This window comes from Dendrobates tinctorius, unplaced genomic scaffold (assembly GCF_039654945.1).
Source record: "Dendrobates tinctorius isolate UK_male_01 unplaced genomic scaffold, ASM3965494v1 ptg000027l, whole genome shotgun sequence".
Taxonomy (NCBI): Eukaryota; Metazoa; Chordata; class Amphibia; order Anura; family Dendrobatidae; genus Dendrobates; species Dendrobates tinctorius.
Genome location: NW_027361695.1, coordinates 16,861,925 through 16,934,013, shown reverse-complemented (window position 1 = coordinate 16,934,013; position 72,089 = coordinate 16,861,925).

Sequence of the window (72,089 nt, the reverse complement as noted above, 5' to 3'; positions counted from 1 at the left end):
CCCCCCGAGGAAGCAACACACTGCACGCAAAACGCGCATTGGGGTTCCTTCTCTCTCTCTGGTGACGCTTCTCCTACTACTATGGTAAGGGTGCAATATCTATATTTACCATTTAACTATGCACAAGCACTTTGGTTATCATGACTTAACAACTGGGTTATCACGGTTATTCCTATTGTGAGATAGCCTTTCAGACACCCCAGACTAGCGTCACACGCATGCCCAGCATCCTTGTGTCACGGTCACGTGTGTCTGGACGCAGCGAGTACCGCAAGGCGAACCAATATGACACACGTGACCCTGGATACACCGCCTCCAATTGGGTGAATTTAAATAATAGGACGTGCAGCTGGATACACCGCCTCCAACTGGCGAATTTAGATATTACACGTATATATAAAGTAGTCTGGAAACCCCGCCTCCAGTAAGGTGAATTTAAATAATAAAGGGGGAACCTGGGTAACATTAACAATGGTGGGCCCTGCAATACGGAATGGGGAAGTGGAGACCTCCTGTACTCCCCTGAGCCAGTGTCCCTGCACTCCTAACGCTCCCTATGCCGGTTCCGCACCGGGCGACGCAAGGAACCTAAAAACCCTAGCTCGCCCTGAACCTAAACCCTCACTAGGGAATTGGTCGGTGCGGAAACTAATCCCACAACTGCACTAAACACACATGAGGGAAAATGACAATACAGGGGAAACACCACTTAGCTTTGCTCTGTTGCGTACGCTCCTAGCAACAGAGCCCACCACCTGTGTGCATCTTCTCCTCCACCCGGATCCATCACCATAACTGGATCCTTCAAGATAGTGCAGCCTTGGAGCAGAGTCCACCACCAGTTGCAGCTTCCCAGTAAACAGAGTCCCAAAGATGAGTCCAGCTTCTGCCAAAAAGTCCAGCATGCTTGAGTCCAGTCTTCAGCAACCAAGTCCAGCATGCTGAGTGCAACTCTCACCATCGTCGCCACTCCACCAAGCCATGCAAGCACCTCCTGCTGACACCATAAACTGCGACTCCACCAAGCCATGCCAGCCCTTCTTGCAGACCACATAGCTGCCACTCGTCCCCTCTGGCTGGGCTGCGCAGGACTCATGTTCAGCTCCTTCCTCACCCAGGCTTGCTTCCCAAATGATGAACACAATATTACCAACAGTGATTGAACCCACCTGGCTCCCTTTTATAGAGCCTAACACCTGATTTGTAATTAAGTGCACATTAAACCAAGGAAATTAAAGTGCTCTACCGCTCACCACCACGGGGCAACTTAGAATGAACGGCACCACGTGTAATAATTCTAATGGCCACCAGGGGCAATCAACCCACTTTGGCACCAAGCCAAAGGAAAAAAAGTTCACTTTGTGCATTTAAACTGTCAGATCAACCTTGGGTCATGACACCTTGCCTGTATAGGGCAGGATATAGCGTTTATATTGTACTATGCTTGATTACTGATTATGTGTCACCAGGGCACATAGTATATGGTCATTGTCATCCTTGTTTATGCTTTGTTGTTTGTGTCATTTTACTATACCTTTTTTCAATTGCAATTTATTGATGTTCTTGTCATAAAGCTCCTGGTTTATCATTGCTTTATACAGCCTTCACATTCTGTCTAACTGATCAGCTGCAGCCTTCACATTCCATCTGACTGATCAGCTGCAGCCTTCGCATTCCATTTGACTAATCGGTTGCAGCCTTCACATTCTGTCTATCTGATTGGCTGCAGCTTTCACATTCAGTCTTCCTGATTGGCTGCAGCCTTCACATTCAGTCTTCCTGATTGGCTGCAGCCTTCACATTCCATCCAAATAGGAAAAAACATCTCTCTTCCTGTTCTGATGAAATATTAAGGCTGCAGCCGATCAGCATCAGTCGTGTCATTCATCCTGCCTGATACTGACAGATGAGGAATACAATACTAATTGTGGGATAGTGACCCCGGTCCAATAGGTGAATATTGGATTTTTGTTTTCTTACACCTCCCTGAACTCAATAAGTTTAACTATTATAGTAGCAGAGAACCCCTTTAAAGATTATTTAACGGTGCATTGACTTTTACTGGCCTCCAATATTTCCCATTACTTTCCTTGATTCCTTTTGTGGTTTGAGACTTTTCATCTACCTAACAGCTTGTAAGTATTTTGTTTCAGGCAGAAAAATCAATTAAACTGCTGCCTGAATGAGTTACACTTATCTTCTTTCCCTATGTTAATGCTTAAGATCCCCCCCCCGTATTGAGTATATAAATGGTTAAATTGCCCATTGTTATTTTTTTTTTCAATGTTTTCTATTTTGTTACCAAACTTTGCAATAGATGGCATTTCGGAAGAAGAGATCTCTGCCTGTTGTAATGTATGCTGGAGATTTAAAGAATGGCTGTTTTTCTTGACAACATTATAAACAATGCCAAAATTAGGTAAAAAGAGAACAACTGTCAATTTACTTTAAAGCTTACCTGTCGTTTCACACAAAACCTGCAGAAAACCCTCTTTACCGTCAACTAAAAACTGGTTTTGGTTCTCATACCAGTCTAATATGTTCAGGAACTACCCCAATTCTGTAACTTGCCATTCACTCTTTTGTGTGAGCAGTTCCTCCTTCATCAGCATTCTGTCAGTGGGTCGCCCCTCACACCCAGGGCAGCGGGGTATTCGGTACCGGGCCGGTGTCAGGAGGATGTGTCACAGCAGCGGCGACCCGTTCCGTGGCCCTGGGCGCCCAATATCAATGGCGGTGATGTTAATGGTGTTAAGGTTTAATTGGATAGTTCGTGACGCCACCCTTGGTGTTTGGCAAATAAGATGTTGAGCCAACGCTGCATGCAGATCCGCTGGGACTGATGGTGTGGTGCAGCAAAGATGGTGTAGCTGTAGTCCCAGGTCAGTGAAGGTGCAATGAGTGAGGAGAGGCGCAGAATGGTATAGATGAAGGTACCCAGATGTAGCGGTGCTGAAGGTGTTAGCGACGAATGAATGGAGGACACCAGGGCTTGTAGTTTCAAAGCTTTACTCACAGTTCGTAGTACCCACTGGTGCCCACCTCCGTGCCGTGTCCTCCGGGGTAGAGACTCAATCAACCTCCCGGGCAAGTCAGGGTTCTCCTCTCCAACACTCCGCCAACATGTGCCTTTCCTGAACGACTCCTCTATTGCGCCTTTTAATGTGAAGAGCTCCAGTACCGTAGATCTCTGGAATTCCTCCTGTCAGATGTTCCTAGAACCTTACTTGTATGACAGACAGCTGTAGCCTCTATCGTGGACTCCCCTCAGAGTCCTGGCTCGCAAGTCGGTTGCTGTTGTGTCCCAAGTCTTGGATGGGAGTAGTGCATTTACAGCCAACTACTCCACCGGTTTCTGCTGCAGAACCATAAGTGTCCATACAACCTCAGGGATCGGGCCCCGGCCTTGCGCTGAGAACCTATAGGCAGGGTACTCTCTCAACCCACAACTTCTCTCTGTTCACCGACTCCTTCGTTCTGCGCTGTTCCTTCTCTCTCTTATGGAAGCTTAGGTTGCAGGTCTTCGTCTTTCTCCTTCTCTTCTCTTTCCCATGCCAGCTGGCTCAGATCACTGAGGCAGCTGCAGCACTCTCTTTCTAAACTGAACTCAAAACTGAACTTCAGAACTGAACTTCTCTCGTCTGACATCCCGTCAGACTGACCTACACATCTTCACTTTCCCCCTCTTTTATACTAACTCCACCCACCTCCCAGCATATCTCATGTTACGAAGCAGGGTTCCACGAAGGGTGCTCTGCTACCCCCAGCCTGAAGCTGCTAGACGGACCTACTGAACTATCCTGTGTGTGGGATGCAGGTGTTGGAGTGTGGAAAGGAGTTCCCAACTTACCTAGTTGGTGGGGCACTACACCTTAGGAGAAGGTGCAGTACCTTTGTGGCGACTGAGCCTCAGGGGCGCCACATACCCCCTCGTTAAACACAGCATGTCCGCGGGCTGCAAGATAACAAAGTAGACAGCAAAGAAACATAGAAAAATGTTGTAATGCATAACAAACTTTTCTTATACTAATCTTCCTAGTATAGGAGGTACTCATTTTGAACGTTACAAACAATTCTCTCTTAAATCCTATCTAAAATTTTTAATTCTAAGTGCAATTCTCAATTCAAAGTGCTATTCTCTGTAACACATTTTCTCTCATTTTTCTCTCTCTAGTACACATTTATTTTTCTACTTTCACTGTCTCTTCTAGACGCAAGACGCTGACAGCAAGTACCTGGTCCGTCACCTGTCTACTTTCAATTCTTTATTCACATTTCTCATCTCTAAATCAGTCATTCCTAACTCTTCTATAAAAGCCATTTCTCAGTTACTAATTCTCTTATAAAACACATTATCAAATACTTCACAGTAAAACATTCAACAGTTATTCTTGTTAGGTGCTGGACACCGCTCTCAGCCGGGATCTCTTGCAGTGTCCTTTGAGGTAGACATTATCTTCGAAAAGTGTCCATGCAGAAAAATGATCTTCGCAAAGAGTCTCTAAATGTAAAACCAAGAAAGGGCACCTAAAGAGGTGCAAACTATTTACAATAAAAGTTTTGGATCATACCGCATTCATGATCTCCTCAGTTCCATATGTAGAAAAACGCTGCCAATCAAAAGCAGGGCAGCAAAAGTGCTACCAGAAAAACAAAACATGATAGCAAAAACAAGGCACAACTGGTGCAAACAAACCCTCCTGGGTAACGTGATTTGAAAAGTGTAATTCTTACTGCTGATCCCCTCCTGGGGTTCTGGAATTGGAACCGTTACCAGCTGTCGTGTCTTCTCCGGAGATAGAATTGACAACTGCCTGTTCGGGTACCAAGTTAGCTGATGAGTCGGTTGCTGGTGGTTCCGTGGGGGTGGCAGCCGGTATCTCCGCGGTCAGTGATTCGGCTAGTGCGGCAGCAGGTACCGATAGATGTTGTTCCGCAATTACAGAGGGTATCACAGTGAATGAGACTACTGTCGGCAGTTGCGGGTACAAGGCAATTCGGGGGCCACCCCCGGACGTCAGACCGTTTCTGTCCACAGGTGCGGCTCCCAACATAAAGATCATAGCAGGAGCAGTCATCATACCCGCTCCCTCCCGGGGCTGTTCCAGCTCCTGCGGCGGCACTGGATGGCGAATGATGACAGTCGCAACCCCCGGGGTTGGCGGTTGTACGGCCGGTAGCTGCATCTGTCCCGGTTCAGGGCCCGGACAGGCCGGCAGGAGCCTGCGCGGCCGCGCTGGCTCTGGGCTAGGACTCCGCTCCCGCCCCCCAACCTCTGGGGCTCTCGTGTACCTTCTTCTGACAGGATGCATCCAATGACAGCATCGGCCTGGATGCAGCGGCGGTCGCTGTAAGGGATACTGAAGTGGCGGTACGCTCTGCGAGCGCTGCCTGGGGGAGGGCGGCTTTCCCCCGTCATCTTCTTCTGGCCTCCGCGTTCCTTCCAACATGGCGTTCTTCTTCCTGCCTCGGCCCCTTTCCCGCCACTGGCTTCTTCTACCCCTCCTTCCGGGGGCGACGTCTTCTTCCAGCGCCTCCATGCCAAGCTAGGATGCGTACCCCTCGGGGGGTGGGCCATGTATCTGTCACATAGTAATTAAGGCAGGGAAGGCCCAATACTCTTCGCGGTCTTTTCTTAGGACCTCCCATCTCTTCACACCCTTCTTCTCTGCGCCAGCGGCCATTTCTAATGTCCATTTTACAGTCTATTAAATTTGGCCTTCTGCACATTTTCAAAAGCACAAAGTCTCACAAATTCCAGGTGTACAGAACCCGATGGCATCGGGTCTCGTCATTCTGTTCGTGATGCCAAAATTGGGTCACCCCTGACACCCAGGGCAGCGGGGTACTCGGTACCGGGCCGGTGTCAGGGGGATGTGTCACAGCAGCGGCAACCCGGTTCATGGCCCTGGGCGCCCAATATCAATGGCGGTGATGTTAATGGTGTTAAGGTTTAATTGGATAGTTCGTGACGCCACCCGTGGTGTTTGGCAAATAAGATGTTGAGCCAACGCTGCATGCAGATCCGCTGGGACTGATGGTGTGGTGCAGCAAAGATGGTGTAGCTCCCCACAGGTGGAGCTGTAGTCCCAGGGCAGTGAAGGTGCAATGGGTGAGGAGAGGCGCAGAATGGTATAGATGCTGGTACCCAGATGTAGCGGTGCTGAAGGTGTTAGCGATGAATGAATGGAGGACACCAGGGCTTGTAGTTTCAAAGCTTTACTCACAGTTCATAGTACCCACTGGTGCCCGCCTCCGTGCCGTGTCCTCCGGGGTAGAGACTCAATCAACCTCCCGGGCAAGTCAGGGTTCTCCTCTCCAACACTCCGCCAACATGTGCCTGTCCTGAGCGACTCCTCTATTGCGCCTTTTAATGTGAAGAGCTCCAGTACCGTAGTTCTCTGGAATTCCTCCTGTCAGATGGTCCTAGAACCTTACTTGTATGACAGACAGCTGTAGCCTCTATCGGGGACTCCTCTCAGAGTCCTGGCTCGCAAATTGGTTGCTGTTGTGTCACAAGTCTTGGATGGGAGTAGTGCATTTACAGCCAACTACTCCACCGGTCTCTGCTGCAGAACCATAAGTGTCCATACAACCTCGGGGACCGGGCCCCGGCCTTGTGCTGAGAACCTATAGGCAGGGTACTCTCTCAACCCACAACTCCTCTCTGTTCTCTGACTCCTTCGTTCCGCGCTGTTCCTTCTCTCTCTTATGGAAGCTTAGGTTGCAGGTCTTCGTCTTTCTCCTTCTCTTCTCTTTCCCGTGCCAGCTGGCTCAGATCACTGAGGCAGCTGCAGCACTCTCTTTCTAAACTGAACTCAAAACTGAACTTCAGAACTGAACTTCTCTCGCCTGACCTCCCGTCAGACTGACCTACACTTCTTCACTTTCCCCCTCTTTTATACTAACTCCACCCACCTCCCAGCACATCTCGTGTTATGAAGCAGGGTTCCACGAAGGGTGCTCTGCTACCCCCTGCCTGAAGCTGCTAGGCGGACCTACTGAACTATCCTGTGTGTGGGATGCAGGTGTTGGAGTGTGGAAAGGAGTTCCCAACTTACCTAGTTGGTGGGGCACTACACCTTAGGAGAAGGTGCAGTACCTCTGTGGCGACTGAGCCTCAGGGGCACCACACCAGCATGATATGTGCTGGAACTTACTTTAACTCACATTCAAGCATGCATTGCTCCTGCCATTGTGCAGTGGCTTGCCTGCCCTTAAAAGAAAACTCAGTGATCTTGCACTCCTGTCTGTATGCAGATTGACAGACAGGAGATCAGGAGCAGAGAGACAAATAACTGTAACTTTTCCCTCAAAATGAGTTATCTGAAAATACAGTAACTATTTAAACAAAAAATGACTTTCTGTTGAATACATACTCGGCTTGCTTGCGTGCTCAAGCAAGATTTGTGTTCTCCTGTGTCCTGAACTGTGCATTTCTTAGGAGTTTTTTGAGTGATCGGTGGGGGGGGTCTCAAACTCAGCTATCAATAAAAAAGACATAAAAAAAAATTATATTTTTTTTTTTACAAACGATTAGTTACTCTGTAATGACTTAGTAATTCTTTTGTGTTTAGTTTTCTAATATATCTTTGTAGGATTTGGGGGTATTCATGAGCAAAGGAACGTCCCCACTCTAATTTTTATGGTGTAATATTCCTTAAAGGGGTTGTCCAGTCAAAACAGATAAGTCTGCAGTCACTCTTGTGAATCCTCCCCAGCACACGCACTGTGTGCTGTGGGGATTTGCCGATTTCCGATCCGGAACCGGAGTGTCAAGGTTCCACCTGTTATGAAAGGGAAGTCAAGGAGGAAAATAAAAAACAACACAAGCTAAGTCTCAGTAAACCAAAGAGGTTGGTAACTATGCAGACTGAAGACACCTGATCCTAACACGCAACTAGCAGCAGTCGTGGAGCGTTCCTACGGTGGTCCTAGACGCCTCGACACAACCGGAGAAACTAAATAAGCCTAAAGCAGGAAAAGGGGAAAACTAACTGCCCCAGAGCAGACCCCAAAGGAGAGACATCCCCCACATGTATTGATGGTGAAAAAAGATGAAAACACAAACAAAGGCAGGAAATTATGCTGAGCAAACGATGGGGCCAGACTAACTAGAAAGGAAAGAAAAGGAAAGACACTGTCTGCAGTCTGCCAAAAAACCCTACAAAATGTCCAGCACAACTGATAGCAAAATTAGCCCTGAAGTCACTAGACTTCTCCCACTATATCAGCACTCTGAAATATTCTGAGACAGAGCAAAAAGAGGCCAATCTAAAAGGGACAAAAAAAGGCAATTTGGCAAATAAGAGTGGAAATTCAGCACAGCCCAGCCGGGCTGGCTGACCACACAAAAAACTGAAAAGACCAACAAGAGCAAGTGCGAACATTAGCAAAAAAACAAACTTATCTGAGAAGACTGGAACAGAGCTGAGTCCTAGACCAGAGAAGCAGACTGAATCACCAGCAACAGGAGAGGGCGTCGGCTGTCTTATAACCAGTCTGATACTCCAGAAATCCAATCACTATCTTCCTCACCAGGTGGCAGATCACTACCACTCAAACCAACCTCACCACCTCCCATCACCACCAGAGGGAGAACTGAAGGGGAACTCTCAACTGGTGGAGCAGAAAATGAGCTCATAACATCCACCCATCAGTGTGTCCGGGATGCAGTTACTGACAGCTCGGCTATCCATTCCAGTACAGGGGCGTGCTGAAGTAGAACTTTGACAGCTTGGCCATCCAATCTGGTAAAGGGGCATGCTGAGCTGGCGGTGTGTTGATTGACAGCTTGACTATCCAATCTGAGACTGGGAGGTGTCAGCTGTCTCCAAGTGTTCATTATCCCAGGTGATTGCCATGCTACTTTACTGAGCTGTTTCTCCAGACCTCTGCCCTACGTAGATTCAGCTAGAGAGGTTTGTGCTTCCTGTATTTTGAGTTCGGTATGCTTGATCATTTGTTGCCTGACCTGGGACTTCGTTCTGATCATCTAACTGTTTAACCCCTTCTGCTGTGATCCTTTATCCTCCTGGTATTCTGACCTCAGAACGTTACCCTACCGCGCTTTTGTCTCTTTCCTCTGTTTATGAGGTACCCTCTTGGCTTCTGACCTTGGACTTCTTAGAGATGAGTGAATTTGTTCGGATTCGGTTCCGGATATGATCGGACTTGAATATTGTTTTTTGCAATATTCATCGAAAACAGCCGAACTTTATTAGAGTCAATGGGAGTAAAAATTACCAAATATGCTTGGAACCAATTGTAAGACATACATTTGGCACGAATATTGTTCGAATATGTCAAAATCCGATTCGGGGCCAAAATCCAAACAAATTCGCTCATCTCTATTCTTGACCATTCGGCCGTGAGGTGACTAGCTTCACACGGAGGGTATGTATGAGCTATACATACTCTAGGCCAGTGGGCGCAGCCCCCCTCTCCATACACCTCTGCACACTCTCGGCAACACTTACTAGATGGCTGCGCCACTAGACGGGGCGCGGCCTTGGCTCAATACAAGTGTATGGATAGTGAGGCCGCGCCCACTGGCCTGGGGTATATATAACTCCTACATACCCTTGTGCTGTTCCATGCATGTTTCTAGTTAAAGAAATGTATTTATGTTTTTTCGCTTGTCTCTGCTGCCATCTACTGGCCAGACCATTTAGTTCCTCGGTCTTTCCTTGTTCAGCCTATGGGGAGGGGCTTCTCTTCAGCCTCTTCTCTTCCTGTTTGCTCAGTCATCGGCAGACATCTTACCTGAGAGAACTGTTCTCCCTCATGAGCTGAGGAAGCAAAGTCTTTTGACCCGCAAGTAGCGACTCCAGAGACAAGCTCCATGCAAGAGACTCAATGTAATGTTTGAATCATTATCTACGGAATAAACCAACATTGTTCTTCATCACAACGCGTGTATGCTTATCTGAGAAGCTGCTAAGGGTCATGTCTGCCTCGCTTATTGGATACACAAAGGTAGGAACTTTTCTCACTTACATGTCTGCATACCTTTAATCGCCATTAAGTGGGGACAGAACAGTCAAAAGACTAGCTTGCCGGCCCATACAAGTCAGAAGACTACTTTTAAAGCTCATAAGCAGCTAGAAAACCTCCTTATAGCCCAGCACCCCAGCTACAGATCTCCATCTGCCCCGTCTCCCTATGTGTAATCTGCCCAGCAACAAGCCTCGCACACCAGTCTGCCTGCAGCAGTGCACGTCTGGACAAGCCTAGAAGTAGCTCCACCACCTGCCACATCTTGCAATAACTCTGCTCGTACTGTTAATGAGGACTGTCTATGCACCTGCTGTTTCCTTCTGGCCACATCGCTCCTAAAGGCCTGCAGTACTCCATACCTCATTACCGCGCATCAGCGATTCGCGAACCCCCAAGTTTCGCCAAAGCCACTCTGGGAATCTCATCCGGGACCTCCCGCAGAGCCGCACAGCGATTTTCGGACCCCGATTCAAAAGTTGAATTTTTTAAAGAGACAGTACACCTTTATTCAAAATGGCCGAAAAAGACCTCGGACAGGTCCCTACTGATGAAACAGTGCAAATACAACCTGATACCGTCCACGATGAAGCCCAGGAGGCAGACCCCACATCTCAAGCAGACCAAGTCACCCGACCAAAACGTTCTGCCAAACCAACTATTAAGGTGCTTGAAAACTATCACAATATGAAAGATGAGCTATGTGATCACCTGGAAGAACAGTGGGAATGCGTCACCTCTTATATGTCAAGACTCGAATCCTCATCAGGCAACACCGCAAGCTTGCAATCCGTCATGGAGCGGCTGAACACCGCCCGTGAAAGGTACAAGAGACTATCAGCAAAGTACATCGCTCTTCTAAAAGATTTTAATTCTGATGAAGCTCTTCCAGACCTCAGTGAGGCGCTAGAGACGGATAAGGAGAGAGACGCCAAGGTCCAACATGCCATAAACAAGGCTGAACACCGTATCTCTCACCTGCAAGAAACCAGGTCACACCGATCGACCTCATCTAAACGTTCCTCTCGGTCATCCAGGGCATCGTCCTCAAGAAGTTCAACCATGAGCGACAGGATACTAGAGGCCCGCATAAAGGCAGAGGAATCCAGAGTGAGACGTTCTTTCACTGAGAGAGAAGCTAAGGCAGAGGCAAAAAGGGCAGAAGCAGACATGGAAGCAAAAAGGGCAGAAGTGGAAGCCAAGAGAGCAGAAGTGGAAGCCAAGAGAGCAGAAGTGGAAGCCAAGAGAGCAGAAGCAGAAGCGGAGGCTCAGCTGAAGATTCTTCGGTCACAGATGGAAGAGGAGGTCGCATTAGCTAAAGTGAGACTACTTGAGCAGGCGTTGATCCAAGGTCCTGATGCAGCTAACTTGCCACCACTGGAATCAGACGATCCAGTCAATCGCACGAAAGACTATGTACTAAACCAGCTACCTGTAGCAACCCCGGTCTACAGTACCGTCCAAGTCGACGACACCAAAACCTCCAACGTACTCCCAGAGATACCTTCTCAAACACAGTCACCACAAGATGGCAACCAAGTGTTTCCTGACCCACCTTTACAGCTCAAGCGGTATTCGTCAGATTCTTCAAGGGCTAAACCACAGCTCAACCCTGCAGCAACATCATTCTATCCGGGAACAGCTCATCCATTCACACCAGGCGGCCCATACGCCCCAGGGGCATCACGAGTCGTCGTGGCAACGAGTGGTGAGAAGTCGGATATGTTCGAGTTCGCCAGGTTCATGGTGAGCAGAGAGCTAATCAACACCAGTCTTACGAAGTTTGATGATCGTGCAGAGAGCTACAGGGCCTGGAAAGCAACCTTTAAGGCAGCCATCGCCAATCTCAACCTAACTGAAGAACAGGAACTTGACCTCCTGATAAAGTGGTTAGGTCCAAGCTCTTCAACCCGCGTCAGGAGCCTCAGAGCGGTCCACGTGGGACAAGCAGAAGCAGGTCTCGCTGCCGCATGGCAAAGGTTGGAACGCACCTTTGGCAGCGCAGAGGCAATAGAGAAAGCCCTATTCAAGAGACTGCAGGATTTCCAAAAGATCAACCTTAAAGACGTCCACAAGCTGCAAGACCTAAGTGACCTGCTAATGGAGCTGGAGCTCGCCAAAAGAGACCCTCGTCTGTCTGGGCTGTGCTATCTGGATTCAGCCCATGGAGTAAACCCGATCGTGGTGAAGCTGCCATACAGCCTGCAGGAAAAGTGGGCAATGTCAGTATCAAGATACAAAGGAGTGAACGACGTTACCTTCCCTCCATTCATCCACTTCTGCAGGTTCATCGATGAACAGGCCCAGATGAGGAATGACCCCAGCCTCGACTTCCTAGAGTCCAACGCTTCGACAGCCGCACCAACTCCTGCGCCAAGGTATGAAAACACCACATACAAACGCAGAGACACTAAGAGAGCTGTGAGCGTTAGGAAGACCGAGCTACCGTCACCTGCAACGCCCACAGACGAACAGAACATCGTCTCATCACGAGATAAATCCTTTAATCGTGAATGTCCCATCCACAAGAAGCCACACTCGTTGACCAAGTGCAAAGGGTTTAGATCCAAAACCCTACAGGAGCGCAAGGAGATCCTCACAGAGCTCGGGGTTTGCTTCAAATGCTGCGCATCACTTGAGCACATGGCCAAGGACTGCAAATCCACAGTCAAGTGTGGGGAGTGCCACAGCGAAAAGCATGTTTCAGCCATGCACTCAACCCGAATAGCTAGAGACACACCGGCTGCAGTCACCACTGCTCCCGCTCCAAGTCATGGCGGGGAGCCACAGAATCAGACCGACACCGCCACAACTGTCTCCTGCTCATGCTCAGAAGTATGTGGAGAGGGCCGCATGGAGAAATGTTGCGCCCGAATATGCCTCATCAAGGTTTACCCCGAAGGACATCCAGAAAAGGCAATGAAGGTGTATGCCATCATAGACGACCAAAGCAACCGGTCCCTGGCAGGAGCCAAATTCTTTGAAGCCTTCGGAATTAGTGGACCATCAGAGCCCTACACCTTGAACACCTGCTCAGGCCGCATAGAGACTAGCGGCAGAAGAGCCCAGGGATTCATCGCTTCTCCTATCAACGGGAAGACTGAAATACCTCTGCCAACGCTAGTTGAATGTGACCAAATACCCAGCCATAGGAGTGAAATTCCTACCCCAGAAGCTGTACTTCATCAGCCGCACCTGAAGCACCTCGCAAGCGTCATCCCACCTATGGACAACAACGCGGAGATTCTACTCCTGCTCGGCAGAGACAACCTGAGGGTACACAAGGTGCGACAACAGTGCAACGGACCTGACTACGCACCATACGCCCAGAGACTGGACCTCGGATGGGTAGTCATAGGAAACGTGTGCGTTGATCGATCAGAAATCGACTCCTTCAGGACCTACGTCCATGGAGACGGACGCACAACCTGCCTAAGGCCATGTCCTCATCACTATGAAGTGAAAGAGAAGCCCCCAGACTCAATACAGCTGCCTGACATCGCTTCTTCTCTGCGTACCGACAACTTGGGAAGATCAGTCTTTCACATCACCAAGGACGACGATAAAGTAGCCTTGTCAGTGGAGGACAGAGAATTCATCGACATAATGGACCGTGAGTTCTCTAAGGACAAAACCGACCACTGGGTCTCTCCATTACCCTTCCGATCCACCAGGGTAAGACTGCCAAACAACCGAGACCAAGCTCAGAACAGATTCAACTCTCTTCAACGTTCAATGAACCACAAACCTGAAATGAGGGAGCATATTGTCACCTTTATGGACAGAATATTTCGCAACAACCACGCGGAACCCGCTCCTCCCGTGAAGAAGAACGAAGAGTGCTGGTATCTGCCTTCATTTGGTGTCTACCACCCACGGAAACCGAACCAAATCAGGGTTGTCTTTGACTCCAGCGCCAAACATGGAGGCGTATCACTCAACGATGTCCTCCTCACAGGTCCCAACCTGACGAACAACTTAGTAGGAGTGTTGCTGAGGTTCAGGAAAGAACTCGTCACCATCACTGCCGATATCGAACAGATGTTCCACTGTTTCCTAGTCAGGGAGGACCACCGGAACTTCCTCAGATTCCTGTGGTTCAAGGACAACGACACCAACAAAGAGATGGTGGAATACCGAATGAGAGTCCATGTCTTCGGGAACAGCCCTTCACCCGCAGTAGCAACCTACGGTCTCCGAAGGACCGCATCAGAGGGAGAGTCTGAGTATGGCACAGACGCAAGAGACTTCGTTGAAAGAGACTTCTATGTAGACGACGGGCTCAAATCACTGCCCACTGAAGAAGCAGCCATTGATTTGCTCAAGAGGACCCAAGGTATGCTGGCCCAGGCAAGGCTCAGGGTTCATAAAATCGCTTCAAACAGCCCGACCGTAATGAGAGCCTTTGATTCGGGTGATCACGCCCCTGGATTCAAGGACATCGACTTGGGGCTAGACAGCCCACCCGTGCAGAGGAGCCTAGGCATCAGATGGGATCTCGCAGCCGACTCCTTTGGGTTTCAAGTGCATTGCTCGGACAAACCGTTCACAAAACGTGGTGTCCTCTCCATAGTGAACAGCTTATTTGACCCGCTGGGGTTCGTGGCGCCCATCACCATACAAGGCAAATCCTTGTTGAGACAACTATCTGAAACTGTCAAGGATTGGGATACCCCGCTCCCCTCCGACAAAGAGAAAAAATGGGAAACTTGGAAACAGTCGTTGTGCGGATTGAACAATATTCACATCCCGAGATGCTACACCAAAATCTCCCTTGCCTCTAGCGGAAGGAAAGAACTCCACGTCTTTTCAGACGCCTCCACAGAAGCCATAGCGGCGGTTGCATACCTGAAGGTGATGGACGCCAGCGGGCAAAGCTACGTCGGATTGGTGTTCGGCAAGGCGAAGCTAGCCCCGAAGCCCGACCACACCATCCCCAGACTCGAACTCTGTGGAGCCGTCTTGGCAGTGGAAATTGCTGACTTCATACTACAAGAACTGTGTATCGAAATAGATGAGGTCCAATTCTACACCGACAGCAAGGTCGTTTTGGGTTACATCTACAATACATCGAGACGATTCTACGTGTATGTCAGTAACCGCATCGAAAGGATCAGGAGATCCTCCAAACCGGAACAATGGCGTTACGTACCATCGGAGCTGAATCCAGCAGATCTTGCAACCAGACCCATGTCTATATCTTCTTTCGTTAACTCTTCTTGGCTTACAGGTCCAGAGTTCCTGCTGAGACAGTCAGAAGAAGGTGTCCAGGAAGACTTCAGCATCCTAGATCCAGACAACGATCCAGATGTCCGAACTGAGGTCCATACCCTGACCACCAGTGCTGAGAAAACATCCAACCTCGGCTGCCAACGTTTTGAACGTTTCTCCAGCTGGTTAAGACTCGTCAGGACTGTTGCCAGGTTAGTGCACATCGCCAGATGTTATCGTGCAGACTTTAAAGACAAGGACTGTCATCGCTGGCATGTATGCCACAGACCTCTTTCTGCTGAGGACATCTCCCGTAGTGAGTCCCTCATTATACGCCACCTCCAACAGAGCGAATTCGCCACCGAATGGAAGTGCTTAAATAACAAACAGCAGATTCCATTAAGAAGCCCCCTCGCCAATTTAAACCCAGTAATGGACAGCTTCGGCTTACTGAGGGTTGGCGGTCGTTTAAGCCAGGCTCGTTTCGGTGTCGCAGAGCAAAATCCTCTCATCATTCCCAACAAACACCACGTTACAGTCTTACTGATCCGTCATCATCATGAAAGGGCTGAACACCAAGGCAGGCAAATTACAGAGGGCACTCTACGGTCTGCAGGCCTCTGGATTGTCGGGATGAAGAGACGTGTAGCACAAATACTTCACGATTGTGTGCACTGTCGCAAAGTGAGAGGAAAGCAACTGTGCCAACAAATGGCCGACCTACCTACAGATAGACTTTCCATGGAACCACCTTTCACCTATGTGGGCCTAGACGTTTTCGGACCATGGATGGTATCCACACGCAGAACTCGTAGCAGCCGTGCGGACAGTAAGCGGTGGGCTGTGCTATTCACCTGCTTGAGCATCCGAGCCGTTCACATCGAGGTGTTAGAGTCCATGGATACCTCCTGCCTGATTAACGCCTTGAGAAGATTCCTCGCCATCAGAGGACCAGTAAAGCAGCTGAGGTCCGACCGCGGCAGCAACTTCGTCGGTGCATGTAGAGAGCTGAACATCGACACCAAGCCAATCCAAGACCAGCTGGCAGACAAGGGTTGCACCTGGATCTTCAATTCTCCTCACAGTTCTCACATGGGAGGCTCCTGGGAGAGGATGATCGGAATCTCACGCAACATCCTGAACTCCATGCTAAAGGACGTCAACTCCTCGAGACTCACGCACGAGACTCTAGTGACTCTTTTAGCCGAAGTCTCAGCCATCATCAACTCGAGACCCCTTGTGCCGGTGTCAATGGATCCAGAGGTACCAACCATGTTGACTCCCAACATCCTTCTTACTCAGAAGATCGACAACGCGGTAATTCCCAGCGGAGACTTCACTCATGCCAACACCTACCAAAGACACTGGAAACGAGTCCAATATTTGGCCGACTACTTCTGGAACCGATGGAGGAAGGAATACCTTACCATTCTTCAAGGGAGAAGGAAGTGGCGACATCCCAAGCCGAATATCAAGGAAGGAGATCTGGTCCTCATGAAAGACCAGACCACTGAAAGGACTGACTGGCCTCTGGGACTTGTTACCAGGACACTGCCTAGCCAGGACGGCAATGTGCGGAAGGTGGAGCTGAGGGTCTTTAGGAAGGGTGAGACGAAGATCTTTGCGAAGCCAATCCATGAACTCGTCCTCTTACTGCCTATCGAGAGCGCCACTACGGGATGAGCGTTCTGCACCCGAAGTTTGGCCGTTTTTCTGATTTTTTGAACTTTAATTGTTGCATTTAACATGCCCTTTCTTTTAGGTTTATTATTATTATGGGCAATAGTGGAATCCCCATAGTGAATTCCAGACGGGGAGTGTGCTGTTCCATGCATGTTTCTAGTTAAAGAAATGTATTTATGTTTTTTCGCTTGTCTCTGCTGCCATCTACTGGCCAGACCATTTAGTTCCTCGGTCTTTCCTTGTTCAGCCTATGGGGAGGGGCTTCTCTTCAGCCTCTTCTCTTCCTGTTTGCTCAGTCATCGGCAGACATCTTACCTGAGAGAACTGTTCTCCCTCATGAGCTGAGGAAGCAAAGTCTTTTGACCCGCAAGTAGCGACTCCAGAGACAAGCTCCATGCAAGAGACTCAATGTAATGTTTGAATCGTTATCTACGGAATAAACCAACATTGTTCTTCATCACAACGCGTGTATGCTTATCTGAGAAGCTGCTAAGGGTCATGTCTGCCTCGCTTATTGGATACACAAAGGTAGGAACTTTTCTCACTTACATGTCTGCATACCTTTAATCGCCATTAAGTGGGGACAGAACAACCCTCCGATCCTGGGTCTGAAACCGGTGAGTCCCCGCAGCACACAGTGCGTGCGCTGGGTGGATTCATAAGTCTGCAGTCACACAGAGTAACTTCAGACTTATTTGTTTTGACCAGAGAGCCCCTGTACATGTCTGATAGCTATAGGACCCACCTCAGAGACCAACATGTTAGAGATGAGCGAATCGCCCAAAATTTAAATTTCTTGAATTCAGCTGGGAGATTCGATTTGCATTGAATGTATTTGATGCTATAATTGGATTGCGGTTCACTGAGCTCCGAGGTCTCCGGACCCTAACGAATAATAAACAAATGGGTTGAAAAGGGTTTAAAAGTAATATTATATCATACTCACCTTGTCAACCACCTGTCCCGACCAGCTCAGCTCCTCAGAATGCCAATGCTGATGCGCTGTCCAGAATGCCTAACCTACCAGATGCCGGAGAAGACCCTGAGGCTCTTGAAGAGATAGAGCTACCTCCCTTCCACCGTCCACTTGCAGCCCAGCGTGCTCAAGGAGTGAGGATCCGACGGTCTGGCTTGAAGGAGGTCACCCTGACTCCATTGCCCCATCATGACTGGGCAGAAACACAAGATAGTGACCCTGCAGTCCGCCTGGTGAAGGAGCTGCTGACACGAGCTGACTCACGTCCAGAGTCGGATGCTCCTGAAGAAACTCATCAGTTGTGGAAGGAGAGAGGCCGGCTGTTCATTTATGAAGGGAAGCTGTGTCGGAGGAGTATCAATGCCCGCACTCATGAGCTGGTTTGGCAGGTTATAGTCCCAAAGAGAGAGGCATCAATGGTCCTGGAAGCATACCACAATGGAGCTGGACACTTCGGATGGAAGAAGTTGGAAGTATTGCTCCGTGAGAGGTTCTACTGAGCTGGTATGAGGAAAGCCATTGAGAGGTGATGCCGGGAGTGTGGACAATGTAACCTGCGCAGAAAGGATTGAGACAGCCAGAGAGCTCCCCTACAGCCAATCATCACCAAACAGCCCCTTGAGTTGGTAGCCCTGGACCTTGTGAAGCTGGTTCCAAGCCAGTCAGGCTACATCTATGCACTTACCATTGTGGACCACTACTCAAGATTCCTGGTAGTTGTGCCTGTCAAAGATCAAACTGCCAGGACAGCAACCAGAGCATTCCAACAGCACTTCTGTAGACCACATGGGTACCCGGAGAAAGTGCTTACAGATCAAGGTCCAGCTTTCGAGGCAGAAGTGTTCCAAGAATTCTGTAACCTGTATGGTTGTAAGAAGAGCCAGACAATGCCGTATCACCCACAGACTAATGGCATGTGTGAGAAGATGAACCAGGTAGTGATTGACCTCCTGAAGACTTTGCCCTTGGAGGAGAGGAATCTGTGGCCAGAGAAGTTGCCTGATCTGGTGGACCTCTACAACCATATCCCAGTGAACTCCACCAACTGTACCCCAGCCTATTTAATGAGAGCCAGACCTGGTAAGCTGCCTATTGACTTAGACATGGGAGTCCTGACACCTGAAGTTGCGTCACCAGATGCTGATTGGGACACGGAGAGGCAGCAACAGTACCGGAGAGTTCAAGAATGCGTGGAAAGGAGTCTGGCTCAGGCAAGGCAAAAGCAGAAGAAGCTTTACAATCAAAATGCACCTGCCGTTCCTTTGTCGCCGAGGGAGCAAGTCTTGAAAAGGAAGAGAAGATTGCACAAGTTGGATGATCAATGGGAGGCTATACCTTATACCATTCTGCCCTCGAACTTTGATAATACTAAGGTATGCCTTGTGAGTAAAGATGGAGGAGAGACCTCAGCAGCGGTATCAAGAGATCATTTGAAGTTGTGTCCTGACCAGTTGAAAGAAAGAAGAGAAGAGAAGAACCAGATAACATCCAGCCCATAGTGGAAGAAGAGAAGGTCAGCACAGTGCTTGGGGAGTTCCCTGCGAATTGGACTAAAGTGAACGATGCTATAGTGGTGCCAGTGTTGCTGTTTCCCCAATTGGTAGCACAGGAAGAAGTGACTCAAGAAAATCAGGAAAATCAGGTAGCAGATGCCACACCAGCAGTGGAGCCAGAGAACCCTCGCCCTGCCAGTGGTGAACCTGTTGTACCCCTGGTGAGTCTAAAAGTCGGTAGGAGAAAGCTGCCCAGTTTGCCCACACTAGAGTTACGTAGGTCTACCCGCACCACACAAGGTATACCACCCCTTAGATATCGCATATAGAAAAAATGTAAATGTTGAAATTGTGTATGTAAATATGTAACAGTTTTTCAAGCTTTGTGCCTACAGGTAGCCTGTAAGAGTTTTTGTTTTATGGACACTGAACTACAGGACTTGTGTGTGGTCAAAAACTTTATTTGTAAATAATTTACCATTTGCCCAGGAATGGACCATGGACATTGATGCTGGACTTATCATCGTATCATCATAGGACCATTTTTGGAAACACTTGATTTTTGTAACTTTTTCATTTTTAATCTTGTACAATTGTTATTATTGTGACTGTTTACATGTTATTCATGTTTCATGTTTTTGTTCAGCCCAGGAGTGCTGACTTGCACTAGGGGGAATGTGGCGCCCCCACAGTGGCTTTGCCTTCCTCCAGGGGAGGGTAATGCCAGGCTTGGAGGCAATGATGGGTCTCTCTCGCAGTCAATCCATACATGCAACACAGTTCCACTCCAGGCCAGCAGGGGGAACTCTGAACCAGGATTAAGGGGAGGGGTGCCCTCTGGGGGACAAGAGGAAGGAGTGGTCAGTTAGTCTGTGGAGGGTGAAGTGTGCAGACGTGTAGAAAGAAGCTGGAGGTTGAGCTAGGAAGGAAAGCTCCCTCTGCTTGAGAGCGCACGAACTGGAGTCTGGTCTCCACGGCTGTACAGATACTAACGGATACTAACGGTCCTACAGTAGATACCAGAGGAGTAGGAGGCTGTAAATGTCCTACTCCCATCTAAGACTTGAGGCACAACAGCAGCTTGGATAGAGAGCCAGGACTCAGAGAAGAGAGTCCCCGAGAGAGGCTACAGCTGTCTGCCATGCAAGTAAGGTTCTTGGGAACATCTGACAGGAGGAACTTCAGAGTAACTTAGTACTGGAGTGCTTCATTCAAACCAGCGTTAGGAAGGAGATTGCACAGCCCGTCTGCTGAGAGAGAATCCCTGAGATGCTTCCAGGCTAGCCTGCACCAATACCATCTGTAATCAGGACTCTGGACTGCAGTTATCAAGTAAAGGTACAGAAATTGCACCCCGCTGTGTCTTGTCTGCTTCCTACCTTTCCGGCACTGCTACATCCCCGTGCCAACCACATCTACACTGCCCTGGTACTATAGCTTCACCTGTGGGGAGCTATTACATCTTTGCTGCACCATACCATCAGTCCCAGCGGATCTGTCTGCAGCGTCTGCTTAACATCTCCCTTGCTGAACACCACAGGTGGTGTCACGAACTATTCCATTACACCATTACATTCCCCCATTACTTGGGTGCCCAGGGCCACGGATCGGGTCACTGCTGCTGTGACACATCCCACTGACACCGGCCCGGTACCGAGTACCCCACAGTCCTGGGAGGGCGACCCATATAATGTGCCCCTTAGATGCTGCTCCAGTGTCTGATCTGCCCCATTTACATTGCTCCAGTACATGATGGGCCTCATGGATTCATGGATGATGCTCCAGTGTCTGATGGGCTCCAATAATGCTCCATATATAATGGGCCCCATTTGTCATGCTCCAGTGTATAATGTGCCCCTTAGAAGCTGCTCCAGTGTCTGATCTGCCCCATTTACATTGCTCCAGTACATCATGGGCCTCATGGATGATGCTCCAGTGTCTGATGTGCTCCAATAATGCTCCATATATAATGGGCCCCATTTGTCATGCTCCAGTGTATAATGTGCCCCTTAAAAGCTGCTCCAGTGTCTGATCTGCCCCATTTACATTGCTCCAGTACATCATGGGCCTCATGGATGATGCTCCAGTGTATGATGGGCTCTAATAATGCTCCATATATAATGGGCCACATTTGTAATGCTCCAGTGTATAATGTGTCCCTTAGATGCTGCTCCAGTGTCTGATTTGCCCCATTTACATTGCTCCAGTACATGATGGACCTCATTGATTCACGGATGATGCTCCAGTGTCTGATGTGCTCCAATAATGCTCCATATATAATGGGCCCCATTTGAAATGCTCCAGTGTATAATGTGCCCCTTAGATGCTGCTCCAGTGTCTGATGTGCCCCATTTACATTGCTACAGTACATCATGGGCCTCATGGATGATGCTCCAGTGTATCATGGGCTCTAATAATAATAATAATATAATAATAATAATAATCTTTATTTATATAGCGCCAACATATTCCGCAGCGCTTTACAGTTTAACAGTTTCAAAACACAAGTCATAAGTAACAACGCTAACAATACAATAATTAAAGCAAAATAAGACGAAATAAGACGACCCTGCTCGTGAGAGCTTACAATCTACAATGAGGTGAGGGAGATACAGAGTACAGGTGTGTATTTACAATGGTGTATTTACAATGAAGGTCCAGCCATCTTGCGGGAGTGAAGGATGGATGGAGATAGTGAATGGGCTACACACGCACACTTACACAGAGAATGACTTTGATTAGTGAATGTGATAGGCCGCTCTGAACAGGTGTGTTTTGAGGGAGCGCCTAAAACTATGCAAATTGTGGATAGTCCTGATTTCTTGGGGTAGAGCATTCCAGAGGATAGGAGCAGCACGGGAGAAGTCTTGGAGTCGGGAGTGGGAGGTACGGATTAGTGCAGAGGTTAGTCGAAAGTCGTTTGCAGAGCGCAGCGATCGGCTAGGCCGATAGACAGAAATGAGAGAAGAGATGTAAGGGGGTGCCGCACTGTGGAGAGCTTTGTGGGTGAGAACAAGTACTTTGAATTGGATCCTATAATGAATGGGCAGCCAATGTAAGGACTGGCGAAGAGCGGACGCGTCCGAGTGCCGATTACCCAGATGGACGATCCTGGCCGCTGCATTAAGTATGGACTGGAGAGGGGATAGTCGAGTGATGGGGAGGCCAATTAATAGAGCATTGCAGTAATCCAGGCGAGAGTGGATCAATGCAACAGTGAGGGTTTTTGTTGTTTCCATAGTGAGAAAAGGGCGGATTCTAGAGATGTTCTTTAGGTGTAAGCGGCAAGAGCGGGCAAGGGATAGTATATGGGATGTGAAGGAGAGATTGGTGTCAAACATAACACCCAGACAGCGCACCTGCTGCCGGGGTGTTATTGTGGTACCACCCACGGAGAGGGAAATGTCAGATTTAGGGAGGTTAGTAGACGGTGGGAGCAGAAGAAGTTCAGTTTTGGAGAGGTTGAGTTTCTGATAGAGAGCGGACATGATATTGGAGACTGCGGACAGACAGTCACTGGCGTTCTGTAGTACAGCGGGGGTAAGGTCGGGGGAAGACGTGTATAGTTGTGTGTCATCAGCATAAAGATGGTACTGAAAGCCAAATCTGCTGATGGTCTGTCCAATTGGGGCTGTGTAGAGAGAGAAAAGAAGGGGGCCAAGGACTGAGCCCTGAGGTACCCCGACAGCAAGAGGAAGAGGAGATGACGTGGAGCCAGAGAACAAAACACTGAAGGAGCGGTCAGAGAGATAGGAAGAGAACCAGGAGAGTGCAGTGTCCTTAATGCCTAGTGACTGGAGCCTAGAGAGTAGGAGATGGTGGTCAACAGTATCGAAAGCTGCAGATAGGTCAAGAAGAATGAGCAGAGAGTGGTCACCGTTACGTTTTGCTGTCAGAAGGTCATTGGTCACTTTGATGAGTGCAGTTTCAGTCGAATGTAGGGGGCGGAAGCCGGACTGTGAAGGGTCTAGAAGGGAGTGAATGGAGAGGTAACGGGTAAGGCGGGAGTAAACTAGGCGTTCCAAAAGTTTAGAGATGAAGGGGAGATTGGAGACTGGTCTGTAGTTGTTTGTGCAGGATGGGCTGAGAGCAGGTTTCTTTAGTAATGGAGTAACGATGGCGTGTTTGAAGGAGGATGGGAAAATGCCAGAGGAGAGGGAGAGATTAAAGATTGTAATTAGGTGGGTTGTGATGACTGGAGAGAGAGACTGGAGGAGATGTGAGGGAATGGGGTCGGTAGTGCATGTAGTCGGACGAGAAGAAGAGAGGAGTCTGGAGACTTCTTCTTCTGTGATGGGATCAAATGTGGAGAGTGAGCCAGGGGAGATGTAGGAAGGGATGGGAGTCACAGCACTTGGTGGTTGGGAGCAGATTTCTTGACGGATATTATCTATTTTTTCTGTAAAGTGGGAGGCCAGGTCATCAGCACAAATGTCTGTGATAGGGGCTTGTGCTTTTGGCCTGAGGAGGGAGTGAAAAGTGTCAAAAAGTTTCTTGGGGTTGTTGGCTAGTGAGGAGATCAGGGTGGTGAAGTAGGTCTGTTTGGCAAGGTGAAGGGCAGCGTTATAGGTTCTTAACATAAATTTGAAGTGGATGAAGTCTTCTGGTGTGCGGGTTTTTCTCCATAGGCGTTCAGCACTCCTGGAGCATCGCTGGAGAAGTTGAGTTTGCGATGTGAGCCAGGGCTGTTTTACTCTGTAATAATGCTCCATATATAATGGGCCCCATTTGCAATGCTCCAGTGTATAATGTGCCCCTTAGATTTATGCTCCAGTGTCTGATCTGCCCCATTTACATTGCTCCAGTACATCATGGGCCTCATGGATAATGCTCCAGTGTATGATGGACTCTAATAATGCTCCATATATAATGGGCCCCCTTTGTAATGCTCCAGTGTATAATGTGCCCCTTAGATGCTGCTCCAGTGTCTGATCTGCCCCATTTACAATGCTCCAGTACATGATGGGCCTCATGGATGATGCTCTAGTGTATGATGGGCTCTAATAATGCTCCATATATAATTGGCCACATTTGTTATGCTCCAGTGTATAATGTGCCCATTAGATGCTGCTCCAGTGTGTGATCTGCCCCATTAACATTGCTCTAGTACATGATGGGCCCTATTTTTAATTAACCCAGGCATGGTATGTGAAAAGAGCTCCATGGAGTAATCTGAGGTGTGTGCTTCCACATCCTTCACTTTTGGTGTGGGTGAAGAACACAAGGAAAGGGGTTGCTCCCTACCAGAAGCCTGCAGTTACGACTCAGTGCTTGCATTTTTTACAACTTCAGATTAGGGGGCGATAAAGCTGGAGGCTGTTTCAGCAATGTAAGCCACAAACAGTTACTGATACTCCGGCTTTAAAAGCTACTCCCAGAAAAGGGAGCCTTACAGGCCTTCCAGAGCTACACCATGACGCTGGCTCAACACCTCCTGCCTTAGCTACTATTGTGTTTTTGGCACTACCAGCAGATGCACTACCACCACCATCAGTACCAGGTGGCCCTCCATGCCCACATCCGCGTCCTCTTCCACCATGCTTCCTCATGTTTTTGAAAATGGACCCAAAATACCAGCAGATATATGGTATTGTATCATAAGCATACAGCTCTATACAGTCTATGGATAACAGTAAATCTCCGTATATATTTCATGAGGCATACACAGATGCTCACTGGCTCAGTATGGATTACCCAAGAAAATAACAAGTTGAAAAAGGGTACAGTATCACCAGATAAAAGGTATATATAGTATAGGGTAAACATTCTGATTCTCCGTATGCATTTCAGGAGGCAGACACAAACGCTCTCAGGCCCAGTATGGATTACACAAGAATCTGAAAAGCTGTAAATGGGTTATGTAACACAAGCGTCCAGCTGTATACAGTGTTGGGGTAATCTTAAAGTTCCAAATATATTGCCGGAGTAACAGACAGACGTTTACCGGCTCATTATGGATTACACCAGAATCTAAATAGCTAAAAAGGTTACTGTATCAGAAGCGTTATGCTGTATACAGTGTTGGCCAAATTGAAAATATCGGTATATATTTCCGTAGTCACCCTCAGACGCTCACTCAGTTTGGTTTTGACCATAATAAAAAATGTAAAAAAGTTCCTGGATAACAAGATAGCAAGTATATATTATTAAGGGGACAATTGAAATCTCCGTATAAATAGTCCCGTTGTGTCACGTCACCGCCAGACTCAGGGCCTGCTGTCCCGGCCTCGGCCAGTCGGAGGCGCCGGACTATCACATCGCCGTCAGACTCAGGGCCTGCTGTCCCGGCCTCGGCCAGTAGGAGGCGCCGGACTATCACATCGCCGTCAGACTTAGGGCCTGCTGTCTCGGCCTCGACCACTAGGAGGCGCCGGACTGTCCTATCACCGTCTGACCCATGGCCTGCAGTCCTGGCCTTGGTCTCTGGGAGGCGCTGTGCTTCAACCCCGAGTGGTGGCGGCGATAGTCATGAGGTTCCTGCGCAGGCGTCCGCTGGACGCAGGCTTCGCTCCTCGGTCAGTCATGAAGGGGCTGGTGCATCACCATCCAGCCTGGTCCTGGGGGCGGTCCGGATGACATCATCAGCCCACGGGCCTCTGAGGGATGACCTGATCCCTCAAATACCTTGGGACTGCTCTTGCTGGCCGCCGGATATATTCTTGGTTCCCCTGCGTGTTACTGTGTGTATTACTGTTGACTGACTCTGACTTTTGCCTGGACTTCTGACCCTTCTTCTGCCTAACGATTCTGTACCTCTGCGACTCTCCTGGTTTATGACACTGACTTCGGCCTGGATTCTGACTCTGCTTCTGCCTAACGATTCTGTACCTCTGCGACTCTCCTGGTTTATGACACTGACTTCGGCCTGGATTCTGACTCTGCTTCTGCCTAACGATTCTGTACCTCTGCGACTCCCCTGGTTTATGACTCTGGCTTCGACCTGGTATCTGCCTTTGCTGCTGTCTACCGTTTTTATACCTTTTCTGCCTGACTGGTTTAGTCTCGGATATCATTGCCTTTGTGTCCTGTGTTGGAACACCTGTCTGGCGACCGTCCTGCTCTGGTCATTGCTCCTATTCAGACAGCACCTCCTGGGCTCTGCTATAAATCCAGATCCCTGTATAGGGGTAAAGGGTATCAGTGTTTCTCGGGGTGTTGTCTGGCTGCAGCCCAGACCGCAGGCAGACGTCACACGTAGTCACTCTCAGACGCTTACACAGTATGGATTGGACCGTAATGCTAAATGTCGAACAAAGGTACTGTATAACAAGATACAAGCTGTATCGAGTATAGTGTAAAAATTTGTTTCTCCGATTCACCGTATATATATAAGGCGTAACCCACACACGCTCACTCACTATGGATAATGTAGGGAAGGTGGACTGACAGACAAACCACCCTGTAGTGAGAAGCAGAGGTGTAGTGCAGTGTAGGTGTGAAACCGCTAAGATAAAGAGAAAGGGTGCAGTGTTTTAGCTTGCCCATTGGAGGGTTGTGGAGAGTGTAAGAGTGGGACTGAATAACTGCCATTGGTCAGAGAAACTGTTAGGTGATGGTGGGCGGAGTTACCAGAACTGGAAGTATAAAAGGCTGAGGGAAGGTTCTGGAAGAGTCAGTCAGCGAAGGGAGCACAGTAAAGAGGAAGTTCTGCTGAGGAAATAGAGACAGTGGAAAGGCTCCAGAGAGGACTAACAGTTGAGGCGGTCACGGGGGTGGTGGGCTAGAGGACAGTGGCCGCAGACGAAGACGGCCTGGGGCTATCATATGGATGGTGTGCTCAGACTGGTGCAGCGCTGTGGTGGTTGGGCCTAGGCCAGCCACAGTGGAAGAGCCACAGAGGACGCCACGATTATAGTTACAAAGGAAGTGAAAGTACCGGGGCCTGTGTACAGAGAAATGTGAAACAGCTGTGGTGAATTGCTGTTGTCGACAGAAGGATGGGCATTAGAAACGGACCTGTTCAATACAAACTCTGTCTCAGTCTCGTGTTTGTCTGTGGCAAGAAGAGTGTCCCCCCCCACAGTTGGTTATCCTACAGATGATACCTTAATACAAATTTTTGAAACAAGGTACTGCATCAGCACATACCAGGTGTGTCCAGTCTAGGGTTAAATTTCCGTCTATACTTCTGGAGTCAGTCACAGACACTCACAGGCTCACTATGTATTACACCAGAATTAAAAAAAAGTAGGGAAAGGTATTCACAGCGTACATCAGTATACAGTGTTGTGGTACTTTTAAATCTTCATATACATTTCAATCTCAGTAAGCCAGTCAAGAATTTCCGCTACTGGAAACTACATGGATACAAGTATAGACGCAAAGTCGAGTGTTAGCAGAAATTTTGGAATTACTCATCGCGGGGAAACCTCCCGGTATATGTTGCAGAGGCGATGCAGACCCTCAATTACTGTGTCTGTGCAGAAAGCGAAAAAGGTTCTTTGTGAAGAAAGGATTGCTTTACCGCAGTAGCGTGAATCACATCACCATTATTTGTCTCCATCAAATTGTGATCACAGGAGAGATGTACCCATGGTCCTCACTGCCTATCATGATGTGTCTGGTCATTTTGGAGTGCAAAAGACAAAAGTCACAGGCCGTAGGTGATTCTATTGGATTGGCATGAGAGGAGTCATTGAAAAATGGTGGCAGGAATGTCACACGTTTGTGACTATCACAACTGTGAAAGGTGATCATAAACCACCACTGCATCCGCTTGTAAGTTGACTTCCATTTCAAATGGTAGCCATTGATCATCTGAAGGTAGAGGCCAGCAGGACAGGCCATAGCTGCATCTTAACCATCATTGATCAATACACCAAATGTCGAGTGGCCGTCCCTGTGAAGGATTTAACTGCCCTGACTACACAGCGGTGGAGCAGAGAGAGGTAAGTATTGCAACTTGCAAGTGCTGTGGCCATGACCAAGCAGGGGGGGCAGAATCGTGGTTGACGGTACTGGCACTGGGCCCCTCATAGTACGCTGGTGTGTCTGACGGCAAGTGGGCCCTCCCACTGTCTGAGACACTGTATTGTACTATGAGGAGCTCTGTGCCATTGCCGGCGGCCATCTGTGGGCCCATCCACCTGTTCAGAGTAATGGCACTTGCCGGGGTGCGCCAGGTCTTGACCCCAGCCGTGGGGGAGGGGTGGGCAGTCCAGTTAGGGAGGTTTAAAAATTGGCATATGTAGATGTGTTGACTGGACATTCAGCTGCTGCAAAGGGCGTAATTGGACAAGTCCAAGGAAGAGGAGGAAGAGGAAGACGAAGAGGAAGAGGAAGAATGCTTATTGGTGGCGGTGGTCTTAAAGTGGGGGTAGCGATGGAGTGTTGCTGGCTACCTTCAGTCGGAGCAGGTGCACATGTGCTACCTGAGGCTTTGTAGTCCGTCCACGCTTGCAACTGCATGTTGATTAAATGTCTAAGCATGCAACTAGTATTCAAATTTCTGAGTTGTTTACCTCGGCTAAAGGTCCTTCCGCACTTCTTACAGGTAACCTTTGCCTCATCAGTAGGATTTTGGACAAAGAAGTGCCACACTGCACTCTTCCTACTATGGTAAACATTTTCTGGCCTTGCACGCTGTGCTAAGTTGACCGTCTGGTCAATCTGTCCTGCAACTCTTTTAGTTTTTGTTCCACGTTTTAGGACAGTTACGGGCCTGCTAGATAACCGCTGCTGCGATGTCAATGCCTGCTGCGGATCCTTCTCCTTATCTGAACTATTGCCAGCGCCACCCTCCTGCCCCAATGGATGTCAATCCGGGTCCAGAAAAGGGTCATCCGTCACCTCCTCTTCAAAGTCATCTGCACCTTCCTCTTTACCTTCCTCTGTGTCACCGTGTAAGGTGGTATGGTATGCAGGAAGGGGCACCTGGGTTTCATCAGAGTCAGATTCTGGCTCAATATACTGCGAAGGCAATGTAGTGCTGTGGGTCAATGTACCAGCAGAATCATCTAGCAGTGGCTGTGCATCATTGCAGTCCATGTAATATTCATCTTGGACTGGGGAATTCAGGATTTGACTGGATAACCCAGGCATGGCATGTGAAAAGAGCTCCATAGAGTAATCTGCAGTGTGGGCTGCCGCATCCTTAACTTTTGGTGGGGGTGAAGGACATGAGGAAAGGGGTTTTTTATGACCAGAACCCTGCACTGGCGACTCCATGCCTGCAGGTTTCGACCGTTCAGAAGAAGAGGCAATAGAGCTGGTGGCTGTTCCGGCAATGTACGCCAAAACCTGTTGCTAATGCTCCGGCTTTAAAAGCGGTTTTCCTACTCCAAGAAAAGGCAACCTTACAGGCCATCTTGGGCCAGAGGATGACGCAGGCTCAACACCTCCTGCCTTAGCTGCTATTGTGCTTTTGCCAGAACCAGCCGATGCACCACCACCATCAGTACCAGCCGCGCTCCCCTGCCCACGTCTGCGGCCTGTTCCACCATACTTCCTCATGTTTGGGAAAATGTAACCAAAATACCAGCAGAGAGATGGTACTGTATAAGGAGCGTCCAGCTGTGTAAGGTGTATTAAACAAATTAAATCAACGTATATATTATGTTAGTCACAGACGCTCTCACAGTATGTATTAGACCGTAATCCAACAAGCAGATATACGGAACTGTTTGAAAAACGGACACATGTAGGTCTGGAAAAACGGACAAACTCCTTGTTTTTTTTTCCAGAGTCACACACAGGTAGCTTCTATTTGTCCGTGCTAGAAGGCGGTACACGGTAGTGTGTGAGGAGCGTACACCGCTGTACGGTGTGTGTATGTAAAATTGTCAAGCTCCGTGTATTTGTATACGGACTGACACATGCTGTCTCTGTCTAGTTTTGACTGTAATCAAACAGCAGATATACGAAACTGTTTGAAAAACGGACACGACTCTAAGGTGTAGGTCTGGAAAAATGGACAAACTCCTCGGCTTTTTCTTCCATAGTCACACCCAGATAGCTTCTATTTGTCCGAGATACCAGCCGGTACACGGTAGTGCGTGAGGAGCGTACACCGCTAGACAGCTGTCAGCACCGCCGCAACTGGTCCCGGTGCCCCTGCCGCCTCCGTACTCACCACTGGCACCGCCGCTTCTGCTTCCGGCCTGAGTTCCTCCTGCCTCTCGGCTCCAGCGCACGCCTCCGGTCTTCCTCCTTTCCGGCGGGCGGCTTCCCGGCGCGCTCCTCCTCTACCCTCAGCCGCGCGCTCTGTGCCTCTGCGCACGCGCCAGGGTGCCAGATCACGCGTCCCTGCAGTATGGACGCCCGCCAGCCTGACCTGACCTGGACCCACTGCCTGGCCAATCAGGGGCTACCATCAGGTATTTCAGGCCGCCCTCCCTTAGGGGAGGCGCCTGACTATCGAGTTACTTCTCGCTGTGTCCAGGCCCTGCTCGCTGCTGCTAGTCCCTTGCTCCAGGTCGCTCTCCCGGCTCCCGTGTCTCCCTTGCCTGTTTCTCTGCTAACCCTTCTGTGTGTCTTCCTTTTTGCAGTCCGCTGTACCCTGCTTCCGCCTGGTTCCCGCTGTCCTCCTTCGTCCGCCAGCAACACTCTCTCCATTCCCTGGACCCTGGTTACCCCGGACCTCTCGCTGGGTTCTCCACCGCTCCTCTGCTGCTCATCCTCTCAAGCCGACCCCTGGTCCTGGCTGCCGTGATGTTTGAACTCCTTGAGCCTGCTCCCAAATGGTCCCTGTATAGGGGTCGGTCCACCTGGTGCACTCGCTCGGGGAGGGTTCGACATCACGGTTCAGTGGGTCCACTCTTGCTCCCATCTCCAGTAGCATAACAGAATAGTCAGGCCATGGACCACGTCAGGGGCCGCCGCCCAAAAAGAGCTAGTGTGCCAACGGGAGAACCAAACCCGTATAATGTCTTTTATGAAGACTATGGACTCCCGCCTCTCGGCCTTGCAGGCCGCAGATCCCGGCAACGCCTCCCAATTGGCCTGTCTTCAGCAGGAGCTGGGTCAACAACGAGATACCCAGGCCCATATTCTCTCCTATATGGCTTCGGTCGATGATCGGCTGCTCTCCCTCCAGTCAGCAGCCGCATAAGACCCATCTCACAGCCTAGATCCTGTACCTGCCCTGTCCCCTAGGCTTGGAAAACCGCCGCGGTATGGCGGCGACCCAAAGTTGTGCAGGGGTTTTTTGAATCAGTGCAGGTTGCACTTTGAACTCCTACCTCAGCAGTATCCCACTGACCGGGCTAAAGTAGCCTTCATTGTGTCCCATTTGGAAGGAGAGGCCCTCTCCTGGGTGAATCCCCTGTGGGAGCGGGACGATCCCATAGTCTCTAGTGTCCAGACCTTCATGGACACTTTTCGCAAAGTTTTTGATGAGTCCGGCCTGTTGGCTTCCACAACTGAGTCCCTTTTCTGCCTCACTCAGGGTTCTCTCACGTTCGGACAATACGCCATCCGGTTCCGCACCTTGGCCTCTGAGTTGGGGTGGAATAATGAGGCTTTGGTTGGGGCCTTCTGGCATGGTCTCTCGGGCAAAATTAAGGACGAACTGGCGGGGTGAGATACCCCGGCTACCTTGGAGGATCTCATTTCTTTGGCCACACAGATTGACCTCCGGTTCCAGGAACGCGCCCGCGAGGCCGCTAGGGAGAGGAGACCGCTTACACCTTCTTCTTCTCTCCACAGGCCATCCAGTCCACGTCCTCTTGGGTCGTCCTCCAGTCCGGCGCCAGAGCCGATGCAAGTAGATCGGGTCAAGTTGGCAGAACAGCGCCGGAGGGAGAGATTGACGGAGGGCTTGTGGCTGTATTGTGGCAGCGTGTCTCACTTCCTGCGTTCTTGTCCTGAGAGGATGGGAAACTCCTCCACCTAGGCCAGGAAAGAGAGGCCGTCCTAGGTGTGTCTCACTCCTCTCATCCTCTTACTCTTTCTGTACAGCTGGTTTTTGGTCGGAGACGTGGTTTGGAGATGGCCTATGTGGATTCAGGCTCGGTGGGGAACTTCATCCGGTTGAAGGAGGTGAAGAAGTACCTGATTCCCGTGATTACTCTGAAGACTCCACGTGTTATTGCCTCTGTTGATGGGAGACCTTTACAAGTATCTGTGTCCCTGGTTACGGAGGAGGTGCGTCTGCACGTCGGGACCTTGCACCAGGAGCTGATCGCATTCTATGTCCTACCCAACCTGTCCCACGCTCTGCTACTTGGCCTTCCCTGGCTTAGGACACATGAACCCATTTTGGATTGGCGTTCCGGTGAAGTCCTCCGCTGGAGGCATCCTTGCCAAGAGAGGTACCTAGGGTCCGTTCTTCCTGTCACTCCTCCTCCAGTCTCCTTGGGTCCTGCGGGCTTACCTGCCGCATACTGGTCGTTTTCTGACGTGTTCGATAAGAAGGAGGCAGAGACACTTCCCCTGCATCGCCCGTATGATTGTCCTATTGATCTACGACCCGGGACCACTCCGCCCAGGGGGCGAATTTATCCCCTGTCTCCAGCTGAGACTACGGCCATGTCTGAGTACATTCATGATAATTTAGCCAGAGGGTTCATACGGAAGTCTTCTTCTCCTGTCGGTGCCGGGTTCTTCTTTGTGAAAAAGAAGGACGGTTCGCTCCGTCCTTGCATTAATTTCTGGGGATTAAACAACATTACGATAAAGAATAAATATCCCTTGCCTCTCATTCCTGAACTCTTCAACCGCTTACGTGGAGCCCGCGTCTTCTCGAAGTTGGATCTACTTGGAGCCTATAATCTCGTCCGCATCTGCTCCGGTGACGAATGGAAAACAGCCTTTAACACCAGGGACGGGCATTATGAATATCTTGTTATGCCCTTCGGCCTCTTCAATGCTCCCGCGGTGTTTCAGGAGTTCATTAATGACATCTTCCGAGACCTGCTGTACTCCTGTGTGGTCGTGTATCTAGATGACATTCTTATTTTTTCTCCGGATCTGGCGTTCCACAGGAGGAGTGTTCGTCAGGTACTGCAGCGCCTGCGGGAAAATCACCTCTATGCGAGGCTTGAGAAGTGTCTCTTTGAGCAGTCTTCGTTGCCCTTCTTGGGCTACATTGTTTCGGATTCTGGGCTGGAAATGGATCCTGAAAAATTGTCGGCAATTCTTCAATGGCCCCGTCCGGTGGGGGTCAAGGCGATTCAACAGTTCCTCGGCTTCGCCAATTACTATCGTCAATTTGTGCCACATTTTTCATCTCTCATCAAACCCATTTCCAGTCTTACTCGCAAGGGCACCAACTCCTCGCTCTGGCCGGCCTCCAGAGGCTGAAGAGGCCTTTTCCAGTTTGAAACAAGCCTTTGCGACAGCACCTGTGCTCCACCGACCCGATGCCTCATTCACGGGAGCAGGTGCAGTTCTCTCTCAGAAATCCCCGTCCGGACGACTGGTTACCTGTGGGTTCTTCTCAAAAGCCTTCTCTCCTGCTGAGTGTAATTACTCCATCGGGGACCGCGAGTTGTTAGCCATAAAATTGGCAATGGAGGAGTGGCGCTATCTTCTTGAGGGAGCGGTCCACCTGTTTACAATCTTTACCGATCACAAAAATCTAGCGTACCTCCAGTCAGCCCACAGACTGAACCCCTGGCAAGCCAGATGGTTTCTCTTTTTTGGCCGGTTCGATTTTGAGCTGCGTTTTCGTCCCGGACCTAAAAACATCAAGGCTGATGCATTGTCCCGGTCTCTGCTGTCTCCTGATTTGGTGGAGGAACCGACTCACATCATCGATCTGGCCAAGATCATCACGGTGGCTCCTGTGAGTCTGATCACTCCTCCTCCAGGCAAGACCTACGTTTCTGATGCAGACAGAAAAGAGGTGCTGCATTGGGGACATTCCTCTAAACTTTCTGGGCATGTCGGAGTCAAGAAGACACTGGATCTCATTGCTTGTTTTTATTGGTGGCCTTCACTTCGCCAGGATGTGATTGACTTCACGGCGTCTTGTTCCTCTTGTGCCAAGGTCAAGGTTCCTAGAAGGCCACCCTCCGGTCTTCTGCTTCCTCTACCAATCCCCTCGGTTCCATGGCAACATATAGCTTTGGATTTCGTCACCAATTTGCCTAACTCGTCCGGATGTACGACTATCCTGGTAGCAGTCGATCGCTTCTCTAAGATGGCTCATTTTATTCCTCTTCCATCACTGCCCTCTGCTCCAGAGTTGGTGAAGATTTTTATCCAGCATGTCTTCCGCCTTCACGGCTTCCCGCAGCATATTGTCTCTGATCATGGTGTACAATTCACCTCTCGGTTTTGGAGAGCCTTATGTAAACTTCTGGAGATCAGATTGGACTTTTCTTCCACATACCACCCTCAGTCCAACGGGCAAGTGGAACGCGTCAATCAGGTGCTAGCATCATATTTACGCCTGTTCTTTAATGCTCACCAAGATAACTGGGTCCATCTCCTCCCCTGGGCAGAATTCTCCTACAATAATCATTCCAGCGAGTCCATTTTTTGTGGTGTTTGGGATACATCCAGGTATTCCGCTACCGATATCCACTACCTCCGGTGTGCCTGCACCGGATTCCCTGGCCATAGAGTTCTCCAAAGTCTGGTCCGAGACTAAAGAAGCTCTCAAGAAGTCCGGGAGCGCATGAAGAGACACGCTGACAAGAGACGCTTGGACTCTCCGACTTATCTCCCGGCACAACAAGTTTGGTGTTCGGCCAAGTATATTAGGCTAAAGCTCCCTTCTTACAAGCTAGGACCTTGCTACATTGGGCCTTTCAAGATTCTCAAACGCATCAACAACATGTCCTACCGGTTGCAGTTGCCTGCCTCGCTCCGAGTTCCCAACACCTTCCACGTCTCTCTCCTTTAGCCAGTTGTCCTGAATCGTTTCCACCCGGCTCCGAACTCTTCTCCTCCACCAGTCAGCTCTGATGATGTTTTTGAGGTGAGAGACATTTTGGCCTCGAAAAGGGTAAGGGGTAAAACGTTTTTTTTTCATCAATTGGAAGGGTTTCGGTCCTGAGGAGAGATCCTGGGAGCCGCAAGAGAACATCAATGCTCCACGCATCCTTAAGAGGTTTCTATCCAGACACAGTAGAGGGTGGTGTAAGAGAGGGGGTACTGTCAGCACCGCCGCGACTGGTCCCGCTGCCCCTGCCGCCTCCGCACTCACCGCTGGCCCCGCCGCCGCTTCTGCTTCCGGCCTGGGTTCCTCCTGCCTCTCGGCTCCAGCGTGCACCTCCAGTCTTCCTCCTTTCCGGCGGGCGGCTTCCCGGCACGCTCCTCCTCTACCCTCGGCCGCTTGCACTGTGCCTCTGCGCACGCGCCAGGGTGCCAGACCGCGCGTCCCTGCAGTATGGATGCCCGCCAGCCTGACCTGACCCGGACCCACCGCCTGGCCAATCAGGGGCTACCATCAGGTATTTCAGGCCTCCCTCCCTTAGGGGAGGCGCCTGACTATCGAGTTACTTCTCGCTGTGTCCAGGCCCTGCTCGCTGCTGCTAGTCCCTTGCTCCAGGTCGCTCTCCCGGCTCCAGTGTCTCCCTCGCCGGTTTCCCTGCTAACCCTTCTGTGTGTCTTCCTTTTTGCAGTCCGCTGTACCATGCTTCCGCCTGGTTCCCGCTGTCCTCCTTTGTCCGCCAGCAACACTCTCTCCGTTCCCTGGACCCTGGTTACCCCGGACCTCTCGCTGGGTTCTCCACTGCTCCTCTGCTGCTCATCCTCTCGAGCCGACCCCTGGTCCTGGCTGCCGTGACGTTTGAACTCCTTGAGCCTGCTCCCAAACGGTCCCTGTATAGGGGTCGGTCCACCTGGTGCGCTCGCTCGGGGAGGGTTCGACGTCACGGTCCAGTGGGTCCACTCTTGCTCCCGTCTCCAGTAGCGTAACAACGGTGTCTGTATGGAAAATTGTCAAGCTCCGTGTATTTGTACATGGACTGACACACGCTGTCTCTGTCTAGTTTTGACTGTAATCAAACAGCAGATATACGAAACTGTTTGAAAAATGGACACAACTCTAAGGTGTAGGTCTGGAAAAACGGACAAACTCCTCGGCTTTTTCTTCCAGAGTCACCCACAGGTAGCTTCTATTTGTCCATGATACCAGCCGGAATACACGGTAGTGTGTGAGGAGTGTACACTGCTAGACGATGCGTGAAAAAATGAACGCTCAGTAACTCACCAGGACAAAATAATAAAATTTGGAGTGCTTTGAAAAAAGCAGTTTGAACAGCAGTGTGCACACAGCAATGCAACTAGCAGGTAGCCTTAAAAGGCAGCCTAATCACCACCAGCGCTGCTGCACACAACAAAAATCCTCCCCTTTCACTGCACACTAACTGTACAGTAAAAAGCGCTATCAGCAGAAGCAGTTTTTTTTCTTCTTCCCTGCCTAACGCTCCCCCTGTTCAGAATCAGAAGCAGCACCTCTCCCTATTGTAAGATCGGCAGAAGTAAGATGGTGGTCGGCGTTCACAGCCTTTTATACCCCCTGTGACGCCACACAAAGCCAGTCGATCACTTCAATGCCCTTCCCTAAGATGGTGCTGGCCGCTGCCTATGTCATCGCGTTGCCCACAGTGTGAATCCTCCATCATTGGCTGAAAAAAGGCGCTGGAAGCATAATTTGAAACGTGACTTTGGCGCTCGGGTCACCGACATCATGGCCGACCTCACGCTATGGTTGAGTTTAGTTTCATGAAACCCGACTTTGGCGAAAGTCGGCGATTTTTGAAATTGACCGACCTGTTTCGCTCAACTCTACATGCGACTCTCTGGGGCAGCGCACATTATGCTATCACTGCGTCACAAATGTGCGCAAAGGCCTAGCCAATGTCGAAGAGCGAATGGAACATTGGAGCTAAGGAAACAAATGGAGGAACAAGTGAGTGGCGAGTTCAATATAAAAGTTTGTTTTCAACCCCAACCAAGCCCTTAATGCCATTTTACTAAAAAAATTGGATTCTTTAGAATTCATTTTGGGAAAGTAGAATTTAAACTAGTTTAGATCCTGATCTCACCTACCTTCATTTTATTTATTTTTTTTTTTGGGGGGGTCTAAAAACGCCTGTCCCACCACTGGTAGCACCCTGGAAGAGAATGAGTGAGTAGAGAGGTGGTAGTTGCGGAAACAGACGAGCAGCGCCGTGCATATTGTCCATTTGGTGTCACCACCACCCCCTACCTTTTCTGTGTCCCTCCACTCCCTTATAATAAATACCAATATTATTCCATTTTTCCCTTGATAGATTAGTTGTCATAATTTGGCAGGAAGAATTATCATAGCGCATCAGAAATAAAGCACGGAACTCATCCTACAGTAGCAAAATATGAAGCACATCTTCCTAAGAATAGCTCCTCAATAACCTCAGTTATTAGTTTGGGCAGATGATAAATGTCAGCGCAGCAGGATAAAGCTGGTGTCAGCCTACATTCACTTATTTGATTCTTCTATTTCACATAAATATTCTGATTCGATTTGCTGAGAGCAGAAAATAAACATAAAATTATAGCGAGCGCCTGCAAAAAATCCTCAGGAAAAATTATTCTCTAACCGTTTATTATTGAATTCTCTATTAAAACAAGGATCTGAAATAATCCAATATAACAAAGGTAACATGAAAAATTAGAAAATGTTTGCTAAACCTAATTGCAAATCGGTGGAGGGAATAGTCATGTATGCACCATACACCCAGGGGTGCAATCAAGCCCGGGCAACGCTCTGCTAAGATTTCAGCTGCCAGGGTAAATCGCTAAATAAGATTAACAAAAACTTACAGTTCTGATATCAAAGAAAATAGTATTTACAGCCCGGCTTTATAAGTTGAAGATACAGTACTTAAATCATTATTGGGTCACAATGTAAATATACCAAGATAACAATGTGATTGACAATCAACAGGGATTTCAATTTTAACAGATAGAGGAAACTTTCTTCTTTGTTCGGTCATTGATTGAAATCGTCAGGGCTTATGATTTTATGTCAATGACTTGGGTCTACCAAAGGCCCCCCCAGAGCTCATCTGTTTATTTTTTATGACCGGATAAAAAATACTGAATACAGATAAGTATACATTGGAAAGGATACATGTGACGCTGAAAAAACTCTAACCCACTGAGACATGGAGTCTCCAATATAGATGAAGGTATCCTGTCATATGAAACATCAAGACATTACCAGAAGGTTTTTAAAGAGAACCTGTCAGGTGATTCAAGCTGCCCAAACCATGAGCAACAAAAACTGAAGCCTGGCTGCACAATTGCAATTAGGTATACGAGTTTCTAAAACTCTTCCATGAACATATTCTTTAAAGATTCAACTCGGGACCATAGGTGGAGACACTGGCTCTTCTAAGTCTCTTCTTGTGTTCATGTGTAAGGAGGAAGACCAGGTTGCAAGTACCTGTATTGAGCCAGGTCCGGAACTAATGAGGCTGCATCCCCGTTTCCATGGGAGAAGGAATAGGGGACTGGACAGGCCCCATAACCCAGGAAGAGGGGCCGTGTTTAGAGGGGGAACCCGGTCGGAAGCTGAGGGAGAAAGCGCGCGAAGCTGCAGAGAGGCCCCCACCATCAGAGTGCGAGCAGCAGGGCAGGCAGCGAGAGAGAGACTTGGCGGGAACAGAGAGCGCACAGCAGGGACCGTGAATGCTCCGGCCCCGGAGCATCCGTACGGCACAAGCCCGCACCCAAGTACCACCACCACCATCGCGGACATAGACTGTGAGGAGAGATGTGCAGTGTGCCCGTTGGTCACCATGGAGCGAGGTGTTGAACATTCTGGGCTAGTGAGCAGTGTGTGCATGCTGCCAGAGAGAGATCAGGTGCAGGACTGCCATCTGCACCCCGATTCACCAGGGTATATCTGCCGGGCCACGTCAGGCTCAGACAGTGCCATGGTCCACGCCCCTCCAGCCACATCAGTATATGGACTAGGAGCCCAGTGGAAGGTACCGGACACCGACCACTGCAGCCAGAAGACAGACCACTGTTAACAGCTGGACCTTCTTGGACAAGCACCACACCAGCTGTTGTCGGAGCTACTGACTTTTAAGGAGCATTTACAGTCGGAGAAACTTCTGACATGATAAGTGTACAACAGAACTGCCATTACCTTGTCAATTATCTCTGCATATTATTTACACCTGAACTATTTATTCCCGCATTAAACCATTTATCTCCGTGCGATCTCCGTACAGATTTGGATTGCAGACACCCAGCCACCTGGCTTTTATTGAGGGAATATGCATAAATATATGTCTAAAGTATATTATAATGAATATTGGCTGCCTATGTCAATAGTTATTTGGATAGCCATTTATTTATTCCTACGCTTTATGTTCTAGCTCTCCGTCCGTACTTCCTACGCAATTTTGTTCCGCACATATGCACCTTGTTTCTCCCCTTGCCGATATAATTGTATGCCTCAATAAATGGATTTAACTTTTTGTACCTTAATCTGGACTGTTTGATTGTTTTTTCTTCTCTTTTCGTGGTTTCTGCATGACGATCTGTCTACTATAGTCCGTATTTTAGGGTAGCATTATAGATGCTTGGGTCACTAAGCCGGGCTCTGATTCTTGCTGCCCGTGGTTCAGGCAGCATGGATCTAATAGTAAGTTTCCTTTATGACTTAGAGCAGAGAAATGCTGCTCTGATTTAACGGAAAACAGAAATCTAACACACGGCCACTTTTTAAACAGACGTTTGCAAATTAGCTAATTATTGTAGAGAAGAATTCTGGAGAAATTGCAGAAAATTGCTCTCATCACAAGACAAGTTTGCAGTCCTTAGTAACAAACATTGAACTTTTGAGCTCCTTCAGTATAACCCCAATCACTCGGTTGTACCTCCCGTATGAAATGATCCAAGTTCTCTAAATTATTTTCTGTGCTGTTATCACATAAATCACGGCTCACAATGCATTCAATTCCCCGGAGCAGCAGAGTGATGGGTTATAGTACCCGCCAACACCGGTAAGGCGGGAACTTGACATTCTAACACTATTGCTTGGTGAATTATTTTATGCAAATCTCTAACATTCGTTAGTTCTCATGCATCGAGGTACAGAAGTCCTCAGTAGAGGCTGAAGTGGCGCAGGAACAATAGTTCTAGACACGAGGCCATTCTCTGTTCTTGTATTATTGCTTATAATAATAATAGTAATAATAATTAATAATTAAGGTTTATAGCAAAAAAGACAGGTGCAAATTTACTGGGTGTGTGAGAGCAAGTGGATGCAGGGAGAAGAATTATCAGGAAATGAAGCTTTTTGCGCCTAAAATATTTTAGTAAGTTGGGTCCGACTTTTTAGGACCCACTAACAAATAGGACAGTACCGGGACCATGGCGCTACCATTAATGCAATGCAACATCCTCTTTATTGTCTGCTTAGCATAATGGCAACACTTGGTACAGAAACTCATCCCATTTACACAACCTCTTAATTGTGCTGATTGGTGAAGGTCTTGGAGATCGTATTACCCACTGAAATGCCAAATTTGTCTGGTACCACGAAGAAGTGGAATTCTGACTCGATCCTTTCTTCATTCCATGTTATCCATGGATACAATTAAATAAAGTGTAAGAAAATCATAGATTCCCTTCTTCTCCATTCGATGCTTTTACGTTAATGGAGGGGGCATGATAACGTCATCATTACATCACTACGTCATCATGCCCGCCACTGACATATCGCGATGACAGATCGAGCAGATGAGTATCTTTGTCGAAAGGAATGGCGATCTCACTTTCATAGACACTGCCTATTCTTTCAGTTATAATTACAGAACAGTTTTTAGAAGGTTCACTGTGTGGCATCAATAGGAGCTTGTCCGAAACTTGACATACACTTTATATGACAGCTATCCCTCCCAACTCCCCCTTATACATAAACATTCAGATCGGTTTAGCATTCATATGTTTTCAATGCTGAGAGCAGGAAGTCGGGAGGCTATCATATACTTTATAAGTTTTGTTGATATTAAGGATATTCTGAAAACTTTGATTTAATGTTGTTGGGGGGGGGTCTTTGCGTTAAAGGTAAGGATATGCTGTAATAGTAAGGAGACAAAAATAGAATGTCGGTAGCCGGTAGATTCTCCGGAGGCAAGCTATAGCTAGAAGTGTTTATAATGGCCCGGACGGGATGGAGAACAAAAAAGAAGAAAGTATAACAATATTCAGTAGAAGATGTCACAACCCTGGAATTATCATATATTCTGTCTGTGACTATATTGTATCAGTGATACAATGTAGTCACAGCCAGCATAAACGGTAACTGGTCTAACATGGTTGAGTTTATGTCCTAAAACACTGCTTGCCATCGATCCAATTCTCCTTTAGAGCAATTTAGAACTATTCTGGTTATCCAAATGGCATGGACTGTAGACTGGGGATTTATATTACAGGTTGGACCCAGCTTTAAAAATTATTATAAAGAACATTTGAATGAGATGAACAATTGAGTTCTTTATGGTTGCCTATAGACCCTAATTCCAGCGATGTATCACTTAGTTTACTGGGTGCAGCGGCTATGATACAATCACAGCTTTTTCTGCTGCAGATCTATGCAGCTGTGTATAATCCTGCCAACATCATTGATTGGCAGCTTTCTTAGTACAATGTATAGTGACAGAAAACTGCTAATTAGTGATGAGCGAGTATACTTGTTGCTCAGGTTTTCTCGATCATGCTCGGGTGTCCTCCGAGTATTTTGGCATGCTCGGAGATTTAGTTTGTGTCGAAGCATCTGCATGATTTGCGGCTGCTAGACAGCCTGAATACATGTGGGGATTTCCTAACAAACAGGCATTCCTCACATGTATTCAGCCTGTCCAGCAGCCGCAAATCATACAGCTGAGACAACGAAAACTAAATCTCCGAGCACGCCAAAATACTCGGAGATCACCCGAGCAACAAGTATACTCTCTCATCACTACTGCTAATCAGTTGAGGTGATTGGACAAAGAGACACAAGACACCTAGTGCTGTATTGATAATCTCCTTCTGACAAAATACTGAATGTATTGAAAGATCAAAAGTGACACATTACTGGCATAAGGGTCTGTGCCCTTACAATACGATGCATTCAGATTATAAAAAAAACCTGCCAACAGATTCCCTTTAACACCTGCGATTGTAGTGGCGAGCCTACTGGTTTGCCAATCACTAAGAACAGTTAGTTGACCACACATAGGGCAGTTAATTTAAATCCCTTGTAAACCTTCTGCCATATTCAATTACAGTTTTATAACCCTGATGCATTATAGGATTGATTTTCTATGTTTCTGGCAGAGCTTGTTTCTGACAATTTTTTTTGCTTAACCGCTGTATGTGATTGATGCTTGGACTGCCTGTCATCTCTCTTGCTGCTGTCATTACCTGACCCCCTTGAATTTTGAACTAAAATAAGTTTTTGACCTTGACTTTGTCCTTGTCCTTTACAGTTGATGGATTCTTCACATCATTATAGATACAGGGAGCGCCATTGTACCTGCAAGGATATGCCGTAATATAGATGACATACAAAATTTGGGGAGAGTCCAGTGGATCGCTCTTCTTCTTCTCTTCTCGTTTTTTGGATTACTATTTTATTACACGCGCACAACCATTTTGATCACATGTTCATGCAGCCCGAGGAGTTCACTCCGTTTGGAGGCCACATCATTTTGAGCAGTGACAACAATTACCTTGTCGTATTGTATGGTGGCTCAGTGGTTAGCGCTGCAGCCTTGCAGCGCTGGGGTCCTGGGTTCAAATCCCACCAAGGACAACATCTGCAAGGAGTTTGTATGTTCTCCCCGTGTTTGCGTGGGTTTCCTCCGGGTACTCCGGTTTCCTCCCACATTCCAAAGACATACTGATAGGGAATTTAGATTGTGAGCCCCATTGGGGACAGTGATGATAATGTGTGAAAACTGTAAAGCGCTGCGGAATTTGTTAGCGCTATATAAAAATAAAGGTTATTATTATTAAAGATTATTATTGTATAAGTTAATAACTTTTCAACTGTTATTAAGAAATCCATATTCACATTGTCGGAAATACTAAAAGATCTTCTATTCAATTTACGGAGATCGTGATAAATAGACATAGACCGACCTTGTGTCATTGTCCACATATTAAAAGTGAACTATTCCAGAATGAGCAGAAAGAGTCATGCAAAAGTTGGCACTGGCAGTGTCGCGTCCTTATTTGTATTCATCATGAAGGTCTTTGATTTGTCTTATTAGGCAGCTATAGACCTACATTGATAAAGAACAGAACTGTGTTTGACATGGAAAATAAGTAAAAGTTACGTATGATGATTACTTTCACGCAGGCTGAGTCGTCCTCCAAGAGTTCGTACTTATAAGCCAGCTTTGTTCTGGTCGTCGAATCTGCTGATGTTGATGGATGATGATTGATGAATGCGCGATTGTGTGAGGGTAAAGCACAATTCCAAATTAAGGAATTCAACCAGCAGTAAGTTAGTTCTAATAGTGGTAAACCAAGGTATTTATAAGTGCCATTCATCAGGCGCATCACATTCAAGTTCTGACTGACAGAGTCTAATAAGAAGTTTGATGCTAATTTTGTTCTAGCAAATCCACAACTAAAAAACAAAAAAAGTTATTTGATGCCTTAAAAGTGTAATACATATGAAAGTAAAAAATTTAAGTTTTTTGTTCAATTCCTTTTCATTTTAGTTCCAGAACTTCCTGCACCTCTATTGTTAGGACTCACCTGGTGAGGTGAATTCACTAAGCTGCAGGTCAGGGTGAACACATGATAGATGGCTGGATCATAAAGACCCAGGACAATGGACTATACTGGAAGGAAGGCAAAGAAGTGAAGAATTACTGTCACAAGTGTGTCAGATGCAACAGACTGCCGCCATGCATCTGGCTACAGAAGGTCTCTGCATTTTGCATTACAGATGCCTCCTTAATGCTTCTGACTTTTGGACCCAGCAGCAACCTCCCTCCGGCTCTAGTTAACACAACTAGACCTGGGTCTGCTGCAAAGAGTTGCCAGTGATATCCACACTTTTCCCTTGTGAAGGCTTGGAGCAATTGCAGTCTGCTAACTTCCTCTGTGGAGCTGTTTGAGGATGTTTGGTGTTACCTCTCTGAGTCTGCTCAAGCTAAGTTCATTCCACTTTTCTGTCTACCTTTTTGTCTTTAGTTTACAGTGCGAGCTGACTAGTGCTCATTCCACTTCCTCCCTATTCAGGGCTTAACTCTAGGGAGATACAGGGCTTAGGTTTCCTGATCGGCGATTGGTGAGGAACCAATTTAGGGACGATAGGGCAGGTAGGGTGTTATTAGATCTGCCTAGGGGTCTCCACTCACCATTTCCCTAGTGTCTGGGCTTCCTTCCCCTCATCCCATGTTGCTCTTAGTCTTTCCCACACTGTGAGTGACAATTACACACCAGAAGGCATAGAGCAAGAAATGTAGACACACAGGAGCTGCAGATGTATCTTAATCTGGGAATTGCTGCAGCGTAATCTGTACAAATTCAAATTACAAATAACAATTTGTTATGTTTACAGCAGATGAAAGGTTGATCAGCAGGTCTGAGCCAAAATGCAGATGCAGGTGGTAGAAATCACATGAGTTTAAACAGATTATTCTAGCTGAGAGAACTACATGGTGGCAGACTCTTAAAGAAGTGATAACTGAACGTATAACTTACTGAATACTCAGACATATGTGTTTGTAAATTGATCTTAAAATGCCTTCTTGGATGATGTTAGAGGGGATCTCCTGGAAACTTCTGAAATGTGATGTGCAGCCCTGCAGAAGGCACTGGCTATAGGAGAAGGGAGCAGATCCCCCTGCCCTAGTGTCCAGGTGTATGATAATGAGTTTGCCTGAATTCTTAGGATACTTATATTCTCTAAGTGAATGAGCTCTGTCTTGATAGTAGATGCCCGTTAGGAAATGTCATAATTTAATTAATAGTCTCTCTGTACATATCCTTTTTGCATCTGGATCACATCTACAGTTCATAAGTTTGTTATTTACTTGCGATCTTTGGCGTAGCTATTCTAAGAAGGTCAAATGGGGCTGAAAGTAGAACAAAAAGGAGATGTTTTGTTTTATCCCAGGAACATTCTGACTCGTGAATGCAGAGTGAATAAGTTCCTCTAGCCCCTGTGCAGCTGAGCCAGTATGTCCAGTCTTGGACTCCATCACTAAGTGTAATATTGATAAGACTACGCAGAGGTAATGAGATCCAATATGAACATTACTAAATATTTAACTATTTAAATGCATTACATGAAGGTACATATTTCTACTTATGGATGGAAAGCTTTCTCATTTCCACCAGCGACTGTGGGCTTGTGTTAATGAAATGGGTGGGACACTTCATAAAACACCTTGTTTAATTATCACCTTTTCTATCATTTATACAAAAGGCATATGCTACTTTTTAAAGTTCCATTAATTATTATTATTAGCGCTAGTGCAGAATATTCCATTTATTGCAAACGCCATGTCTGTTAGTTTACGGTAAAACTGTAAAATATTCCATAGAGTTTAATATAAGGAATGTGCACTTCTAATACACCTTACACTTACTGTAATTTAAAATAATCTTGTGCATTTTGTTTATTTCAGTTGATTATATTTTGCACAACTTTGTATTTGGCTTAATAATTTCTTCATATACAGTTTTTCTTATACAATTTACAGGAAACCTGTTAAGTCCCCAAATCAATTAATCTGCAGATATAGGGTTATTCTGCATGCATTACTGAAAGCTCGGCTACTGGGAGAAAATGAAGGTTTTCCTCCTGGAAGCCGCCGGCTTTCAGCCATAGACACGTGCACGGAGCAGCTACAGTCACCGCTCACAGCGTTGTTAGCAGCGGCTGGAAGCACTTCCCGGCCCTTTGATTGACAGCTTGCTCTGCACAGATGCACTGCAGAGCGAGCTGTGAGTTAATGTCTCGTGGCATGCTTACAGCCGCCACTCACTGTGTACTGAGCAGTGACTAAAGCTGCTTGGGACATGCCTCTATGACTGAAAGCCAGCAGCTCCTGGGAGGAATAAAGTTCATTTCCTTCTGGTAGTCACGCTTTCAGTAAAATGGTCGGATAACATTGTAACTTTCATCCCTCTTTCAGGATCTATTATAAAGATCAAAGACTGGATATCAGGAGTGCTGCAAGGTGTCGGAGCTGGGTAGTCATGGGCGAGCTGCTGCTCCTTCATGCTCTGGCACGCGACAAGAAAATTGTGTCCCGGTCTGCTATCAGGTGTGGGGTGCATCACTCTCACTTGTGGGCCATAGGCCTCCGCTGGCTCCAGGCTTCCTCCTTCCAGAACCGCTGCACACAATCCAGGGATCACCAAATGCTTAACAGCAGTCAAACAGGTACTGATACTGAACAGATCATGGTCATTACAGTGGAGCATGGGGGATAGGGCACAACAGCTTAGTCTTTCCCTCAGGTACCAGTCCTAACTGTAGCGCTAGCACTTGCTCTGGATGGAGCATCCTTTTTCCTGTTGACACCACCATCACTAGGGATTCCTCTACACAGAAGGCAGTGCATCTGGATTTCATTACTTTCTGCCGTGGCCATCTTTCCCTGCAGTCCTACGGGCATGCTGTGCCCGATGGCCCCAATGCCAATCTCGAGGTCCTGGACCCGACAGACCGATCCATACGGAAGGGTTATATGGCAATCCCCGAGTAATAAGCCCATGTTGGCCCTAGCAGCCCACTGCATGTGACCTCAGCAATGAATTTGCTTATTTTTACATGTACTCCTATCTAACCAACAAGTACTCCCCCTTTTACCAACACTGACCTCCTCCAAAAGGTGGGCTTGTCCCAAACTGTAAATGTTTCCTAGGTAACCTACAGTATTCTGCAGGGCAGGTTTGCCTATATTTCACCTATATTCCATGGAAACACTTATTCTTATTCCTATCTTATATACTACTATGGGATTCCAGCATTATCCTTACGATTCTCTACATTGTACTATTATTTCTTATCCAGGCTTGTTAGGTACTAACCATATTCCCCTTATCATTCGGTACATCATCACTATAACATAGTGATTATATACATAAACATCAAACACATAGAAACGCATATACTGTTCACATTACACTTATTCATATGTCGATTGTCTTTAGGGTAGGAACTGGGTAAGGCTGGTTTCACATTTGCGTTTTTTTTCGCGGTAATTTAGCGCTAAATAGCGCATGCGTTTTTTTTTCCTATACTTTGCATGGGATGCGCTTATGTGCGCATACACATGCGTTTGTACGCGTTTTACCGCGCATGCGTTTTTTTGCGGTATGCGCTCGGGCGCACAAAATGCAACTTGTTGCATTTTTTGTGCGTCCGATTTGCCTCAAAAAAACGCATGCGCGCGCAATGCGTTTTTTTACAGCAAGACACCCATTATAAGTCTATGGTGAGCATATGTGCGCATTGGCATGCTTATGTATGCGTTTTTTTGCACATGCGGTTTTTTTTTTACCATTAGTTTAGACAATGGAATTTAGGGGTTTGGGTAAAGTTAGGGTTAGTTAAGGGGGTTTAGGGTTAGGGTTAGGGTCAGGGTTAGGGTTAGGGTTAGGGTTAGGGTCAGGGTTAGGGTTAAGTATGGTTTGGTTAAGGGTTAGGGTCAGGGTTAGGGTTAGGGTCAGGGTTAGGGTCAGGGTTAGGGTTAAGTATGGTTTGGTTAAGGGTTAGGGTCAGGGTTAGGGTTAGGGTCAGGGTTAGGGTTAAGGTTAAGTATGGTTTGGTTAAGGGTTAGGGTCAGGGTTAGGGTTAAGTATGGTTTGGTTAAGGGTTAGGGTTAGGGTTAGGGTTAGGGTCAGGGTTAGGGTTAGGGTCAGGGTTAGGGTTAGGGTCAGGGTTAGGGTTAGGGTTAGGGTTAGGGTCAGGGTTAGGGTTAAGGTTAAGTATGGTTTGGTTAAGGGTTAGGGTCAGGGTTAGGGTTAAGTATGGTTTGGTTAAGGGTTAGGGTTAGGGTTAGGGTCAGGGTTAGGGTTAGGGTTAGGGTCAGGGTTAGGGTTAGGGTTAGGGTTAGGGTCAGGGTTAGGGTCAGGGTTAGGGTTAAGTATGGTTTGGTTAAGGGTTAGGGTCAGGGTTCGGGTTAAGTATGGTTTGGTTAAGGGTTAGGGTTAGGGTTAGGGTCAGGGTTAGGGTTAGGGTTAGGGTTAGGGTCAGGGTTAGGGTTAGTAAAGTCATGGTTTGGGTTAGTGTGAGGGGCCACCTAATGTTGGAAAAAAACGCAAACGCGGTAAAAACGCACTAAAAACGCATACAAACGCATAAAAACGCTGCGTTTTTTTCATGCATGCTCATAAAAATGCTTGAAAAAAACGCAGCAGTTGTATGCTTTTGTATGCGTTTTTCAATGCGTTTTTTTGCGGGAAAAACGCGCTGCAAAAAAAAGCAAGTGTGAAACAGGCCTAAGGTAGTCCACATCCTCAAGGTACCACTCACTCCGGAGGTCCTGGAATTTCTATGAATTACATAGACAACTGACTGATTTTAATCGGCATTGTGTGATACCTTATTTTACCTGCGGAGGCGCTGCATGGGAACTGAAGACTTGTATCCACCATTGGTTTTTAGCTGATTCCTGTTGGTCTCATTAGAGTTTCTTCTATATTATTTCACATGATACAAATGGAAAGACTTATTTTTTTTTTTATTTCTAGCAGATATAAAGTTACAGAAGTTCCAAAGAACATACATATCCATCAATCCACTATCTAATTTGAGATGTGAAGCAATTTGACATAAATCTGTGCAGGCGTTATTAACTTCTGTGGAAGATTAGAAAATTCTTGTGCTTTTCAGAATGCAGAACTTTTTTTTCCAGCTTGGCAAAATAGTTTTAGATGTGTTATAATATAATGTATTTATATAATTCTAAATGACAGGAACCAACTAACTGATCAACAGCCGATACAAACTGAATAGGTGCTGATCTGCAGTACCTGGGAGCAGCCACTAGTCAGTGGCCAGAGCTGTTGTCCTCCGTTCAGTAGACTATTTCCATATATATGGCCTCTAATAACAGCTCATCGTTGGGGTACTAGGTGTTTGACCCCACAGATTTGATACTGTTTACCTAGCCTAAAGATAAGTCATCAATATTCGAGAAATTAACTATCCATTTATGAGCAAAAAATTGGGATTCACCAACTGCATCAAATCTAGGATTACTGCCCAACAGTCCCTGTAACAGAGAAAAGTCCTATAGGATAGATTTCACGATGATTCCATTCTTCTGCTGAGAATGTGGTACGAATTATGTGTCTCTAAGAACTTCGCAAAAGTTTTAGACAGGTGTGGAAAAATTACTAAAAAACTAGGAGTGTTAATAGCTTATATTTATCTATTCACAAAATGGAAGATTTATTAATAAAACAGATGTCTAAATAAAATCAATATTTGGAGTGACTCCCCTTTGCCTTCAAAACAGCATCAAAGCATTAATTCTTCTAGATAGATGTAGTTGCATGCGATTTCTGAAAGACCTTGGCAGTGAGGTTGGTCCAAACATCTTGAAAAGGTAACCACAGATCTTCTGCAGATATCGGCATGCAAAAATCATTCAGTATCTTCCTGTAATCCCAGACAGACTTGATGATGTTATGATCAGGACGCTGTGGGGCTAAATTATCACTTCTAAGACTTTGTTCTTATTTACCATGTAGATAGTTGTGGATGACGTTGGCTGTATGTTTGGGGTCGTTGTCCGGTTGCAGAATAAATATGAAGTCAATCAGACTCCTCTCCGATGGTTTTGAATGATGAATACGTATCTGGAGTATCATCGCAACAGACAGCTGTGATGGCAACCCATTGGCAACCCACAATTGAGGGGGGCTAATGGGTGGGTGGAACGGCGCTCCCCTGGACTTGGAGATGTAAATGCCACTGAGAGAGTTTGACAGGGGAATTTCAGAGACTAACAGCAATGGTTGGCGCTCGGCAGATGATGGCTCAATAGCACAGTAACGATCTGCCAAAAATAATGCAGGCTCAGCTTCTGAGCCTGCTTGTAAAGCAGGGACCCAAGATATGATGTAACAGTACACAATACGTTGGGAAGGGTTTAGTTGTGTATTTAAAGTTTCCATAGAAGTGGAGAGGTTGAGAACATAAATAAACCCCTAGGTTTCAGTACAGTTTAGACAACCATAGTTTTGAGAAAAGAATAGTGATAGTAAGTTAATATAGTGTTGTTAGAGCTGAAGCAGCAAAGGAGAAGCTCTGGGAATTGCAGTGATTGGCAGAACACTGTTGGAATGGAATAATTGGGAGAAAAAAACAGTGGAGACAATGGAGTGCCCTCTAGAGAAGAGAGAGGAAGAACTGATAAATGGAGGGCTGCTGGGAGCAACTTGAAAGGTATTGCGTATCTAGTAGAGTCCTTAGGCCAATTTTGGTTGTAGAAAGTTAACCTGTACAGTGCGGATAGAACTGTGAGAAGTTTTGGCTTGTCGGAGGGACATTAGTGAAAGAATACAGAGGCTTGCCTGCATGAACAATGTAATAAGCCGCTGGAACAATAATTGTTTGTGCCATATACTGATGAAAATTTATACACAAAAAAAAATCTGTTGAAAAGCTAAAGTAGAAAAGAGGATGGCTTCTACAAATGGATAATGATTCTAAACACTCGTCAAAATCCACAAAAGACTATGTCAAAAGGCGTAAACTGAAGGTTTTACAATGGCCCTCACAGTCCCTTGATCTGAACATCATTGAAAATCTGTGACTAGACCTCAAAATAGCAGAGGATGCAAGACGACCCAGGAATCTCACAGAACTGGAAGAATTTTCCAAGGAATAATGAATGAAAATCCCTCAATGCCGACTTTTATTTCCCATTGACTTGCATTGGGGTCGGGTTTCGGACGAAACTCCAACTTTTTTTGTCCTAGTCGGACCAGTTTCATCTGAAACAAATTTTGTTTCATGATACCTGATCCGACCAAAGTTGCTCAACTTTATTCTTTACCTCTGATCACAGCTCGGGCTCACGCAGTCAACTGACAGCATGGGAACCGCAGCGCTCTGACCGGTTCTAACGATCTTACAGCCGATCTGAGCCGGTGGTGTTTCTCACGCTGTCATGCAGATGACAGCTTGGGAAACATCACACCACGAGAATTTACTGAACTGTGTCCGAACTTTGCCAATGTTAAGGAAAAATGCTTGGGATCCAAGCACGAATCCGAATCTGCAAGGTTCGTGCCGAATTTGAGATTAGTGAACAAGTTCACTCATCTCTAGTTCGGTGCGGACCCCGAACTTTACTGCTCAGGTTCGCCCATCTCTACCCATTGAGTTTCACTTCAAGTTGCTTTAAATATTATTTACTATGCCAATGATGAGTATGAATTTTCCAAGGCGACAAGAAAATCAGCAAATTTCGGAAACCTAAAATATAAGGTTAAATACACTTTCAGGGTTTGTCCTTTGGCCCCCTAGAGATATTATGGCAGCCAGTGATTAACCCATGGGATATCTACAAATCAGTTTTTTCTCTATCATTATTCTTAATTATAATAGCACATACAAATCCATCACAAAATTATGCAGGTAATTGCATATTAGATCTGGTAAATGGCAAACCAGCTGACAAAGCAAACAAAAGCCACTCTCAAGATACCGACGTAACAGCTCACGACCCTTTACAAGATGAAATAATCCGCAATTTGTTCTTTTTCAGTAAAATTCATCTCTTCAAATCTGAAAAAAAGTATTGAAATGATATCATTACATGGAGGAAATTGCATGGTCTGATCACTGAGTATTGTCTGCAGTTTCAAAGCTGGATTCTCTTTTTTGAACTGTAATGACTTCAGAAGCATTAAGGAACAATGGCCAAAACTCTTAGCCCAGATGACACCGGAGCTCTACTGAATACTGCCACTATTCAAAGACAACATCATTCTATAATATTCTACAACCTTGGGTTAACATTCTTGACAGTAGTTAGAACCAAGTTATTTTCATCAGTAAAGCTTGAGAGGTTTAACATTAAAGAGATTGTACAAGATTTTTTTTAAAAAAGGTCTTATTTTTCTAGAAATAGTGAAACTTTTGTCATTGGGTTGTGGCTGGTATTGCAGCCGATTCACCAAAAGCACAGAAAATAGGCATATGGCAAATAGGCATTTGAGAAGCAGAACATTACAGAGGTGACTTGTTCTGATAAATCACATTTATTTTTACATCAAGTGGATGTACATGTGCATTACTTACCTGGGGAAGACACGGCGCCATCATGCACTGTGGGAAGAAGACAAGGAAGTGTAATTTTCTTGCAAATGTTCCGCTGGGAAACCTTGGGTCGTGGCACCCATGTAAAGCAACTTTCACACATACCACCCAACTAAACTTTGTACAAACCAAGTCCCCCCCCCATTTCCTAATGGCTGTGCCCTCTTCAGCAAAATAGTGCTCCATGTCACAGGAATGGAGGAACATGGAAAAAAAGTTAAAAAAAATAAAGGGAACACTAAAGAATACATTATATTGTTTAGTGTTCCCTTTTATTTGAGCAGTATATATACAAGTAGGTAAAAAATTATCGACATGCACCAGTGCCAGTGAGCATAGCATTCAACTATGAAAAACAGTGTAAAATAACTTGGAATCCAGTGCTATGCAGGGGTTCCTAGAGATTGCGAGTCCACCCCGACGCGCGTTTCGATCTTGCCCTTGTCAGGATAGAATATATTATATAGAGATATATTTGCAACTGTTCCTATATTGCACAACCCTCTTATTACAGCTTGTCAAAACATGTGTATATGTGTTCTTTCCCCCTTCTGTCCTTAAAGTGTAATTGTTCATCAATAAAATTTGTCATGTTTTGATATCATCCTGGACTATTTATCATCATTTTTTATTCTTGTGCATGTATCTCATGACGACTTGTCCTCTTGAGCCCGTATTCCCATTAGCATATTTGATACGCTGTTATATAACCTTGATTTGCTTGAATTGAATTAAACATGCACCAATTTTCTATGAGTTATTTTTATTAAATATTTCAGAGTCATAAAGCATATATTTACTGTATATTGACACAAGTGCAAGCTAATCTGGTTGCGAAGGGGGTAAAGGAGTGGCAACATATATAAAGGAAGGGCGCACTATAAATATAGCAAGTAGAGGGAGGTGTAAAGGAGTATTCTCAAATTTGGACTAATTCCCTATTCATGGGAAAGGGATAAATTCACGATGAATGAGGGTCCCAACACTGGGAACCCGACCTATCTGAAAAAACAGAACTCTGAAGAGCCCCATGTGAATGGAGCAGTGGTCGATCATGTGCACTGCTGCTACAATCATTCTAATGAGCAGCGCTCACCAATCTTAGGTGGTGCTGTAAAGAATGAATGAAGTTGCAGTGCATATGATCAACCACTGCTCCATTCACACCAGGTTCTAGGTGAAGGAACAGGGGTTCCAGCTCACTAGTCTTGCAGTATGATCCTCATACAGGTGCACAGGCATATGAGCTTGTCATACATTAACAGTGTAAGGAAATGTGGGAATCTTCAGTTTTATTTCAGGAACATGAATGTAGACAGGACAGCTCAGTCAGCAAAGCCAACATGTTTCGACCAGAGTATGTTAACCATTTTTATTTTCTCGGGTGTATTCAGCGTTCGTGTAAAATCGCAACATGCTGCAATTGTACATGTATATCGTCCGAGACTCGCCAATGCAAGCTTATGGGTGCTAGAAAAAAATCGGACAGCACTCGGACCATGCGAGTATGGCCCAATTTTTGACCTTCATCATGCAACCTCGCAGCCTGCCATCTAGATGTAGCAGAGTTGGACCCATCATGGGACAAATGGATTATCATCTTCTCAGTGGAAAGGTGAGGAATATTGTTTGTTTTTTTAACTCTTTTGCAGATGACAAGGGCGTTGGGGGATGGGCGAGGTTGTAAGTATGGTTTAATTAAGGTCATTCTTTCAATTAAAGGACTTTTTCTGGGTGTCTGTTTTCATACAATGTGACTATGGGGTAAGTAATGGGGGAGTCTAACACCTCTCCATTACTAACCTTAGGGTTTGATGTCACCTGACAATACAAAGGTGACATCAACTCCCCCAACTATCACCCCACTTGCCACCGCTACAGGGCAAGTGGGAAGAGCGAGGCTAAGTGCCAGAATTGGCGTGTCTAAGAGATGCGCCTTTTCTGGGGGGGAAGCCAGTAGCCATGGCCTCTTCCTAAGCTAGTAATATCAGTCTGCATACCCTTTGCTGGTTATTATCTATAGGAGGACCCTACATCTTTTTGATGGGGTCCCCCCCTTTTTTATAGCCAGTAAAGGTTAAGTATACAGTTGTGAGCTGATATTAATAGCTTGGGAAGCTCCATTGGTTTTACCCCCTTCCCAGGCTATAAACATCTGACCCCAATCGTCGGCTTTCCCTCTGCTGGTTATGAAAATTGCACGGGAGACCACTCAATTTTTTCCTAAAAATAACCTTTTATTAATTAAATACCTGTACAGTAACTTGCACTCACACTGCACTAATTGTATTTGTCACTGACATCTATATATTTTTCTATTCTTTGTGTATATACTGTATGTTATCCATCTCTTCTATCCTGTTGGCTCCTGCTGTGATTTTACACCACATGGCCGACATGCCTAGGAAGTGGCTTAGCTAAGCAGCTATTTGGGGTTCACTGGAGCTCCTGATGGTGAAGACAGGCTGGGCTGCATTTAGCCACCATTTAACACTCCTAGGCAGTCCCTGGTACTGCAGCCGCTGTACAGGTTCGCTGACACAAACTTGATCTATGTTCAGACTTGACTGTTTCAGAGACACAAGTACAAATACACGGGTCTCGGAAAACTGGTAGTGGCGCCGGCCACACACAGACCTGGGGAAGAGTTTCAGGCTCTTGCCACACTAGGATCAGGGACTTTCAGTTCAAGATTGGTCGCACTTGGATCTGGAGACAAGGTTCACGCATTGGCCGCACTAGGACCAGCGACTTTGGATTCAGGACAATGGCGACACTGGGAACAGGGATTTGGGTTTAGCATACTGGCCACCCCGGGACCAAGGATTCGGTTTCAGAAGTCTGGCGACATTGGGACCAGGGATTTGGGTTTAGGACACTGCCCACACCAGGACCAGGGGTTTGGGTTCAGGGCCAGGCATCCGGGTTAAAGTCACTGGCCACACCAGGACCAGGGGACCTCACAACTGCACTGGAAGAACACCACACTGGCTACTGTCTAAATGTGTTGCTTGATGATGCCCTAAGGGGGATGGAGTCTTTTATACAAGATGCCTCCCAACTATTGGCTGGGACCCATCTTGCAGGTGCACCATTACACTAAGTGCCTCTCAGCTACAGACTGTCCTTTCAAGAGCAGGGGAGCGTGCGCATTCCCTAGGTATTGTCATGGTTAGGACATGGTTAATGTCCTGTTCTCACAGGGTTAACTTTTGCCGGCCTCTCTTTGGATCTGGGAGGGGTATTTATACTCACTCCAGACTAGGATTCCCTGTCAGCTATACTGTTATTCTGGCTGTGTGTCTGACCCCCCTGGTGTGTGTGTATTCTGCATTGCTTGTTTGATTCTCGTGTATGACCCGGTCTGTCCCCTCACGCTGTTCTCTGTCTCACGTTTTGGTACTATTGTCTTCTCCGGTTCTGACCTCCTGGCTTGGCTATTGTTACTCCGTTACAGTTTGTTCCTATTGTACCGTCCATTGCCCGTTCTGGTTTTCTGATCTATTGCTACGTCCTGACTATTCGCTCTGTCTAACCCTTTGGTACTGTCCTGCTATCTTTTGCTTTGACCCGGCATGATCTGTTTTACGTCTCTGTCTATGCCCCTTGGTAACTTGTCCCGTAGTTACTTTTCTAGGAGTTTCCCTGCAGCTCCTAGATCTGTGGAGCTTAGGTCAAGCCCCCAGCAGTTACGTGCTTCAGGTCCTGATAGTCTCGCATCGTCACCGCTGCTGCCCCGCTCCACAGGTATCTTTGAGCACTGTTTTTGTACTCAGGACACGCACACTGGCTCAGTGAGCAAGTGTAGTGCGGTGTTCCTGACAGGTACGCCACCGAGACTCAGTTCAGGAAGTAAGCAGGAAACATGCCGGGGGAGCACTCCACACGTCCAGGGCGGTAAGTATGTTGGCGTTCCTGCATGGAAGTGAAGGGGAACCATTCAGGGGAGCTGGCCATAGCGTTATACCGTGTTATTCTGTACTATGGATAATGGCCGTTCAGCTTCTGCTGGTTTTATGTTGTGATTTTATAAGCTATTTATTTACCTGCAAAACAGAAATGGCCCATGGTAAAATGAGAGGGAACTGGATCTGAGAGAAATGCTCAATAAAATAATAATTAAAATCCCCAGGGGTCCCAGTTATGTGTCTTTCTGCCTGACAATGATTTGTAGGTAAAACATTACTGTGACAGACACGCTACTGTGTTGGTATTTGTCAGTGGAGTACGGTGATAATATGACATCGGCTGTTTGGTTGGAAACGTTCAGAAAATGGCACCTGTCAGTGTTTATTAAGCCAATCCACCTCGGCTAACTGTATACAGGCTGATGTTTGTGCGACTCTTGAGGATTACAGGTCTGTCCATCAAATGCCGGGGAAACTTAGTATTAGAATGTTGAGGAATAATACAGAAAATAAAGGAAAAATTTGTGGATTTTGTCTGAAATTTAGACATGGTACGGTAAACCGAGACCAGACAAATGGAAGCGACACCAAATTTAGCGGATGCATGATAGTCAATTAGCACAGTGCTCTACTAAAGTTAGGCATCTTTATCATTACTATGTCACTTCTTTTACAGCATACTTTATATTAGTATTTTGTGCCCCATAATTTGAAATTGTATGTGCATTATTTGATTACTCTGCTCCATATTCTTACTCATTAGACACTTTTCTAAAGTGTCAAAGAAGATGCAAAAAGTGTCTAAAACATATACAGTTGTGGCCAAAAGTATTGACACCCCTGCAATTCTGTCAGATAATGCTCAGTTTCTTCCTGAAAATGATTGCAAACACAAATTCTTTGGTATTATTATCTTCACTGAATTTGTCTTAAATGAAAAAAAAGAATGAAGCAAAAAGCAAAACATTGATCATTTCACACAAAACTTCAAAAATGGGCCAGACAAAAGTATTGGCACCCTCAGCCTAATACTTGGTTGCACAACCTTCAGCCAAAATAACTTCCGGTAACCATCAATGAGTTTCTTACAATGCTCTGCTGGAATTTTAGACCATTCTTCTTTGGCAAACTGCTCCAGGTCCCTGATATTTGAAGGGTGCCTTCTCCAAACTGCAATTTTTAGATTTCTCCACAGGTGTTCTATGGGATTCAGGTCTGGACTCATTGCTGGCCACCTTAGAAGTCTCCAGTGCTTTCTCTCAAACCATTTTCTAGTGCTTTTTGAAGTGTGTTTTGGGTCATTGTCCTGCTGGAAGACCCATGACCTCTGAGGGAGACCCAGCTTTCTCACACTGGGCCCTACATTATGCTGCAAAATTTGTTGGTAGTTTTCAGACTTCATAATGCCATGCACATGGTCAAGCAGTCCACTGCCAGAGGCAGCAAAGCAACCCCAAAATATCAGGGAACCTCCGCCATGTTTGACTGTAGGGACCGTGTTCTTTTCTTTGAATGCCTCTTTTTTCTCCTGTAAACTCTTTGTTGATGCCTTTGCCCAAAAAGCTCTACTTTTGTCTCATATGACCAGATAACATTCTTCCAATACGTTTTAGGCTTTTTCAGGTAAGTTTTGGCAAACTCCAGCCTGGCTTTTTTATGGCTTTTTTATGTCTCGGGGTAGGAAGTGGGGTCTTCCTAGGTCTCCTACCATACAGTCCCTTTTCATTCAGACGCCGACGGATAGCACGGGTTGACACTGTTGTACCCTCAGACTGCAGGGCAGCTTGAACTTGTGTGGATGTTATTCGAGGTTCTTTATCCAATATACGCACAATCTTGCGTTGAAATCTCTTGTCAATTTTTCTTTTCCGTCCACATCTAGGAAGGTTAGCCACAGTGCCATGGGCTTTAAACTTCTTGATGACACTGCGCACGGTAGACACAGGAACATTCAGGTCTTTGGAGATGGACTTGTAGCCTTGAGATTGCTCATGCTTCCTCACAATTTGGTTTCTCAAGTCCTCAGACAGTTCTTTGGTCTTATTTCTCCAAAGCGGGAAAAAAAATCCAAGTGCGGTTAAATTGCTAAAAAGTGCAATCTCACACTTGTTTTTTGTTTGGCTTTTTTGCTTGGTTCACTAAATGCTAAAACTGGCCTGCTATTATGATTCTCAAGGTCATTACGAGTTAATAGAAACCAGACATGTCTAGGTTCTTTTTTATCTAAGTGGTAAAAAAAAATTCCAAACTTTGCTAAAAAAAGAAAAAAAAATTTGCGCCATTTTCCGATACCTGTAGCATTTCCCTTTTTCATGATCTGGGTTTGGGTGGGGGCTTATTTTTTGCAAGCCGAGCTGACGTTTTTAAGGATACCATTTATGTGCAGATATTACATTTTAATGCAATGTCACGGCGGGAAAATAAAATGTAATTCTGGAGTTTCGATTTTTTTCCCGCTACGCCGTTTAGAGATTGGGTTAATCCTTTTCTTTAGTGATAGATTGATATTTTTTTTAATTGTTTTATTTTGAATGGGGTGAAAGGGGGGAGATTTAAACTTTTATTTTTTACAAATTTTTTCATATTTTTTTAAAACATTTTTTTTCAATTTTGGCATGCTTCAATAGCCTCCATTGTAGGCTAGAAGTATCCACAACTCGATCGGCTCTGCTACATATAGGCGATGAGCAGATCGCCAATATGTAGCAGAAATACAGCATTGCTATGAGCGCCGACCACCTGGTGGCGCTCATAGCAATGCCTCATCAACAACCATAGAGGTCTCTAGGAGACTTCAGGTTGTTATGGCAAAGTATCGCTGACCCCCGATCCCGTGACGTGGGTCAGCGATGCGCGTATTTCCAGCCGCGTTGTCGAAAGCTGTATTTAGAGCCCGCTGTCAGCGTTTGACAGCGGGATTTAACTAGTTAATAGGTGCCGGCGGATCGCGATTCCACTCGCGCCTATTGCGGGAACATGTCATGGTGGAACCCACCTCAAAGCGGGGGATACTGGCCACTGACGTACTATCCCTTCAGCGGTCAGTAAGGGGTTAAAAGGGTTGTTCAAGCTTGGGGTACACTCTATGTGACTGCAGGCTTGTGAATCCGGACAGTGTGCACACTGCATTCACTGTCAGGATTCTCTGGTGCCGGTATCGGAAGCAAGCTGGCACATGACCACGAGTATACTATTTGTGTCATGATATCTGTCGTATATCTCGGGGCTAGAGGCTCTTTCCCTGTCCCTAGCACTAGGGGGCACTCTAGCTATCCCTGTTCCGCAGATCACTTCTAGTGGTGAAGACACTAGGGTCAAGTACCTTGCTGAGCTCCTGAATCCATCTGTTCACTCCCCCCACACAGGGAAAAGGGGAGTAGTAGTGTATGGAAATGCACCAATCAGAATAACAAGTGAAAATGTAGAGGGATAAAGGAAAATACCAATCATACAAATATGCTCTCACAAGCAACAAAGGGGAACAACGGGGAATGAAGGAAGGGAAAAATCAAAGTGGGAGAAGAAGAGGATTTGCATACAACCAAAACCAAGCAACAGTCTTTAGCTAAATCCAACAATGTTTTCACTATATAAGACTCCAGATAGCACACGATTAATATCTAATATGTTCAGATCCTGCCCAAAAATACAAATCAGCTGAACCCCTGATGCACATATGTACTGTATATTGGAAAATGATCCTATGGATCTGCGGCAGGATTATGTATAACATTAAGCCTTTAGAATAATCGCCTTGGCGTCTAGGTTGGGCTGCATAATTGATGTATTGAGACGATAGTCATTGCATTTATATGCCTTGCCTTAATCGACAGTATCAGAATGTTGAACTTGTGCTCCTACAGAGGTACCGACAATTCAATTGCTATGATTATAGGGTCTTATAAAATACGTTTATAGTGAACATTTTTCAATGGTTTTCCTTCTTTCTACCAATGGATGGCTGCAATATCCTCTTATCATTCTTTTGTGACTTAAATTGTGGCTTGGGGATAACTTAACATCTACTTTATGGTGTGTAGTCGAAGCGTTTTATTAGCTTGCAATGACTGTTATTTTCCGCTATTATACAGTGAGATAATATACTTTTTGCTAAAAAAAAGTCTTTCTTTTATTTAGCACCAAATAAAGCACCACTTATATACCTCATGATTTCATAGTTTTCTCTATTTGAGAAACCTGTACTTTGCAACTTTGGTTAAAGAGAATAAAAAACTTACTTTAAAGGCCATGGACAACTTTAACATAAAAAAAAATAATTTTTACATATATTAGCGGTTATCTTTCATTATTATAATTGCACCAAGTTTCAATCTGAAATCTTCATCCCTTCATTCATTTCCAGACCTTCTGATATGCAGTGTACAAACCTTGCCATATTTTAGATTTTGTTTTTGAGGGTGTGCCCCTCCCAGGAATACAGGCTGGATGTGAGGTCTGAACATTCCTCTCAGTAATATAGGCTGGATATTAGTTATATGTGTTCCTCCCATTAATATAGGCTTGTTATGAGTTCTGTGTCACTCCTAGTAATACAGGCTGGATGTGTGTGAGGTCTGTGTGTTCCTCTAAGTAATATAGGCTGGAAGTGAGCTCCATGTATACCTGCTATTAATATAGGCTAGTTATGATGTCTGAGAGTTCCTCCTAGTAATTCATGCTGGATGTAAGGTCTGTGGTTTCCCCTCGGTAATATAGGCTGGATGTGAGCTCTATGTGTACCTTCCAATAATGCAGGGTGGTTATGAGGTCAGTGTGTGCCTTATAGTAATTCAGGCTGGATGTAAGGTCTGATGGCTTATGTCAGTAATATAGGCTGGATGTGAGCTCTATGTTTATCTCCCATTAATCCAGGCTGGTTATGAGGTCTGTGTAGCCCTCCTAGTAATATAAGCTGGATTGTGAGGGCTGTGTGTTCCTTTCAGTAACATAGACTGGATGTGAGCTGTATGTGTCCCCCATTAATACAGGTTGGTTATGAGGCCTGTGTGCCCCTCTCAGTAATAAAGGCCGATTTGAACTCTGTGTCCCTCCCATTAATACAGGCTGACTATGAATAGAATTTTAAAACGTTTAGCACTGAACCGTTGTTTTAACGGTCTCTGAGAGAGAGAGAATTTTTTTCAGCCGCCAGAACAGGGTTTAGGGTTAAATGTTATGATTGAATCACCGTAGGAGGCAAAAACAGAAATGCTAGCTAAGTCCTGAAAACCAGAGAAGTTGGCAACTATCAGATTGCAGACCCCTGAACCTATCAACACAACTAGCAGTAGCCGTGGGGGGTTCCTACGATGACCTAGACCCCTTGATCACAGCTGGAGAGATACAAAGCCCTAAAGAAGGAAAGGGGAAATCTAACTGCCCCAGAGCAGACCCCAAAGCAATAGGCAGCCCCCCACATATAATGACGGTGAAGCAAGATGAAAACACTTACACAGACAGAAAGACAGGCTGAGCAAAGACGGGGCCCAAAAACTACCTAGATAGGAACGGATAGGAAGGCTGCTGTCTGCAATCTGCCAAAACCCTATCAGAGACAAAAGCCAACAAGCTGATATAAAAATGGCCCTGAAGCAACTAAGCTTCAAAAACTAAATCAGCACTCAGGTACTTTCAGAAGACAGAGCTCACGGAACACTGCACACTCCAGCAGAGAGTGGCAGAATCCAAAAAGCAAGAAAAACAAAAACAAATCTTAGATGCAAAAAGGCAAAACAGAAAACTTAGCTTTAGGAGAGCAGGAATCAGACTGGTGTCCAAGAGTCCACAGAGAAATCACCCGCAGGGCAGAAAGGGCGTAGGCTGCCTTAAATCCAGTCAGTGACTCCACTCAGCCAATCGTCTTCATTAGTCCCAGGTGCCTGATAATCAGGCTCACTACCTTCCTTCACTAGAATAGGGAGTTCACCAGGCCTCAGTGACGGAGGGGAAAATGAACTCACAACAGTACCCCCCCTTGAGGAGGGGTCACCGAACCCTCAACAACGCTACCAGGGCGATCAGGGTGAGCCCGATGAAAGGCAAGCACCAATCTTTTGGCATGAATATCAGAGGCAGAGACCCAGGAATTATCTTCCTGACCATAACCCTTCCACTTAACCAAATACTGGAGTCTCCGTCTAGCCAGACGGGAATCCAGAATTTTCTCTACCTCATATTCCAAGTTACCTTCAACCAATACAGGGTCCGGAGGTGCCACCTCAGGCACAACTGGCTCAACAAACCTCTTCAACAAGGACTTATGGAACACATTATGGATCTTAAATGTGACAGGGAGACCCAAACGAAAAGAGACCGGATTAATAATCTCCAAAATCTTGTAAGGTCCAATAAATCTAGACTTAAACTTAGGAGAAGCCACCTTCATAGCAATATTTTTAGATGATAACCACACCATATCACCAATCTTAAACTGGGGACCAATGGTCCTATGCCGATTGGAAAACCGCTGGGCCTTTTCCTGGGAGAGAGATAACTTATCCACCACTTGGTCCCAGATCTGGTGCATTCTCTCCACCACAGTGTCAACACCTGGGCAGGCAGAAGGCTCCACCTGCCCTGAAGAAAATCGAGGGTGAAAACCAAAGTTACAAAAAAAAGTGACATCAAAGTGGCAGAACTAGCTCTATTATTTAAAGCAAATTCGGCCAAGGGCAAAAATGAAACCCAATCATCCTGATCAGCGGAAATAAAACATCTCAAATACGACTCCAAGGTCTGGTTTGTTCTCTCTGTCTACCCATTGGTCTGAGGGTGAAAAGCAGAGGAGAAGGACAACTGAATTCCCAACTTGGAACAGAACGTCCTCCAAAATTTAGACACAAATTGAACTCCTCTGTCAGATACAATGTTCTCAGGAATCCCGTGCAAGCGAACCACCTGTTGCAAAAACAGAGGCACCAACTCAGAGGAAGACGGCAACTTAGGGAGTGGTACAAGATGAACCATCTTAGAGAACCTATCACAAATCACCCAAATAACAGTCATTCTTTGAGAGACCGGCATATCAGAGATGAAATCCATTGAAATATGGGTCCATGGCCTCCTGGGGACCGGCAAAGGCATCAACAACCCACTAGAGCGAGAACAAGATTTAGACCGGGAGCAAGTCCCACAGGACTGCACAAAATTCCTGACATCATGAGACAAGGTGGGCCACCAAAAAGAGCGACTCACCAGATCTCTAGTACCAAAAATACCTGGATGACCAGCCAATGCAGAGCAATGAACTTCAGACATCACTCTCTTCTTCCACTGGTCAGGAACATACAACTTTCCACTGGGGCAACGCTCAGGTTTGTCCTCCTGGAACTCTTGCAGAGCAAGTCTCAAATCGGGCGAGATGGCAGAAAGAACTACCCCTTCGCCTAACATGGTGGCAGGCTTGGTCACCACAGGAGAATCAGCAAAGAAACTCCTAGAGAGGGCGTCTGCCTTGACATTCTTAGTTCCAGGAAGGAAAGAGACCACAAAATCAAAACGTGTAAAAAACAAGGCCCACCTAGCCTGTCTAGGGTTCAAGCGTTTAGCCGACTCTAGGTAAATCAAATTTTTGTGGTCAGTGAGGACCACAACTTGATGTTTGGCTCCCTCCAACCAATGTCTCCACTCCTCAAATGCCCATTTCATGGCCAACAGTTCCCGATTCCCCACATCATAGTTACGTTCAGATGAAGAGAACTTACGGGAAAAGAAAGCACAGGGATTCCTTTTAGATGTTACCGGATCCTTTTGGGACAACACCGCTCCTGCACCAATCTCAGAAGCATCCACCTCTACCTGGAACGGGAGTGAGACATCAGGTTGCCGCAGAACCGGGGCGGAGGTAAATCTACGCTTCAGCTCCTGAAAGGAAGCAACCGCCTCCGGAGACCAATTCAACACATCCGCACCCTTCCTGGTCAGGTCAGTCAATGGTTTGGCAATACTAGAAAATTTTGCTTTAAATTTCCGATAAAAATTAGCAAAACCCAAAAACTTCTGGAGGGCCTTCAGAGAAGTGGGCTGAACCCAATCATAAATGGCCTGTACCTTGGCCGGGTCCATTTCAATAGTTGACGGAGACAAAATAAATCCCAAAAAAGAAATTCTCTGTACTCCAAAAAGGCATTTTGATCCCTTGACATACAGAGAATTCTCTCTCAAGATCCGGAACACAGTCCGAATATGTTCCACATGAGAATCCCAATCCTTGGAGAAGATCAAAATATCATCCAGATAGATAATCAAAAATTTATTGACAAAGTCTTGGAAAATATCGTTCATGAAGCACTGGAAGACAGAAGGGGCATTAGTGAGCCCAAAAGGCATCACCAGGTACTCAAAATGTCCCTCCGGAGTATTAAACGCCGTCTTCCATTCATCCCCCTGCTTAATGCGGATAAGATTATACGCCCCCCTGAGGTCAAGCTTGGTAAACCAGCAAGCACCTCTGACTCTAGAGAATAGATCCGAAATCAGGGGTAACGGATACTGATATTTAATAGTAATTTTATTGAGGGCACGATAATCAATACAAGGCCTTAAAGAACCATCCTTCTTGGCCACAAAAAAAACCCGGCATCTAAGGGTGAAGAGGATGGTCTAATATGACCCTTCTCCAACGCCTCCTTAATATAGGACCGCATAGCCTCGTGCTCGGGTACAGATAAATTGAATAGCCGACCCATGGGAAATTTACACCCCGGGTTTAGTTCAATTGCACAGTCATAACTCCTATGAGGAGGCAAGGACGCAGACTCATTCTCACTAAATACATCATAGTAGTCCGCCAAATAGTCATGAACCTCATGCGACTGCAAAGAGGTGGAAAAAACCGGAGCCTCAGTAAAGGTACACCGGCAACCCCAACTCACCACAGACACAGACTTCCAATCCAAAACTGGATTATGAATCTGCAACCAGGGAAACCCCAGAACAACGGCATCATGCAGACCATGCAACACCAAAAATCTGAAATTTTCTTGGTGGTCTGGGGCGACCCGCATGACCAACTGGGTCCAAAACTGAGGTTTATTTTTAGCCAGAGGGGTAGCATCAATCCCCCTCAAAGGGATAGGCGTCTGCAGAGGTGTCAACGGAAATCCACAACGTTTAGCAAAATCCAAGTCCATTAGGTTTAGCGCTGCTCCCGAATCCACAAAAGCCTTGGCGGAAAATGTGGACAGGGAACAGATCAGAGTAATCGCCAAAAGAAACTTAGGCTGAACCCCACCAACAGAAAACGTGTGTGCAAAGCGTTTCTCACGTTTAGGACAAACAGAAATAACATGTGAGGCATCTCCACAGAAAAAACACAGCTTACTATGCCTTCTGAATTCCTGATGTTGCGCCTTAGACAAAACTCTATCACATTGCATAGGTTCAGACGTCTGTTCAACCGGTGGCAACACCTCTCGTGTAATCCTGCGTTCACGTAAACGCCGATCAACCTGAATGGCTAAAGACATAGAATCGTCCAGACCAGAGGGAACAGGAAATCCCACCATAGTATCTTTTACGGCTTCTGACAAACCCTTCCGAAAGAGAGCAGCCAAGGCACTATCATTCCAGGTAGTAAGGGCCGCCCACTTTCGGAACTTTTGACAGTACAACTCTGCAGATTCTCGACCCTGGTTCAATGCTAACAGGGTCTTTTCAGCCTGATCAATAGCATTAGGTTCGTCGTACAGCAACCCCAAGGCTTGAAAAAATGCATTCACATTAGTCAGAATAGGGTCATCTGGCTTCAAAGAAAACGCCCAATCCTGGGGATCGCCACGCAGCAAAGAGATGACAATTTTAACCTGCTGCGCGGGGCTCCATGACGAGTTAGGCTTCAAAGCAAAAAATAATTTACAATTATTTTTGAAGCTCAAAAATTTAGATCGATCCCCAAAAAATACATCAGGTGTGGGGATCTTTGGTTCAACAGCATGTGAACGAGCAAGATAGGCGGAAATTCCTCGCACTTCAGCAGCGAGCTGCTCCACACGATCAGACACTTGCTTTATCTCCATTGAGAAAAAAAAAAAAATTCCCCCTACGGCCTCAGAGATATAGAGGAAAGAATATACACACTTTTTTTTTTTTTTTAAACACAATTCTTTCCTGCTATTGAGTACCCCAGGATCTGCGGTTTGGCGGGTGATTCTGTTATGATTGAGTCACCGTAGGAGGCAAAAACAGAAATGCTAGCTAAGTCCTGAAAACCAGAGAAGTTGGCAACTATCAGATTGCAGACCCCTGAACCTATCAACACAACTAGCAGTAGCCGTGGGGGGTTCCTACGATGACCTAGACCCCTCGATCACAGCCGGAGAGATACATAGGCCTAAAGAAGGAAAGGGGAAATCTAACTGCCCCAGAGCAGACCCCAAAGCAATAGGCAGCCCCCCACATATAATGACGGTGAAGCAGGATGAAAACACTTACACAGACAGAAAGACAGGCTGAGCAAAGACGGGGCCCAAAAACTACCTAGATAGGAACGGATAGGAAGGCTGCTGTCTGCAATCTGCCAAAACCCTATCAGAGACAAAAGCCAACAAGCTGATATAAAAATGGCCCTGAAGCAACTAAGCTTCAAAAACTAAATCAGCACTCAGGTACTTTCAGAAGACAGAGCTCACGGAACACTGCACACTCCAGCAGAGAGTGGCAGAATCCAAAAAGCAAGAAAAACAAAAACAAATCTTAGATGCAAAAAGGCAAAACAGAAAACTTAGCTTTAGGAGAGCAGGAATCAGACTGGTGTCCAAGAGTCCACAGAGAAATCACCCACAGGGCAGAAAGGGCATAGGCTGCCTTAAATCCAGTCAGTGACTCCACTCAGCCAATCGTCTTCATTAGTCCCAGGTGCCTGATAATCAGGCTCACTACCTTCCTTCACTAGAATAGGGAGTTCACCAGGCCTCAGTGACGGAGGGGAAAATGAACTCACAACAGTTAAATTTGCGGCCGATGCAAATCCTCCGGGCATGCGCAATGCGGATCCTGACACCCGAAAAAACGTTGCATTGTCCATCCAGGCATGTCGGCGGACGCCACAATTTTGGCGGATCCGCAAAAAAACGGATCCAACGGATGGCCATCCGTCAAGATCCGCCGGTAATGCAACTCAATGGAAAACAAAACGGATCCGCCAAGCAAATTTTGACTGATGGGGAAAAACGGATGTGTGAAACAGGCCTTAGAAAGTTGCTTAACTTTGCATTTAGGAAACAAATGAACAATTAAATAAAATGTTAAGGTGTACATAACCTTTAATCCCTTACCGCAATATGACATACTGTAGTACTGCAGTATATAATATAAGCGATCGGACAATCTCAGGTTTAAGTCGCTTTAGAGGACTAAAAAATAAAGTAAAAAATAACAAATGTTTTAAAAAAATAAAGAAACATACAAGTTTAAACCACGTAGGCTGGTTTCACATTAGCGTTTTTTGCACAGCGCATCGTGCATGTCCATGCGCATGCGTCATGCGTACCTATGTTTAACATGGCGTGCGCATGGTCTTGCGTTGCACGCATTCGTATGCGTTTTCGTGCGCATGCGTTTTTTCAATGTGTACGCATAGGAGCGCCAGACGCAACTGTTGCATTTTTGGGTCCGCCGAAAGGAGTAAAAAGACCTCATGCGCACAGAATGTGACAATATAAAGCATTACAGTCTATGGGAACGCAGGCACATGGACATGCGTTCGTCTGCATTTTCGTGCACATGCGTTTTTGACGTAAAAATGTGTAGACACTGGTTTTAACACCTAGAGAACGAATGCGCATAAAAAACGCAAACGCGTGCAAAAACGCATGATGCGTTTTTTGCATGCGTTTCTATTGCGCACGATGTGCTGCGCAGAAAAATGCTAATGTGAAATTATCCTTATTTGTTCCTCAATTTAAAGTAAAGAAATAAAAAATAAACATATTTGATATGATCAAGTTCATAAAAGTATGATCTATAAAAAGATAAAATTAAATCACCTAAGTAATAAACACTGTTATAAAAAAAACAAAAAAACCACCAGATATGAATACGGTAATTTTTTTAGTCTCCATTCCTACCAAAAATGCAACCAAAACAGATGAAAATGTCATACATAGCCAAGAATTGTATTAATAAAACCGTCAACACATCTCTCAAAAAAAGAAGACCTCACCCAGCTCAATCAACAGAAAAGCAAAAAATGTTTTAGGATTCATAAATTGCGACGCAAACCCCCTAATTTTTTTTTTTTTTTTTACAAATTGTTGAATTTATTTTTCCCACTTAAATGACAAAAAAAAAAAAGTTTTATGCAAGTTTGGTATCGAGTCATAATTCAGAGTAATCGTTACAACCGGACCACCCGCCGTTTCTCAATATTGCTGCGTTCATTGTTAGTTTTCTTGCCTTCATCTTCCGGAAGGGGGACACGATGTGACCACTGCAGCCAATCGGTAGCCACAGATTGGCTGCAGTGGTGATGTTTTGTGTGATCAAGAAGAGAGAGCAAGGGATCAGATTTTCTTCTTCCAGTTCGAAGGAAACTTCACTGCTGCAGTCAATCAATATCTGCTGATTGTCTTCACAGAGGATGAGATGAACCTCACCGAAAAAGATCGTGAACAGACTGGTGGAGCTTTGGCAGCTTTGCGGAGGAACAGTGGGGTCTGCCAAATATATATTTTTTAAATTTAGGATAACCATGCTAATTTTTTACAAACCCTTTAAAATGAGGGCATCATTCCACACATGTGGATATTTATGGGGCATCTGCTTTAACAAAGATTCAAGAAATGTTTACCAAGAAGCCTTCACGAGGATTTCTTTTTGTACAATGCTTTGATATCCATTTATAATGGCAAACTCTTTATACCCGACAATTGCGGGCAACTTAATGGCTCAACAAGCTGTAATCAAGCTCTGTCTAATGAGCAGGGTCTCCTTAAATTGTTTATCAAGACTGGCGACATTACATTGACCTACAAACTGTCCTACATTGCGAAAAAGCCCGCTTTGCCAGGAAATTAATTGGTAATAAGTGCTGTTCATTGGCTAAATGGCTTTAATTTAGCTTCCAGCAGGAATTGCATTAAACACTTGTTAATAAGTTAATAAGCTCAGTGCTGGCGGAGTCACACTTTGCTGGTAGCAGAAGTAACGCTATTTTGTGGGAACCAGATTCTGATTGAAAGAAATCCAAAATGGGAATCGAGTGACAATTGGACGATCACTTAGTTTCTCATCTTGTTTGAAAGAAGAAATGAAGAACGTGAGGGGAAATTGTTTCTATTCATCATTTGAATTTTATCATTATTGGCTTTGAAATGAGACTTGGGCCATTAACGAGCATTAGGAGCCTTTTTTTATAACTTGGCAAATATATACGGAAAAGTCAGAAAATGGTGGATTTTGCTTTCTCTAGTTCAGTTCTGTTCCTCCTCCGCTGCTTCTGCCTCCTCCACCTCCTCTAGGGCCTCCACCTGCGCCATCAACCTCTGCCTTAATGAGACACGCGTTCCAACAGCGCAGAGCGAATCCCCACCAACTCTAGTTCGGTTCTGTCAAGTTTATTTCAAAGGATTGTGTGGATTAGAAAACTCATTTCCAAATAGTCTGGTTTGGAATTCTGGGTTAATTGAGGTCATTCTTCATAAATGGTGTGAGCATGTAGCATCTGGAAGGATATCTCGGGACAGTTAAGCCTGTCCATCCTGGTATAAGGTAGTGGAGTTGACTATCTATTTGGACAGAGGTTCAGCATAGTTCCGTGCCAAGTATTTTAGTGTTTGCCAGACTTTCTTTCCTACGTCACAGTTTCTACATAGATAAACACTGTAGGAAACCAGAGCACACCAGATTCTAGGTGATACTCTCATGAAAAGCTAAAACAGATCCAGGTAATGTGCTCCCCAGAGCGAGTTGTGTAGGCACAACTCCTGTAAAATCTCAATAACGGTTGCCGCTGCCCCATCGCTGGGGGATGAACTCCACCAGGATGCTTGAAAAAAAAGACAATTCACCCTTTCGGCTGCGCTAACCAAAATGAAGAACCTTGATCCAAGAATGAAGCGTTTTTTATTCCACAACGCATTTCCACACCGGACTGGTGTCTTTCTCAAGTGTAAAAACCAGTGCAAGAGGAGTAAGGCTACTTTCACACATCAGGTTTTCGGCGTCAGGCGCGATCCGGCGTCGTGCCGGAACGCCGGATCCGGCAAATGTTTCGTAAAACCGGATGTGACGGATCCGGTTTTCTGCCGGATCCGTCTTTTTCTTGACAGACAAAACCGGATCCGTCTCATCCGGTTCATCCGTTTTTCTATCCGTTTTTCGACGGATTACGCCGGATCCGGTTTTTAAAATTGACCCTTGTGGCCTTCCGAACGGGATTGGCTACTGGAAAACTATATATAGCATGTTCCTACAGCCCTTCTTTGACAGGTTGTAGAGGAGAAAGTGCAGGTTGGAGAGAAGAGCAAGTTACTGGCGAAGATGGATGTTGTCATTGGAAATATTTTGAAGAATTTGGCGGATTTTACAGCGGAGGCAAATCGTTTGAGGGTGATTGTTCTGGAGAAGGAGAGAGCGAGACAGCAGCGCATCAGGCATCGTAGACGACGTTTGTGGATCCACCCCATCACAGCCAAGAGAATGACGCGTGGGGTCTATTCTACACTATGCATGGACCTTCGACGAAACCCGGATAAATTTTTTGGATATGTTAGGATGAAAATGGAGAATTTTGATTACTTGGTGGAGCGCATTGCACACCTCATAAGAAAAGCGGACACCTATTGCCGCTTCTCTGTTTCACCCGCAGAGCGTCTGATGGTGACTTTAAGGTAAGCCACATTTATTGGATATGCTCGCATCAGAGCACACTTTCACTGCAATCTTGTTGGTGGTAGTTTGTATCTCCAAGTGTTATAGGTCAGTTTTGGTATGTAATGCTGTGATTTAAAACTAATTTATTGTTTTTTAATTCCCCACAGATTTCTTGCAACTGGAGAATCCCTTTCGTCACTGCATTTCCAGTACAGACTCGGGATTTCCACCATATCTGGAATTGTGAAGTACACATGCCGTGCACTGTGGGACTCCTTAGCTGAAGAGTTTTTACCAGAGCCCACAACAGAGAGGTGGATTGAAATTGCTGACAAGTTTCAACAGATATGTCAGTTTCCAAACTGCTTGGGCGCTGTGGACGGGAAACATATCCGCATTGTAAAGCCAGCTGGATCGGGATCGGAATATTTCAATTACAAGAAATATTTTTCAATTATCCTCATGGCCATCGCTGACGCGGAATACAAATTTATTGCGGTTGATATTGGGGCCTATGGCCGCTCCAATGACTCTCAAGTTTTCAAACTGTCTGCCATGGGGCGTAAACTGTATGGAAACACCTTCCAGTTCCCACCACCTAGACCGCTGCCGCAAACATCTGGTCCACCTATGCCATTTGTCTGTGTAGGGGATGAAGCCTTCCAGCTGTCAGAACACCTTTTGAAACCGTACTCTAGCAGAGGATTGACAAGACCAAAACGCATTTTTAATTACCGCCTCACAAGAGCAAGAAGAATGGTTGAATGTACCTTTGGTATTCTGACAGCCAAATGGCGGGTCCTATTGACTGCGATCAACCTCAA